General features: G+C 34.2%; 1 long non-coding RNA gene across 1 annotated transcript; it reads left to right on the top strand.

The window, feature by feature from the left end:
* The first annotated feature begins 24,826 nt into the window (after positions 1–24,826).
* Positions 24,827–50,110, top strand: LOC103217555 (uncharacterized). The gene is made up of 3 exons (XR_491100.3): positions 24,827–24,929; positions 46,163–46,271; positions 49,692–50,110. It is a non-coding gene; the product is annotated as an uncharacterized lncRNA (long non-coding RNA).
* Positions 50,111–72,089: the final 21,979 nt, after the last annotated feature.

The following is a 72,089-nucleotide window of genomic DNA, read 5'->3' as shown; positions in this document are numbered from 1 at the left end:
TTATTTTCCTTGGAAACTACTACTACTTATAACGCTCATCCATCATGTGCAATGAGAGCTGTCAGGAATATTTAGTGAGAAATAGCTGCTTGATATGCTAATAGCAGCCCCTTAGTGAATTCATTTTGTTCTGCTTCTTGACATTAATGGTTTTCATAATCTAATGAATGATGTGTGCAATAGGCCACAGGGAAAGATCATATAAAGTTAAAGTAGGGAAAATCTTTGTCAGTATTTGCATTCATTTACTAGAATGCATTTTATATATATCCATGTTTACCTTGACTTTTATTGATCTCCGTTTGAAGGTATCGTTTGGCATTAGGGATTCTTCTAGTTTACTTACAGTTTGCCTTTCCTAATGTTGCAGTTGCTGTGGTGTCTCACTTGTTCTAGTTAGTAAAAGTGCTAGTGAGAAGTCGTTTCTTACATCCTCAGAAGTAGGTGAGAATTTTGAGTCCTTAAGATGCTACCGATTTATAAGGAAAAAAATAGTTGGGGCCATGTAAGATCTGGCGGAATCACTTATAATTTGATTGGTGAAATCAGTAGTCGTATTCTGAGCCCTTTATTTTCTAGAGCTGTGTGTATGATTAATTTATATAAACTTCCTTTACAGCATGGCTTTAAGAGTAGGATAGACGTACATTTGTCAGGAACAGTTAAGTGGAGTGCCATCTGAGACTGGAGACGTAAACGACCTCTCAAGTTCTCTTCCAGTCTTGTGATTTTATGAATCTATGGTAATCAAAATGGAGTCACTCCAGAGCAAGACTCTGTCTCAAAAAAAAAAAAAAAAAAAAAATGGAGTCACCCAAATAGTAGTTATGAAAGGGCACTGAGAGTGCTTACAAGGTTATGGATACAAACAAATCTGAAATCAAGGGAGTCCCTAACATTTCTCAGCAGGTTTCAATTTCATTTTTAGAACATGGTATTTAAAAGAAATATTATAATTCATTTGACTGTAAGTATTAAAACAAATACATTTTAAACCCTAATGACAGCAAATTCTTTTCCCATTTAATTATCTTGGCACTCTTTTTGAAAATAAATATAAAGACTTAATTCTGGACTCTCAGTTCTCTCCCACTGCTCTATGTTCATCCTTATTCCAGTACCACAGAATCTTGGGTACTGTAGCTTGGTAGTTCGTTTTGAAATTAGGAAACGTGTCGGTCAAATTTGTTCTTCTCTTTCAAGATTGAATCGGCTATTATGGGTCTCTTGAATTTCCACATAAATGTTCATATAAGCTTGTCAATTTCTGCAAAAATGCCAGCTTCTATTTTCATATGGAGTGCATTGAATCTGTGCTATTGATATCTTAATAATATTCTTGGCCAGGCACGGTGGCTCATACCTGTAATCCCAGCACTTTGGGAGGCCAAGGCGGGCAGATCACAAGGTCAGAAGATTGAGACCATCCTGGCCAACATGGTAAAACCCCATCTCTTCTAAAAATACAAAAAAAAAAAAAAAGAAAAAAAATAGCTGGGCATGGTGGTGCTTGCCTGTAATCCCAGCTACTTCGGAGGCTGAGGCAGGAGAATTGCTTGAACTAAGGAGTCAAAGGTTGTAGTGAGCTGAGATTGCGCCACTGCACTCCAGCCTGGCAACAGAGTGAGACTCCCTCTCAAAAAAAAAAATTCTTTCAATTGATAAACATGGGATGACTTTTCATTTTTTAAGGTTTGCTTTAATTTTTTCAATGTTTGTCTTTTATGGTATACATGTTTCATACCCTTTTTGTTGTTTGTTCGTAACTGCTTTATTACTTACATACTATTGTAAATAAAATATTTTTCTTAATTGAATTTTTGGATTTTTTATTGTTGGCGTGTAAAAATACAGCTGATTTTTGTTTATTGCTCCTATATCCTATAACCTTGTGGTACTCATTTAATAATTCTGATGTGTGTGTGTGTGTTTGTGCATGTTTGAGTTCATTAGAATTTTCTATAAAAGATGATTTGTAGAGATATTTTTTTCTTTTCTAATTTATATGCTCTTATTTATTAATTTTAGAAAATATAAGTATCACCAAAACTTCTGTGAGGCATAATGCATTTAACTACCAGCATTTAATGACATTGTTTTTTTAATCACTTCTTTCTTTATAAGTTACAGTAAGGGTAGAGCTATGCAAATTTCCAAATTACATGATGAAAAGAGTCAGTGAAAGAAGAAATAAGAACACAGGTGACCTTGCTAGCTTAGCTTTCTTCTTTCCCTGGAACGAATCCAGTTCCTCGATTACTTGGTCTCAGTTTCTGTGTTTAGAGAACTTGAGAGGTATGGCAGAGCTCAGTGCGCCATCATCATTTACTAAAGGTTCATAAGAGAGGGAATTTATGATTAGGTTTGATTACTAATTTGTAGACCTTATCCATTTTGTCAACAGATTTAATTGGTGTTTCCATTTTCAATAAGAAATGCCAACTCATGTATGACAATTCAATCCATTTTTCAAATCATAATTCTTAGTCATTGCATCAACTCTATAAAATATAAATCTATCACATCTACTACAGTCACTTCATCCATTAATTATGTAATTCAATTGAGAAAGTAATTAAGTTTGCCTGACATGACTTACTTTTTCACAAATGCATCAGGCTCATTACTCATGTTTCCATTATATTTCACTCATTTGTAGTTATTTTGGTTAGTGCTTTATGAATGATGCCACGTGAGAATGAAACTTGGCTTTTAGATTAGGAATTCCCAGATAAAGTTAGCAATGAGATTCTTTTGCTTATTGTTATTTTCTTAATTAACTTTTTTCAGAGAAATACTATATCAATTATAAAAATTACATTAACTGATTTTTCTTAAAAACAGACTGGAAATTATTTAAAACTTATTGTTACATAAATATAACTTTCTGTCTATATGCATATCCATATTTATCAGTATACCTACATTAACAAATTGTTAAATGAAAAACACATCTCAGATGTGTCAGATTATGTTTCTTGCATATATTGTTTAATCCTCCTTATTCTGATATGGCAAAACAAAATCAAGTAATGAAAGTGAGTTATTGAGTAACTGTTATATGCCAAGAATTGTGTGGCCTACAAAGGTATGTAGTATTTAAATTTTGCCTTTGGGAAGGTTAAATTATCAATTTAATCTTTAAAAACACTTAACATATTATATTTCTTTATTTTAGTGAATGAGATATATTATAATGTCTTGATAGTCAATGTTTATTTTGTAATATAGTAAAGTCCTAATTGAAATCAATTTTACCATTCCAAATGTATAATTTTATTTCATTCTTAAATTTTTTATTATGAACTATTTCAAGCATATACAAAAATAGAGCTTCCATGTGCCTATCACCCAGCTTCAAAAATTAGCATCTCATGGCCAGTGTTTTCTCATCTATATTTTCACTCATTTCCCTTCCTTTCATGTTACTAAAAAACTTTCTAAATCTCATGTTAATTCCTTAATAAGTATTTTAATATTTACTTCTTAAAAATAATCAAAACACTATTTTAAGACTTAAATTATAATTTCTATTATTATTAAATATCTAGTCAATTATCACATTTCCAATTGTCTCATAAATGTCATATTTTTTGGTTGTTTGCCTAATTATTCAAGTAAAGTTCATATGTTTGATTGGTTTGTATGTTGTTTGTATCTCTTTATCTATAGATTTCCACCCTATCTTTTTTTCTTGCAATGTATTCATTGAAATAACTAAGACATGTGATTAACAATGTTTCCTACAGTTTAAATTGTAGTGATTGTTCTCTGAATTGATTGATGATATGATTAATATGTTCTAACATATGATCAATATGTTCCATTGTCTATATTCACTATATATTAGTAGTTGAAACTAGTTAACTGGAAAGATCAGGAAGAATTTCTTTTTCATGGGAAAGTATACTTCATAGGTGGTGGTGTGGTCTTCCCTTAGGAAGTACAAATATTACTATTTACATATTCACACAGGTTTCTTTTCATAATGGGAGTAACTGTTGATTTTCATTATCTGGATATCTTGATCATTAATTTGTTAAATATTGTTCTAGGTATATATTGTAATATATATATCACTCTATATGAACTTACACATGCATATACATGTGTATGTATATAAATATTGCAACACATAATAGGTAGCGTGCCATATATATGTGTGTGTGTGTGTGTGTGTGTATTACAATGCATATTAGGTTGTGTGCCATGACTTTTGGCACATAAAGTAGCATTAATAATTTCAAAATTTCTAAAATAATAGACTATGGAAGAATCCTTAACATTGAAATTAAACATTTATTATAGCAGGTTGCTAATATTTAAAGTTCAATAGCTCTCTAGTGATACTCATGAGAGATGTAGCTAGCCCTAAATTATTGCTTTGTAATACATATGGAAAAACATTTTTTAAGTATCTTTCACTTCTTACTTGATAATAAGGAACATTATAAATGCTTTTATATCATCAATAGCTAAGATAAAATCAGCTAGATGTTCTGTTTTATAGATCATTTTGTGATAATCAGATGCATAATTAGTAGTCCTTTTAATGACTTGTCTGCTAAATAAGCAAAGAAGCTGAATTATTTTTCCTTCACAGTTATGAAAAATACATAGCATGTTGCCGTGTTAAAATAGATATCCATGTCAGGTTATGCCCCTACCTTTATATTGACAGCAAAATACATAGAAAAGACAAACAGGTAGAATTAAACAGGGTCTTGGTTTTAGAGAGCCAAACTGTGACTTCCTGGGAAAGGAGTTATATATTTCACATATATCCTCTCTATATGACCATTGCAGGTCTCTCTAGCTCTGAACACTAAGAAAAACAACATTTTCCAAAGGAGAAACCATAAATAAAGCAGCAGCAGATAGCAGTCACACATAGAACTAGTCTGGACTTGAACAACTTGTGATACATCTGAGTGAAGAAAATATCTACTTAGCACAAAAGAAGTGTCATGTATGGTTTCAGAAAACAAACAAAAAACAAAGCTAACAGCATGGGCTATGCGCTGGTTATTGCAGTCACAGCATTCTAGTATGGTTTCCTAAACTAATTTGTTGTTACCTGATGAAAAAGAACAAGACAAAAAAAGAATCTCCAGCATGTCACCTTTCATTAAAGTTGTGTTTGTCTGCGATTTTGTTATTTGCAATTGCTCATCTGTTAAATTAGAAGTTTTAATTCTTCACAGTTTGTCACCTTTTAAATTCTGCTCTGTTGACATGTACTTTTTAATAAATCCAAAGAAAGTTGAAAATGCAATTTGAAGGTAAATTAACAGTTATGCCAGTTGCTAAAAAAGAAGCCTTATGTGTCATATGTATTAAGTATGCTTTAAAACATGAACTAGCCTTAAAAAAACATAGAATTAGCCAATGTAATGGATTGCTAATATTTTAAAGGTATTACTCCTATTTCCTCTCTTCCATTCTATGCCAGAGGACACTGATTATTTGAAGTAAATAAAAATAAGCAATAAAGAAATCTTAATACATCAAAGGACTGCAAAATACAATAGAAAATAACAGATATATAAGAAATAAAAAATATAAAGTGAGATAATATATAATGAGTAAAGTAACAAAAGAAGAAAGAGAGTTTACTTGAGGGAGTTTACAAAATTGCAACATTACAAATTCCCAAGACACACGAAAAATATTCAACATCTCTAAATATAAAAGAAATGCAAATTAAAGCCAAATGGCTAAACTTATTTTGTATGAAAATAATTTTAAAAGTTAATGGTCAGTGTTGCCAAGAGCACAGAAAAATGAGCTCTCCTCCAGTACTGTTAATGAAAATCTGGATTGTTGCAACATTTTTTTTTTCTTTTGCAGTTTGTCAATACTTAAGATTATATCCCTGGAGAAATGCAATGATACATATGCATATCACATTATTTGAAATCTCAAAATTGTGTCTCTGAAGAGGAATGGTCAAATAAATTGTGATACACCTCTACCATAAATATTATGTAAAGTTTTTTCTTTGTAAAATAAGTTCAGTGTGTGCATATTGCCTAGAGAAATTGCCACGATCAAGTAAGTATAAAAGCAAGTTGCAGACACACATGCAGAGCCATTTCCATTGGTGTGAAGGAAAAGAGTTACCTGCACTTATATATAATTATCTACATGTTTAATGTATATGTATATGTTAAGTACATATATGCTTTGTTTTTTTCCTACTTAATATATAGGCTAAAACTATGTCTTGTATTTTGATTTAACTCTTTAAGGAAATAGTTTAGGTAGGCATAATTTATGGAAAAGAAGAAAGTTTAGTGGGTGATAGAGAAGTAAAGACATAGAAAGTTAGTGGCATATATATTGAATAATTAGGCTGGGCACAGTGGCTCACACTTGTAGTCCCAGCAATTTGGGAGGCGGAGGCGAGAGGGTTGCTTGAGCCCAAAAGTTCAAGACTAGCCTGGGCAACATAGTGAGATCCCATCTCTATAAAAAATTTAAAAATTAGCCAGGCATGGTGGTGTGCATCTGTTAATAGCAGGTAATTGGGAGACTGAGGGGGTAGGATTATTTGAGACCAGAAGATTGAGGCTGTAGTGAGCCATGACTGCACCAATGCACTCCAGCCTGTGTGACAGAGTGAGAGCATATCTCAAAAAAAAAAAAAAAAAAAAAAAAAAAAAAAAAAAAAAAAAAAAAAAAAAAAAGAAGAAGAAAAATGTGAGGATCTTTCTCTCTTTCAAGTATGTAAGTCAAATATAAAACAACAAAAAGGGCAGCTTATTTGCCTTGTTTTTAAAAAATAATGTTTATTTTTGCAAAATCTTTGTGACAACTGCTATGAATATAAAGTCCCAAGCACATTTTATAGAAGAAAAAAGAGTATCAATAAATACTCATTACTACCATGCATATTGCTTGGACTATCTCCCTGATGCAGCTGCTCCTGACACCCAGCACCAGCTGAGATTGACCTGGAATTTTCAGAAACACATATCAGAGCAGGAACTGATTTGAGATTTACTTAGTAGAAAAAAAAGTATAATTTGTGTTTAGGTTTTGCACAGAGCAAGATGACCATAAGTATGGTATGTGAGAAAGTTAGGGACAGAGAGAGTTCAGTGCATTAAATTATCTCAGAGAGATGTTATTTTAACTCCTTTGTGCATGCTGTTTTCCAATCTCATTGGCATTTTGGTGCAACCAACAGGCCATGTATGGCTCCTCACCTGACATTGCCAAGTAATATACTAAACCTGTGGGATAGACAATAAAGATTTTGGCTTGTTTTAACACAGAAGATTATTCGGAAAGCTCCTGAAATACTCTAACAGATACTTTTGTGGAGGCTGAGAGAAATGGGGGCTTCCCTGTTGCAAATTAGTCAGCCATTAAGGTTCTATTATGAGGATATATGTTTCCTTTAAGGAAAGAGTTACTAATTCTGGGGTTCTGCTAGACCATATATCTTGACATTTGGTATGAGCCTTACCTTTCTGCTGCTCCTCTTCTCTTTCCATGTAGGTGACAAGCAGAGGTGTAGAAGGTTCTTTTGGGCCTTCCTCCATGGGTTTTAGTTTTTCACCCAAGATCACGATCAATACCATAAAGGATACTCTTTTAAGGACCCAAGCCTGGGAGACTCTTTCCTTCTCAGCCACAAATCTAACCCAGTGCCTGTGGGGCTCTTCCTTGGCCAGTGCTTTTAACCCTGAGAGGGGCATTTGTCTTCTTCCTTCAACATAGGTCAAATACCCCATTTTCATTATCTTTTCATTGTGACACTGTAACATGCATATTTGAAATACATTGAATGTGTTATTTAATAATGTTTCTGGTTTTCTGATGACTCCTAATTTCACACAATAAAGTAATAAAGTACAACGAGGAAGGGCAAAACTGGGACACAAGTAAGGCACAAATTGCAGGATTGGATTTTGCAACTTGTGTTAGCAAATTTCCAGGTAATAGGGCTAGTTGTAAAGCCAAGCATTGAACTCCTTATTAAAAACATTTAAATGCATGCATTTTGCATTTAACATTTGATTTTTCATTCATATTGGGTGCATGTTGAACCTAGGATAAATGGAAAATAAAACTAGGCTACTTCAGTTTGCTTTATTCTGCTTCAAACTATCTTTATGTGTTAGTAATTCTTTCCAGCAGGTCAAGGACCCAACCAACACATGACATTGAGTGATATTCCAGTACTATAATCATTTGGACGGAAAAGAATGTAGAAGATGTGGAGAAAATAAAGGTGTTTGTCTTTGAGTCTGTCTTTTTTTTGCACTTGATTTTGGCTTCTTGTTGTTACTTTTTTTTTTGTATTTCTTACCAATAAGCTTACTATAACCCATTTATTGCCTTTTTAAAAAAAGATGAGGTGAGAGCAAAGTGAATTATAACCAATATTTCCTTTTATAGAAAGGGCCTCCAACCCTGCACCACTCAAATTGGAAAAAGGTGACTTGAAGAACAATTGCTCGGAACCTGAAGGTTTTCAAAGCATTGACACAGAATGAAGGACTTGGGAGAAAGAAAAAGTTGGACCCTGAAAACCTGTCCTGCTTTTGTTCAAACAATCAGGGAGAAAGATACTAGCCTTTCATGTTCTCAGCAGTATCTTTTCGATAAATAGAGACTGCTAGACTTCTGATTTTTTTAAAGTTGTTGATTTTTTTTTTACCTCTATGAAAGATTGTAAGGAGAGTAAAGTATAAGTAAGAGAAAAATCTTGAAGATAATAAGGATATCGCAGTCAGTAATGTCATCAAGGCTCTGATACCAAGGCTCTTTAAGAGCAGATTCACTGTTTCAGTAAAACAATAAGCAAAAGTACGGTGATTTGAACTTCCTGAGTAAACATACAATACAATTTGAAGATGTATTTGAACAATTTTTAGCAAAATGAATTTTACATTGATATTAATATGTACATGAAATTTTTAATAGAAATACTACATTTTTGCTGTCAATTATTTTGCTTACAAAAAGCTGTAATGGACAGTTTAAGTGTCTATAAATTGATACACCTGAAATTAGTTGCTTTTTCTTTTCCTTTCTCTTTTTTATTTGTTGGTTCAAGTACTAAACAAGAAAAAACAAATCTGCTCTGTTTGCTTTACTGTCTAAGGATATGAGAAGATTGGTAAACTCAGTCCAAGCTCAAATAATTTCCAATACCATTGTATTTTTGAGGTCTATAGTCATTCTAGTGGAAAAGTGGTTGCAGTAGGCTGAATATTTATACAAGACTTTTAAGAACTACTAATTCTTATGTTTGTTTTTCTGACTAGATATATTCTGTCCATGCTGTTTTACAATTATTTATTATTTGATTTCCCTATATATGTAGAGAATACTGGGTTAAAGATTTCAATGGGCAAATGTCTATAAGCAAATAGCTTCTCTAAAGAAGCTGTTCTGTCATCGATAAAATGGAGGGGCATAACATTTTTCTATAAAAATAAAGTAAGACTAGGAGCAGTGGCTCATGCCTATAATCACAGCACTTTGGGAGGCTGAGGCGGGTGGATCACCTGAGGTCAGGAGTTCATGACCAGCCTGGCCAACATGGCGAAACCCCATCTCTACTAAAAATACAAAAATCAGTTGGACCTGGTGGTGGGCATCTGTAATCCCATCTACACAGGAGGCTGAGGCAAGAGAATCACTTGAACCCAGGAGGCAGAGATTGCAGTGAGCCAAAATCATGCCATTGCACTCCAGCCTGGGCGACAAGAGCAAGACCCCGTCTTAAAATAAATAAATAATAAATAAAAATAAAATAATACATGAAAATATTTTAATATGAAGCATAAACATGAAACATTTTAAAGGCAGATAAAAGACCCCAAAATATATGTATTTCATTCAAAAGGATCATCTATGTCAAGATCAAGATATATATATATGTGTGTGTGTGTGCGCGCGCATGTCTGTGTAAATGTGTGCATATGTACACACATCTATGTGTCACTTTACTCATCTGTATATCTCCATGTGTTTTAAGGAAAAGTTGTATGTGTTGGGTATGTATATGTAATTGTAATTCACTTTGAGCTTAGTTTTTTTTTTTTAAATTTTCATTAAACTTTAAGTTCTGGGGTACATGTGCAGAACGTGCGGTTTTGTTACATAGGTATGCACATGCCATGGTGGTTTGCTGCACCCATCAACCTGTCACCTACATTAGGTATTTCTCCTAATGTTATCCCTCCCCTAATCCTCCACCCCCTGACAGGCCCCAGTGTGCGATGTTCCCCTCCCTATGTCCATGTTCTCTTACTGTTCAACTCCCACTTATGAGTGAGAACATGCAGTGTTTGGTTTTCTGTTCTTGTGATAGTTTGCTGAGAATGATGGTTTCCAGCTCCATCCATGTACTGCAAAGGATGTGAATCTGTCCTTTTTTATAGCTGCATAGTATTCCATGGTGTATATGTGCTGCATTTTCTTTATCCAATCTATTATTGATGGACATTTAGGTTGGTTTCAAGTCTTAAGTGCCTCAGTAAACATATGTGTGCATGTGTCTTTATAGGAGAATAATTTATAATCCTTTGGGTGTATACCCAGTAATGGGATTGCTGGGTCAAATGGTATTTCTAGTTCTAGATCCTTGAGGAATCGCCACACTGTCTTCTACAATGGTTGAAGTAATTTACACACCCGCTAACAGTGTAAAACTGTTCCCATTTCTCCACATTCTCTCCAGCATCTATTGTTTCCTGACTTTTTAATGATTGCCATTCTAACTGGCATGAGATGGTATCTCATTGTGGTTTTGATTTGCATTTATCTAATGAACAGTGATGATGAGCACTTTTTCATATGTCCGTTGGCTGCATAAATGTCTTCTTTTGAGAAGTGTCTGTTCATATCCTTTGCTTACTTTTTGATGGGGTTGTTTTTTTCTTGTAAATTTGTTTAAATTCTGTGTAGATTCTGGATATTAGCTCTTTGTCAGATGGGTAGATTGCAAAAATTTTCTCCCATTCTGTAGGCTGCCTGTTCACTCTGATGACAGTTTCTTTTGCTGTGCAGAGCTCCTTAGTTTGATTTGATCTCATTTGTCAATTTTGGCTTTTGTTGCCATTGCTTTTGGTGTTTTAGACATGAAGTCTTTGCCCATGGCTACGTCCTTAATGGTATTGCCCAGGTTTTCTTCTAGGATTTTTAGGTTATGGGTCTAATGTTTAAGTCTTTGATTTATCTTGATTTGATTTTTGTGTAAGGTGCGAGTTTCAGTTTTCTGCATATGGCTAGCCTGTTTTCCCAATGATATTTATTAAATAGGGAATAATTTCCCCATTGCTTGTTTGTGTCAGGTTTGTCAAAGATCAGATGGTTGTAGATGTGTGGTGTTATTTCTGAGGCCTCTGTTCCGTTCCATTGGTGCATATATCTGTTTTGGTACCACTACCATGCTGTTTTGGTTACTGTAACCTTGTAGTATAGTTTGAAGTCAGGTAGCGTGATGCTTCCAACTTTGTTCTTCTTCCCCAGGATTGTCTTGGCTGTGCATGCTCTGTTTTGGTTCCATATGAACTTTAAAGTAGTTTTTTTCCAATTCTGTGAAGAAAGTCAGTGGTAGCTTTATGGGGATATAATTGAATCTATAATTTACTTTGGGCAGTATGGCCATTTTCACAATCTTGATTCTTCCTATCCATGAGCATGGAATGTTTTTCCATTTGCTTGTGTCCTCTCTTATTTCCTTGAACAGTGGTTTGTAGTTTTCCTTGAAGAGGTCCTTCTAATGCCTTGTAAGTTTAATTCCTAGGTATTTTATTCTCTTAGTAGCAGTTGTGAATGGGAATTCACTCATAATTTGGCTCTCTGTTTGTGTATGATTGGTGAATAGGAATGTTTGTGATTTTTGTGCATTGATTTTGTATCCTGAGACTTTGCTGAAGTTGCTTATCAGCTTAAGGAGATTTGGGGCTAAGATGATGGGGTTTCTAAATATACAATCATGTCATCTGCAAACAGAGACAATTTGACTTCCTCTCTTCCTATTCGAATACCCTTTATTTCTTTCTCTTGCCTGATTGCCCTGGCCAGAACTTCCAATACTATGTTGAATGTGAGTGGTGAGAGAGGGCATCCTTGTCTTGTGCCAGTTTTCAAAGGGAATGCTTCCAGATTTTGCCCATTCAGTATGATATTGGCTGTGGGTTTGTCATAAATAGCTCTTATTATTTTGAGGTACATTCCATTAATACCTAGTTAATTGTGGGTTTTTTTAAATGGAGGGGTGTTGAATATTGTCAAAGACCTTTTCTGCATCTATTGAGATAATCATTTGGTTTTGGTCATTGGTTCTGCTTATGTGTTGGATTACATTTATTGATTTGCATATGTTGAACCAGCCTTGCATCCCATAGATGAAGCTGACTTGATTGTGGTGGATAAGCTCTTTGATGTGCCGTTGTTTTCGGTTTGCCAGTATTTTATTGAGGATTTTCATGTCAATGTTCATCAGGGATATTGGCCTGAAATTTTCTTTTTTTGTTGTTGTTTCTTTGACAGGTTTTGGTATCAAGATGATGCTGGCCTCAAAAAATTTTCTTTTTTTGTTGTTGTTTCTTTGACAGGTTTTGGTATCAAGATGATGCTGGCCCTCATAAAGAGCGTTAGAAAAATGAGTTCTCTCTTTTTCTATTGTTTGGAATCATTTCAGAAGGAATGGTACCAGATCCTCTTTGTACCTCTGGTAGAATTTGGCTGTGAATCAGTGTGGTTCTGGACTTTTTTTGGTTGGTAGGCTATTAATTACTGCCTCAATTTCAGAACTTGTTATTGGTTTATTCAGGGATTCAACTTCTTCCTGGTTTAGACTTGGGAGGGTGTATGTGTCCATGAATTTATCCATTTATTCTAGATTTTCTAGTTTATTTGCATAGAGGTGTTTATAGTATTCTCTGATGGTAGTTTGTATTTCTGTGGGATCAGTGGTGATATCCCCTATATCATTTTTTATTGTGTCTATTTGAGTCTTCTTTCTTTTCTTCTTTATTAGTCTGACTAGGGGTCTGTTTATTTTGTTGATCTCTTCAAAAAACCAGCTCCTGGATTCCTTAATTTTTTGAAGGGATTTTTGTGTCTCTATCTCCTTCAGGTCTGCCCTGATCTTAGTTATTTCTTGTCTTCTGCTAGATTTTGAACTTTTTTGCTGTTGCTTCTCCAGTTCTTTTAATTTTGCTTTTAGAATGTCAATTTTAGATCTTTCCTGCTTTCTCTTGTGGGCATAGAGCTATAAATTTCCCTCTACACACTGCTTTAAATGTTTCCCAGAGATTGTGGTACATTGTGACACAGATTGGCAAATTGTGCCAAGACCCATCAATGTGCTGTATTCAGGAGACTCATCTCAGATGCAAAGACACACATAGGCTCAAAATAAAGGCAAGAAGGAATATGTACCAAGCAAATGGAAAACAAAACAAAAAGCAGGAGTTGCAATCTTAATCTCTGATAAAACAGACTTTAAACCAACCAGATCAAAAGAGACAAAGAAGGGCATTACATAATGGTAAAGGGATCAATTCAGCAAGAAGAGCTAACTATCCTAAATATATATGCATCCAATACAGAGCACCCAGATTCATAAAGCAAGTTCTTAGAAACCTACAAAGAGACTTAGACTCCCTCACAACAATAGTGGGAGATGTTAATACCCCACCCAATATCAGACAGATCAACGAAACAGAAAATGTACAAGGATATTCGGGACTTGAGCTCAACTTTGGACCAAGCGGACCTAATAGACACCTACAGAACTCTCCACCCTAAATCAACAGAATATACATTCTTCTCAGCACCCTATCACACTTATTCTAAAATTGACCACATAATTGGAAGTAAAACACTCCTCAGCAAATGCAAAAGATCATAACAAATAGTCTCTCAGACCACAGTGCAATCTAACTAGAACTCAGGATTAGGAAACTCACTCAAAACAGCACAACTACATGGAAACTGAACAACCTGCTCCTAAATCACTACTGGATAAATAACAAAATGAAGGCAGAAATAAAGGTCTTCTTTGAAACCAATGAGAATAAGCTTAGTTGTATAGAGGAATGTGTATTTAAATGTTCATTTGCTCTTAGGAATGTGTGTCTCTGAAACTTTAAGTATATGTTGAGGTTTACAGATGCTGTGGCCTAAACATATTGATGATGGATTTTATCAAGGTGTGGATTTGAGAGACATGGTAGAAAAGGTACTAAATATGGAGTCAGAATATCTAGTTCTAGTCAGAATGGCTAAGTCAAATACATGGAGGACTTTTAAAACTTTAATCACTTTTTTGCAAAGTAGTAAATATGTTTCCTACTATACAGAATTATTGCAAAGTTTGAGTGTGATATTAATGAAAGTGTTTTATAAGACCAAAGAGGGCCATAAAACCACTAACTTTATACTATTATAGCTATGTCAGGTTTTGGGAATGGTAAGTCAGGATTATAGGTGTCATAGATTAGTACTTAAAGCAAACTAATATATTCGGGGCGTAAGGTCAGGCATGAATGGTGATACTTTAAGGAGTAAGGATTATGGGCTCCCTCTTCTGGAATATGGAGTTTCCTCACAAATTATTTGTAATTCTTCTGCATGGATATTTGTTTCATCTCTCTGATTTATGTATTCAACAATCTATTTATACCAGCATGAACTCCAGGATATTTTATTTGGGGTTATAATCTAATTTAACTTTTTTATTTTCTTGCTCCAGTTATTCCAGTTTTGGCCAGTGGGTGCTCTTTCAGTTAATTCCTCCTTCCCTTTGGCATACAGATATTATATTGTGTGTTTTTCTTTTTCTTTTTGAAGCACTTTCTTATTTTTTGGTAATGCAAGATGGCCCAGGCTCATCTTGCATATTTCCTGCTGTAGTCCTAGAATCATCTATTTCTCCAAGGAGTCCTTGTGCCTTTTGTTGGATAATGTATTAGAAACCAAAATCTGGGTGCTAGGTTTACTTTTTGCTACTTGGATATGTTTGTTCCCAGGCCCTCTTGGCTGACAGTAAGAAAATATATGTGTACCTATCTATCTATCTATACACGTGCATGCATATCTAAGTATAAATATGCCTATTTATACATATTTCAATATATAATCATTCTATATATAACCATAAATCTGTATTGAGCTAAACATGATACTCTTCAGCTCTAATCCCTTACTGCATAAATTGTTCTAGCCTTCTCCCTAGCTTATTTGCAAACTCCAACTCCAACATGAGAAACCTCACACCCATCATCCACATTTAGTTTACTTAGTAGCTCAATTCCATTGTACATGTATAAAAGTATCAAAACTGTTGATTTCTGTTATTTTCTCTGCCACTAAAAAAAGATGTTTGGATTTCTCATAATTTTTAGTATTTAATGCTCTTACAATTTTCTCACATCTTTTTGCTTTACCACATTATTTTGCTTCTCTGAAAAGCCCTCAAAATGTTCTTTCTTCTCATTGATGTATAATTTCTCCAATTAATGTTTTAGTCTTATAGTATGTATATTAAACTGCTTCAATTCCTTTCTGAATATGTCCAGGTTACAAGGAGTAATTTATTTAATTAACATTAGTCAAGCGGAAGTTATTAAGAAAACTTTAAAAAATCAGATCTGATAGGGTTTGGCTCTATGTCTCCACCCAAATCTCATGTAGAATTGTAATCCCATGGGGAAGGAGGTTGGAAGGTAATTGAATCATAAGGGTGAACTTCACCCTTGCTATTCTCATGGTAGTGAGTTATCAGGAGGTCTGCTTGTTTGAAACTGTGTGGCACTTCTCTCTTAGCTCTCTCTCTCTCTCTTTCTCTCTCTCTCTCTCCTGCTCTGCCATGGTAAGATGTACTTACTTCCCCTTTGCCTTCCGCCATGATTGTAAGTTTCCTGAGGCCTCCCAGTCATGCTTCCTAAGTTTGTGGAATTGTGAGTCAATTAAACTTCTTTTCTTCATAAATTACCCAATCTCCGGTGTTTCTTTATAGCAGTATGAGACTAATACAAGATCAATGATTAATTTTGAAATATTGGATGCTCTTAGGATTTAAATAGGTATATTGTTATATTAAAGAAACAACATAATTCATATTCATCTTAAAATATACTTGAATTATTTTATGTCCCTTCATTATATAAGATTTTATTTTATTATATTTTTTATTTTATATACTCTGGGTACAAACTTCCGTTTGCCAACAATAGAAAAATTAGCATCTTTGTCATCGAGAAGAGTAATAACCTCCATTATTGAATAATAGACTGTATAAAGTTATGAACTACAATCTAATTTAATATTTTTTCCTATGGAAATGGGGAACACAAGATAGCTTTTGGAATACCTGAAAAAAATATCATTACATAACTTTAGGGAAAACAGTAGAAATACAAAACATTTATTGCATAATCTATGCAAAATACTACAGAATCTATATTCTAGGTGTGATGAAGATGCTGTGCTGTTGAAAAGAAAGCTGATAATGACAGTGAAATAACTAGACATTTCTCTAGAAATACATATTTATATGAGATGAGTATAGGTATTGCGCATATTCATTTGTTGATTTCCACCAATGTTACATACCAAATTATTTCCGTGTATGAATTTCTATGTTTCTGTTTTTAAGGCATTTGTATGAAAATCATTGGTTCTCAAGACACTCAATATTTAGCAGCATCCTTATAATGTGATAGCCCTTAACACAAACAAAAAGGAATTGTCTAGCTCCAAATATCAATAATGCTGACGTTGCAACTCTGATCTAAATAATGGTATGCAATACTTATTTATACTGTTGGAGATAGTAATTATATGCAGATATACATTTAATTAGAGCGGTAGTTTCTGACACTAACAGAGTTAGACTGAACTTTGTTAAGTTAAGGGCATTGCCCTCCACAAGACTGCCCTCACTTCAGACACCAGTCACAAGCTCCAGAATCCCAATGCCACCTGCACCTCTGGCCAATTGGCCACAAAACCTGATGTTTCCCTTACCCCCACCTCATAATTCACTAGAACAACTCACAGAAGATTATTAAAATTTTCTTACAGCCAAAGCATATATATCAGAACCACTCAAAGAAGAAACACGTAGGGTGAGGTCTGGGAGGTTTTTCGTACATGAAGTTTCCATGTCCTCCCCTGTGAAGTCAGTACACATTAATTTCCTGAGATCTTGGTGTGATAACTGGTGTGATATTAGTGTGATAATATGCAGAATATTGCCAACCAGGGATGCTCACCTCACCTTCTATGTCCAGGGTTTTTATTGGGGTTTCATTACATAAGCATAATTTATTGAATCATTGGTTACATGATTGAACTCAACCTTCAGCACCCTGTGTTCTCAGAGGTAAGACTGGTATAAAGTGTCTTAAAACCCCAACACTCTAATTATAGTTTGATATTTCAGTCATGTCCAGCCCCTATACTGAATCATCTCTTTAGCATAAACTATCAGAGCTCACCATGAATAATAATAATAACACTCATAACATGTGGGAAATTCCAAGGATTTAGAGGCCACTTCCCAAGAATCAAGGACAAAGGCCAAATTTTTTATTGCACAGTAATTGGCTTTCTAGGTAGATGTAGCTACCATGGTAAAATAACATTGTCATAACCTGGGTATTTATCAAATATACTTTCTAACACTGAATTTTACAAATACAGACAGAAAACAGTCAATTAAATGCATTAAAAATCACATATAAAAATCTAATAGGAAAAATAATCTTATAACTTCAATTTAGAGGAAAGAATGAGTGGAGAATGGAACCAAAAATACATTAATTTTAATATTAACTTGGAACTTTTTATATCAGGTTAAAATGAGGTTAAAAAATGAAGAAGCTTACATGTAATTTGGATAACTTAGATTTGTTAGAAGAATATTTTTCTGATGGTAGGTACAGATTATTGAAATTAAAATTTGAGATAAATGATTTTGAAAGCCACATAAACATATTTTAGAGTGCATATAAATGCAATAAAAGGACATTTTTAAAATGTACAAAATGAAAGATTAGAATGAACCAAGGAGTTAGTAAATTCTCTTTACCAAACATCAAGGTGTATAAAACTCAGGTATTAACAGTGAATATACACAGATTATAGAAAAGTACATTTGCTAAAGTACACAAAGATAAAGGAAAAACAGCATACTTAACTCCAGAGAGCTTATTTGGATTAACGTAAAATGGATGAGACAATTATCAAAATAATGTAAATAGAAGGTAGAATGAAAGGCAGCTTCAGAGAGATGGATGCATGCAAAAATTGTGTGAGAGCAGAAAGCAGCAAGAGAATAAATTATAAATACACAGAACCTTAAATAACATACTTCTAATGCAGGCTTACTGAAAACTGCTAGGATAACAAATCAAACAACTTCCTAAGAAAAAGGCCATTAAGGCCAGAAGATGGTTCTATCATATCTGGAAAACATCATATCTTAAAGTACCATACTCAGTTGCCCAAGATTTTGAGAAACAATAGTTTTCTCTCATAGCTATGGTTACAAAATATGTGGGGGCTTTTGTTAAAGTTGAAAGAGGAAGATAAGCAAATAAATCCTTGGGCATAGTGCCGAAAGATATGAAAAAGAAAAGTCGATCTTTTAAAGGAAGAAGAAAATCGGTAACATGATCAATGAAAAAAATAAAAAATGTTTATTATTTTTGATTTTTAAAATTCTTATTAGTTTGTTTAACAGAGGGAAATAGTAATATATTTTAAAAATAAAATGTCTATACTTATTTTAAGAGTACATTAAATGACGCTTCCTGTATGATCCAGTTTGAATACTTCAAAAGTAAATGTCTCAAGCGTCTTTTCAACTGATACTAGGAGTTTAACCACCATGAGTTTTCTTCATAGCCATCAAATATTTCATGGCCTGTACACAGAGAAGTGTGAGGATTCTTTGAGAAAATATGATACACTACTCTTCACAAAAGAGTCATGTATTTTTCCAAAGAACTCTCAGTCGTTGGTGTCATGATTCATGAAATTTTTTGATATATTGCACATCACTGACTTTTAGTTTGGTTCACAGGTATGATGCAAAAGAAAAACAGTCATAATTTGTTACTTTATGGCTTATAGTGTAATTGCAGTTGAACTTACTTTTATATGGATTTCCTAAAGTATTATTACAACATGGTAGTTAATAGATTAAAAGATGTTATGCAAATAGATCTATAAATCCTAGTTTGCATTTGCTATTTTATTAACATTTGATAAATATTATCTTAGCTCTGGTTCCCATAAGCCAAGCACAGCCTGTAATGAACTGAGCACTACACTGAACCCTGCACTACCTATACCCAGACACTCACTCTCTGTACCGTATCCTGGGACTGAAAGCACACTTCTCTCCAAATGTATGAAAAAAAATTATCATTATTAAGTCTTTGCAGAATTACTCTCTGCTGCCATTTAAAAAATGCCATAGTTTGTACATTTGAATAAGTTCGCCTACCATAAGGATGTCTAAAGCAATTTGAAGCAATGGCTAAATATAAAAATATTACTGTGAAAAAATAATGTAGCAATCCATTAACACATATTGAGATAATTTCAGAGATGGTCTTTTGATAAACAACAAATTTTATCACGAGTGTGGAGAAGGTAACAAATGAAATAGGTAGCCCAGAGCTTCCTATGAGTAGTATTAAGTAGGGTATCAGAGAGTTGGGAAAGACTAAGGAAAATCTAATATTACTATTCCCTTATTTGATTATTGACTAGTCATATTAAACTCTATATAGCCCTATAGGAATACCAGAGTTAAAGAGGACCTTAGAAGTCATCCTAGTACAAACCTCACTTTCCAGATGAGTGCCTGTCAAAGGTAATTATTTAAAAGACGTTTGTTCAATGAACAAATAAATGAGGTAACAGAGACTTCAAGAATCTAAGTAAATGTAGCAGAATTTTATGACTGGTTACTAAGCAAATCAGAATCGATATGTTCTGAACTTAATTTAGAATTTTTTCAATCACATTATTCTTTCTTGAATTCATAGTAAATCTCATAGTAATTGGTGGTGGACATACATCTGTTGAATTATTAACTGAAAATGTAGAACTACTATCTTTGAGATGAAGAAATTCAGCTTTGTTGTTTCCAGTATTTTATTATTATAACCAATAAATATAATTGCATATACTCATTTTGGCATAGTATTAAAAAATTATAGATAATCATAATTTTTCTTGCTATTCATCTCCCATTTTGTAATATTCCCCAACAAACACATACCAAATTCAAAATTTAAGTAACATTATGTAAGAATAAAAAACTTTGATATTTATTGTTACATAACATGACCATTGTAAGGATTTAGTAAAAAAGAGAGTGTTAAAAACATTACATGTAGGAATATCAATAATATATAATAATAAATACTTTACATTTATTTTGATCTTCATAATTTCTGAAGTCTTTCCTATACATCTTCACATTTAAATTAAAAGCTAATCAAAGTATAATTTTTCTCATAGAAGCTTTTTTTAAATTTTATATATTTATTTATTTTTTGAAACAGTGTCTCACTCTGTTGCCCATACTGGAGCACAGTGGCACAATCTCAATTCATTGCAACCTCTACCACCCAGGTTCCAGAGATTCTCTGACCTCAGCCTTCTGAGTAGCTGGGACTACAGGCATATGCCACCATGCCCAACTAATTTTCTTGTATTTTTAGTAGAGATGAGGTTTCACCATGTTGACCAGGCTGGTCTCAAACTCCTGACCTCAAATGATCCCCCCACCGCAGCTTCCCAAAGTACTGTGATTACGGGTGTAGCCACCGTGATGGTAGGCTTAGTGGTTGTAAAAAGACTAAGTCACAAAATGCTGTTGTCCTGGGCCATTGATAGCATACAATTTTGCAAATTAATAATACTAATATTAATTTGTTCGCCTTGGTGCCAGTATATATTTTATGAATTTATGCTTGAATGTCTTTACCAATTAATATTTAACTCTTAATTCAGGGTTAAATAGACAACTTTACCTATATGAATACATTATGACTCAGCCATTGTAAAACAAAAAGATATCATATTGTATTACTTTTATTCAATTCACAAAGTACAGCTTTTTCTTCTTACTTTTTAGATTTACGATTTGTTTTTTTAGAATGAGTTGTTGAAGCCTTCTAAGGAATTAAATTATATTGCAACTACAGCAGAAGATGTCTGAAATTGCTCAAAACTATGAATAATGGGGACCTCTTCTTAGTTACTTTTTAATTTCATTATTGTTCTATTCTATTCGTTTTATTAAAGTCTTATGGGAAATCCAGTTTGGAGTCCAGACTTGCTTTTCCTATTCCTACCCCTTTCATCACTCCATATTCCTCCAGGCTATTGTGCCTCTGGACTCAAAAATGGTATCATTAGAATTTGGCTGCTGACATTAAGAACCAAGGTTGGTGTAGACCATGAGTGCAATTGATGTTTAATTCCTGTTACTCACTATTATGTCTGTGCTCAGTAAAGAATTTTCCTTCCGGCTGGGCGCAGTGCCTCACGCCTGTAATCCCAACACTTTAGGAGGCTGATCACAGGTCAGGAGTTTGAGACCAGCCTGGCCAACATGGTGAAACCTGTCTCCACTAAAAATACAAAAAGTTAGCTGGGCGTGGTGGCGGGCACCTGTAATCCCAGCTACTCGGGAGGCTGAAGCAAGCAAATCGCTTGAACCTGGGAAGTGGAGGTTGCAGTGAGCCGAGATTGCGCCACTGCACTTCAGCCCAGGCGACAGGGCGAGACACTGTCTCAAAAGAAAAAAGAAATTTCCTTTCAAATCTTATTGTTCACTATACTTAAAAATAACAATAAACATATAAATTATCAATTAGAAAAACCTAAACCACATAGCTAATTAATACCACCCTCAAGTTGTTGGGAGAGATTTTGGTTTGATCGTCTACTTCTAGAGCAATTCACAGATATTAATATGGTCATGCATTTTATTTTTTTTTCCTGAGAGAAATAACCGTACTGAATTCACCGTACCAATTTTGAAGGTAAACATAAGCCATTTCTCCACTGAAGAAATAAGAACAACCACTTCTGATATTTTTCTCTCAGCAGTTCTTTACTACAGAACTTAATTCATAAGGAAAGCTGTATAAGTATTAGTGAGTCTCCAATCTGCTTTAAGTATCCCTAATTTTACTTTTCTTTTCAATGTATGTTTGTGAATTAAAAAGATATTACCTAGAACTATTTTATTCATATTTGTGAATTTTGTTCACAAAGAGAATTCTTATTAGTGAATTATTATTATTGTTATTATTATTATTATTATTATTATTATTTTCGGAATCTTCCTCTATCACCTAGGCTGGAATGCAGTGGTGCGATCTCAGCTCACTGCAATCTCTATCTCCCAGATTCAAGTGATTCTCCTGTCTCAGCCTACTGAGTAGCTGGGATTACAGGCACACGCCACGCCACCCAACTAATGTTTTTTTTTTTGTATTTTTATTACAGATGGGGTTTCACTATGTTGGCCAGGCTGGTCTCAAACTCCTGACCTCAAGTGATCCACCCATCTCGGGCTCCCAAAGTGCTGGAATTATAGGCGTTAGCCACTGTGCCTGGCCTCTATTTGTAGATTTTGTTCACAAAGAGCATTCAACTTAATTTGGCCAAAAGTATACAAAAACCATGCGACTTTCTCTACTTCTACTGAAAGAAAAAAGGTCCTGGAGATGAAGGTGAATTTAGCATGTACTGTGATGCAAAAGTAAAATGATCCAAAACAAAACACTGCATTGTCATTCAAAATTTGGTACTAGCTAGATTTATAAGCACTGCCATTTTGTTTGACAGATAATTTTTGAAACTAGAATGCATGTACAAAAATTTTGATTGGTATTCCTCTTTAGCAGAAATGATTTTGTTACCACCTTTAACAGAATCTCATTACTGAATGCCTTTAGGGAAAGGGTAGCACAGATATGAATAAAATGAAGAGAATAGGAACACTTTCAAAAAGTAATACAAGGAGTGGATGTTAAAATTGTGTATCACTTTTATTCTATTAAAACGTTATTTTGGGGGTATCTAAAACATTTATAACATGCATGTTTACTTTCCTTTTTGATAAAATATTGAACAGGTTATTTCATTCAAGTGATTAAATTACATGCATCAAATTGTCATACTAATTTTAGAGAAAAAAAGCAGCGCTAGAGATACAAAAAACTTTACTAAGATTATTAGGCTGAGGTAAGAGAATTGCTTAAGCCCAGGAGTTTGAGACCAGCCTAGGCAAAATGGTGAATCTCCATATGGACAAAAAATAAAAATAAAAGACTTAGCCAGATGTGGCCTATAGTCTCAGCTACTCAGGAGGCTGAGTTGGGAGGATTGCTTGAGCCTAGGGGGTTGAGGCTATAATGAGCCATGATCATGCCATTGTGCTCCAGCCTGGGAGCTTGTCTCAAAATAAATAAATAAAAAGTAAAAGTAAATAAATTTAAAAAGACTGATTTGGTGATGAATGACTTACAATGCTTTACTGAATATTTGAAAGTTAGATTTAAATGTTGTGTACTATATTAAACAATAAAAATTACTGTAATAAAGTAACCTTACTGAGAACCTAGTAGTAGTGTTTATTTATAACAAATTACATGTTGTGTAATTGCAGAGCTGTGTGGAGTTACTGGTTTACGCACAGTTAATTAAGTGCTGGTTGTTTCACAAAATAAATATCCAATTCAAAAATGACCAAAACAGATAATAATGATAAACATATGATACGTAAATCTCTACAAATCAACAGAAAATTTTATGCAGCTTGTGCAAGACTTAACCTTTTCCTGGAGTATTTAGAGAAAAATATAATATAGATTAGTAATGCATTTCAAACTCTGTGTCACATAAATTGAATATTTATAATTAGGACAGAGAGAAATCCATGGTTAAAATGTCCTTCAAAAAAGTTAAAAAACCAATTTTTAAGGTTTTGTTCGTAGGCAATATATAAAGCATAGATATAGAAATACGAGACTGTTCTTTTGGTTTATGTTGTAAAATCTCTTAAATGCATTAAATGTAGCACACATGCACAAGCAAATAATAGTCATAAAATATTATGTTAAATTAAATAAAACAAATTATATCAAGAGAAGCATATGTGACATGTGTCCAACAAATTATAAAAATAGATTACTGAATTGAAATTTACATATTATTACATGAAAAAGCATTGTGCTGCAATTCTGCAAATATATAAAGTGAAATGTAGTCATCAGAGAAAAACTGAGTAGTATAGTCTCATTTTTATTGTTGTCTTTTTGAAATAGGAATAGTATTGTCTAAGGAACACTAGCTCCCATAAGTAGTAAAGCCCAACATTTCAGTGACTTAGCACAATAGATTTAGCACGTTTCTTGAACATGTAACAGCACCATGTGAGTGTTCCTAGTCAGTGTCAGTTTCCATCTTATGATCTGTCCACCTGCTAGGGCCTCTGGGTACTCTAAAGGTGAAAAGTAAAGGGAAGAACATATAGTGGGAAGCTATGCCTGCTTCTTAATTCACTCAGCCTACAAACAATATGTAACTCACTTTCTCTCGCATGACTTTGGTGAGGATTTGAAAATGTACCCCTAGGATTGACAGCTGCTTCCCAGTGAGTACTCAGTAGTGCCAGATATTTGTTTCCACGAAAAATTCATGTATTGAAATCTAATAACCAGTTGACACTATTAGTAGGTGTGGCCTTTGGGAGGTGATTAAGTCATGAGGGTAGAGCCCTCATGAATAGGATTAGTGCCTTCATAAAAGAGGGGCCAGAGAGCTGCCTTGCCCCTTCCATCCTGTGAGAACACAGTGAGAAGGCACCATCTGTGAAAGAGGAAACTGGCCCTCACCAGATAGTGAATCCGCAGGTACGTTGATCTTGATCTTCCAGCCTTCAGAACTTGAGAAATAATTTTCTGTTGTTTATAAACTACTCATTTTATGGTGCTTTGTACTAGCAGCCCAAACAGATCAAGGCACTGATCTATGGCAGGGGAAGTACAAGGTTTGGTGGATAGTCATCTCTGCCATTAGAATGAAATATACCTATGTTTATTTTCTATTTGGAGGTAATTAGGATTAAAATTTCAAACCAGGTTTTTAAGGCAAAGCTAGAAGTAGTTATTCATTCATTAAACACACACACACACGCACCCATTTTACACACAAACACACACAGATATCCGATTATGTGCTTCTGCTGATAGGGTTAATTACAACAGGCCTGGAATTAGCCAGAACGGATCCATCGAAATGAGAAATGCACCTGCATGACTCTAATCCCTAGGCTTGGAGTGAAATGTGCTGGAAGTAATGTTGTTTGTAACCACAGATCTCAGGAGTTTCAAGGCAGTTTGTACCAGCTTATCAGCATTGTTTATTGCTAACAGTGAGACTGATGATTTGCACATGGTTTCTGTGTGACACCCAGAGGGCTCTGCTGTTGGGAATAGTTACATAGTAAAAATATGCCTAAGTGCCAAGCATGATATAAGAAACCCCTACATAGACTCCCTTTTGAGCTTCCTGGTTCTGAGAAATTCTATACATACATCAATGGTTCCTGATCTGCAAGAAAAAACTGTATCCTTGAAACCCTTACAGAAGGAGGATAAGTAAAACTCTAGTCTAGGCCTTCTCAGACCTACTGTGAGACAGCCTTTTGCTAAGATTCATATCCTACTTTGATAGTTTTACTATCTTGAATCCTTTTCTGGTAATGATCTGCAAATCTGTAAGCATTCTCATTTTGGCTCTTGAAAGTGTTATTCAGTAATTAATCCTTATTTAACTGTTACCTATGAGCACAGGGCCACATAATTCTAGTCACCACAGAAATAATAATGACAAATTTAAAAAAATTTTTAAAAGACAAAGACAAATTAAAAAAAACAAAAAACAATCATTTATAATAAACCCTGCTGTTTATTAGACACAATGACTAATAATATAATTTCAGAAAGTGGTAAAACTACATGAAGGAAATAAATTAGGGTAGCAGAATTGGAAATTACTAGGAAGGGAAGGGGGAGAATCTATGTGCTCAGTTAAAGCTTCAAGTAAGAAAAGTCATTGGGCCAATTATAAAGGTATTTAAGAAGATAAAACAACAATGTGAAGATCTGGGAGAGAAGTGTCCCTGATGCAGGAAATTGCAGCAGAAGAGAGTGATTTTGTACCTATATCTAGCACTCAGAAAATTCAAACTGGAAACGTTTTACTTATACTGATCAAAGAACCTAATTGAAGTTAGAAAGAAAGTCACTGTGGCTGAAGGAGAGTGAGCAAGAGGAAAACTGGTGATTGGCCAGGACAGTCTTGAAGTGACCAGAACATTTGGGGCCTCCCAATCCTTGGTAAGGATATTACATGTTATTTTAATTGCTAAGGGAATGTTTGGGTGATTTTCATCCTTGAATAATACGGTATTATTTAGATTTTGAGTAGAAATTAGACTAAGAAACTTAAGTTTCTGCCATATAAATACTTGTTAATCTATAGCAATTTAAATTAATTTGGTCTTTACTTTGAAAAGAGAAGTCTTTTGACATCATGGTAGCTAACTATCAGTTTCTTTGATCAACTTGAATGAATTTTCAGTTGTCTGAGAGCTAAGTATAGATATAAAGTCAATGATTTGACTTTGTTATTATAACTGTTAGATTTTGTAAAATTGCATTTGTAGTTTTACCTAGCACAACAGGAGCCACTCATCATCGGAATCTTCAGACATTAGATATTGTATTTTGAAGAGAATTATACCACTTTTTCATTTTCTAAATGACAGGATTAGGTGTTTTAGCTGAATATAAATGTTTTAAGGTTGATACCAACGAGTAGTTGACCTTATTTAAAATACTGTTTTTAAGTCTTTTCAAACAGTAAGAATATTATAATGGCTCCTTGAGAAAGTGGCTTTGCAAAAAAACTTGTTGTTAAGAGGTGTTACAGAGTTCAAAGAAAACTGTTTCAGTTTTTTTTTTCCTCCAATTATATGTATGCATATTTGTCCATTGTTCTAAGTAGCACATTTTCCCCACATTTTAACATCTTTGAAATAGGGATGCATCTTTCAGTTAATTGTATTATTTTGTTTAACTGGAGATGTTTTTTCTTTACTCATGGTGCATAAAATAATGATGTTTTTACATTCAAAGATGTCTTTAAAGAAATTTGGTGTCTTTTTTCTTTTTTTTTAAGTGGAAAATGACGCACTTCAAAAAAGTCTTAAAGGATGCAAGAAGCATAATTTACAGCTTGATTCCATACTAGACTAATGGACATCTCTCTATTCCCTAAGCATTAAAGATTTTTATAATCAACAAGTTTTTGTTGTGTTTTGTTTCTTTTAGTATCATGGCTATAAAAAGACTCTAGAAACCACTTAGTAGAATGCCTTCATTTTATAAAGTAGAAAGTTTGTTTTATATAAAAATAAGATGACTAATTACAATTTTGCATTCCTGTCAGTTTTGTTTTGTTGTTTTAATATAAAAATGGTAGAGGAGAAATTGTTATGAGCTAGATATCATTTTTATTTGAACATCCCCAAACTCCCATTTAACAGTTAGATGAATTAAGTCTGTAAAAATTTGATTTGTCTAAAATTACACAAGGGAACAATAGATACTGTGGCCTACTTGAGGGTAGACAGTGAGAGGATGATGAGGATTGAAAAATTACTATCAGGTATTATGCTGATTACCCGGTTTACAAAATTATCTGTACACCAAACCCCAACAACACACCGTTTACCCAGATAACAAACGTATACATGTACCCCTTGAACTTAAGATACAAGTCGGGAAGAAAAAAAGATTATATAAGAATTCAGTGGTAGAGCCATGTTTCTTGATGAGGCCAGTGCTCTTTTCCTTTAAAAGATTCGACAGCTCTTTGCCACAGCATCTTTAACAAGCTCGTAGGCAGAGTTAATAGTAAAAACACACCTACCTTTTAAAAGTTCAGAATACTTAAACTACATGTAATGAAACATTGATCCATTGGGATTTTAATAGAAAATTTGAAAAAAATAATTCCTCTGAACAGATAAATTTGTCAAATGCCGAAGTTTTAAAATTTAATTTGTTGCTATAACTTTATGTTTGAAGATTTTCTTTTAATACATAGGTGGGCAGACATTACTTCTTATTTAATGTTAAAACACTTAAACTATAAAACACCTGTACCTTAGAATATGTATTTATAATTTGAGATATTGATATTCTACTAAATATTATTTATGGAGTACTGGTCATTGTTTTTCCCCAAAAGTTTATTCAATTTCCTACATAATGAGGGATTATGTTTATTACCTTATTTGTAGTTAACCTGTTCATATTCATGTTCTTATGGCACATTATTTGAAAACCCTAAGTATATTTTGAATAGCAGCAGAGTTGTTAGAAGTTCTTCAAGTCCTCCTCTTCCAGGAGGTATTTAAGGGTGTCTTTTTTTTCCAATTGTTGAACCATCTATCTTGCTTAATAATTCCTATGATAGATGCTCAACCAAGGATGTTAAAATCCAGAATGCTTTCAAATGCATTGTTCAACATGAATAAATCTTCACCTCTTTCTTATACAGAATGATTATAATTTTAGTTAATAACATCAAAATGACTCTTTAAAAGGTGGACTGTGAATATATCCAAACTTACTAACCTGCTTCTGTGTCTCTATGTTTAATCTATCCATGTATTTTCAATTCTTCTACATAAAGAAATGGGAGAAAAGGATTGCTTGCTGAATTTATCAAATGTGGCCATGAGTTGAAGTTTTGTTCTGCTATAGCTTATTTCATGGGCTTTATATCTTATTCTAGGAAGATTTTAGTAAAATTCTGCAATATATTAGATTATCTGTATGCCCACTCTTCCTTGAGTACTCTCTGCTCATTTTTCAATAGGACCAGATTCCCTGAAGCTATGTTTCTGTAGGATGACCTCATCTCTTCTGCCTATGACTAGTAATCTAACACAAAAACTAGACAGTTATTGATTATCCTATTATGTTTTGTTATATAGAGAAGGTGAAAGGCCAAAGGTCAGACTGGTTGAGGAAGAGAGAGAAAATATAAGAGGAGAAAATGCAGGAACCGTGCAGTGGCCTCTGGAACAAATAATTATTTTATACTGTGACCAGCCATATGACAATCACTGAGAGCTATAAATTTTAATCGGTAGTCACAAACTAGTTTGGGGTCTTTCTAGAACGGGGATTAAAATTCCGATGCATACTCACTGATTGAGTAACTTTGCATTATTAAAATGTAACTTTCTAAAACATAAATATTAGCTACAGATAGAACTTGTTTGGAAACAAAACAAAATCAAATTTACAAGGTAGTGTTGGCACTACTCTCTAATTCTATTGTAGAATATATTGTTAGCTTAGTTATGTTCTTTAAAACTCACATTATGAAATAAAATTAACCATAGCTGAAAATTTCATAAGAAATATGAAACTGCTTTTTTATGCTTATTAAATAGTAGGCGATGGTCATTTATAAAACAGGAATACCTTATATTAAGCCAACGATTATGAATGACAGTGGAAATGTAATTAACATTAATTTCTGACTTTGTTAATAATTCTCTTCCCATAATAATATAGGAGTTAAAAAGACATTATTTTAGGCAGTTAGTGACAGTAAAAGAGTTCTCAGTGGAATTTTCCTTCAATAAAAAGCAGCCCCCAAACCATTTCTTTTCTAACAAAGAACAGCCTGAAAAATCGAGCTGCAAGCAAGCATAGATAAGCAAGCTGGAAGCTTGCATATGTAAATGCCAGCAGCTGTACCTGGAAGCCAGGTACATTTCAACATGGATTCCTCCCTCCCTTTTCTTTGTAGCCAGTGCAGGGGTGTTACGGTGCTGTCCAGGCAGAGGCCACCTTTGCATAATAGAAGATTAGGGTCAAACCAATCCCCCGGGCCCCATATAAATCAATCACTGCCTCCTCAAGCCTCTCTGCAAAATCAATCGCATCCCCCCCCAAATCCAGAAACCCTCTTGGGCAGTCCGCTTTCTCTGTAGGAGAAAGCCCCCTCTCTCTCTCTTTTTTTTTTTTTTTTTTTTTTTTTTTTTTTTTTTTTTTTGGTCTATTAAACCTTCTGCTCCTTAATCTGCTCTATGTGTATGTGTCTGTGTCACTAATCTTTTTGGCGTGAGATGACGAACCCTGGATATTGCCCCAGACAATGAAGTCACATCAATAATATTTCCATCTTATATACCTAGTTAGTTTTTAAGCTTTGTTGGAATAGCAGCTTGAGAGTGAAGTTCTAAATTTTCTGAGATGTATAAATGCTTAGGAAATTCAGTGTTTAGGGAAGACAATTTTTTTTTCATACATTTGACAAGAATCAAATGTTCCTTTGGTGTTTGTAAGAAACATCTTCCCATATCATGGAACTTGATGTTCAGTAAGTAAAATATGATTATGCTTCATTTCAGAAACAAGAAAGATTCTACATGATGTTGACTAATTAGATTGGAAAAATGCAATATGTGTATATTGGAGGCAAATATATGTTCAGTTTTTATTCTTTTTCTCTCCCTTCCTATCTTGCTTTCAGTAAGATGTTTTAATTAGCCATTGCTGACGTGCAGTACCCATCTGATATAATTTCTCGATACAAAAAGGTCAGGCCTAGATGGAGAAGAGGGTGAACCTAACATGAATCTCATTCTAAAAATGTCAAGAGATGTTTCTGAAGTGCTTATAATTGTCCTTCCACATATTTTCCCTGTGAAAGATTTATTACTATTATATAGAACCACCACAGCAAAATGTGGCAGCATTATGGCAAAAAGCTCAAAAACTAATTCACAAAGAAAGCCCCTATTCTTTGGCAACTTTAAAATCAGATATGCTAGGAAAAAACACTTTCATACCTTAGATAATTATTACTTGTTTTTGTATTGCTCCATTTAAACTACTGCTTATTTTGAATTAGAGGATGAATGAAAAGCCAGTTTATTCCCTTTATCTTTCTTAATGCTATTACCTATGAAATCATGCAGTTAGGAGGAATCTCCATTATCTGTCTCTTCAATTCATTGTAATTCACATTCTTTCAGTTCAGTATGGTTTGGCTTAAAGAAGCTCAATTTCCCAGTAACATATTATATTAGAAGCCATGTGGAAATGAAAAATGAGTAAATGGAATACAATGACGAAAAATATTCCTGATACTGTATTTCAGCTACATGGAGTGGACATTGATTTTTACGGTCCAGCTTCCATGACCCTTGTCCTAGTAATTATACCCATTTTTCCCTTCAGAAGATCATACATTCCTCCCACTTTTCTCAAGTGTTTCTAGTGGCAGTTACTCCACATAGACCGAATCCACAAAGTATATCAAGTTGTTTAGGCGACTATGTTGGGATTAGGGATGGCCACCTACATCATATGGAGCAATGAAATAAAATGAGTTTCGTTCCAAATGGGGGGAAATAATCTCACTATTTCTGGTTGACTCTGAACCTAGGCACTTTTGGCAGCCCTCTTAAAATCTGTTGGAGAATGACATCACATAGAGAAAATGAAGTAGATAGAGAGAGAAACCAGCTTCCCATGACAGTTTGAACTCAAGTTGAGATCAAGGTTTTAGATCAAGGTTTTAGAGCTGAAGTTTTAGATAAATGGATTCAAAGGTCTGGAATGTTCACTTCACTGCTTAAACCAGTTTGAATTGGGTTTCTATTATTCACAATGCAAAGTATTTTAAAGAATGTGCCAGATATAAAAATATTGAAATAATTAATGAGATAAAAGTAAATATTAAGAAAGACGAATAAGTACTTTTTCCTTGAATAACAAAAATTTTCAGCTTAACCATTTATCTTTCTTAAAATCAATGTATAGTTGAGTCTCATTTGTTTTTTTAAATCTACATTGGCAGTCTCTATCTTTTAATTGGTATATTCATATTATTCACATTTAAAGTGATTATATAGTTGGATTTATTTCTACCATATTTATAACTGTAAATCAGGTAAAAGGAACTAAGGTATACGAGCCTTTAGTGTAATATTTATATTTATCTGGTTAGGATTTAGGCTTTATTTGTTGTTAGTTGTGGCTGTGATGTAATAACCTAAAATTTCCTATTTCTCTTTCTTTCTGGCTCTTCTGTTTTCTTAGTCCTGTGTCATTATACTGGATCCCTCTTGATGTGTTGACATGATATGGGAATGAGAAGTGTTCTACAGCTCTATTATTAATATTAGGTGTTAGTTTCCCTTTCCCCCATTGAATTTGTTACATATATAATAGTTCAGTCCACATTGTCACAAATGACAGGATTTCCGTCTTTTTCAAGGCTTAATCATATTCCATTGTGCACAGTTTCTTTGTTAGGTTGATTCCATATTTGACTATTGTGAATTTAATTCTGCAATAAACACGGGAGTGCAGATGTCTCTTCACTGTACGGTAAGCCCTCACTTAATGTTGATAGGTTTTTGGAAATTGCAACTTTAAAGAAAACAACATATAACAAAACCAATTTTACCATCGGCTAATTGGTATAAATGAGTTAAGTTTCTATGGCATATTTCTGGTCATAAAAAATTCACCAAACTTCTAAATAAAAACCCCAAACACTTTTAATATTAAACATCAAAATAAATGTAAGATTTATTTAAAAATCTTAAAAATATTAATTAAAACATGTTAGCTGATTATTTACCCAATTATTCCAGTTCAGGGTAATTGGTGGCCAGAGCCTTTCCTAGCAGCTCAGGGCAGAAGGTGGGAGCCAACTCCAGACAGGACGTTGTCCAATGACAGGGCACACTCACACACAGTCGCACTCACTCACACTGGTACCATTTAGACACACCAATGAACATAATATGCACATCTTGGGATGTGGGAATGAATCAGAATACCTGGAAAAAACTCAGGCAGACATGGGAAGAACGTGCAAACTCCACATGGACAGTGTCCCCTTTTCAATAAAATGAAGTTGAACAAAATGGTGTTATATGAGGATTAGCTGTACTAATTTTTTTTTTTCTTTTGGATATATACCTAGAAGTGGGATTGCTGGATCATACGGTAGTTCTATTTTTAATTTTTGAGGAACTTCCATACTGTTTTTCATACTGACTGTACTGATTTACATTCCCACCAATAGGGTGTAAGATTCCCTTTTCTCCACATTCCTGCCAACGCTTATTTTTTTATCTTTTTGATAATGACCATTCTAACATGAGTGAGATGATAGCTCATTGTGGTTTTGATTTGCATTTCTCTGATGACTAGTTGGTGTCAGTTATTAAGTGAACTTGAATTGGATGTTTTTCTTCCCCCAGGTTAGTCTTTGGTAAAACCCCATTGGGTTAGCCTCTAGTTAAAAACAAAACAAAACAATCCCTTAGGGCAAGCCCTTTTAAGAACAAAGAACCCTGGGTACATTTTGTTAACTTAAAAAAATCACATATTTTATACATTTGGAAAGGATGCTTTATTTCTGACAAAGGGTTATAGCCTGAAGGCTGGCAGTCCTAAAAGGCTGAAAACATAGCCTCTGGCAGACTGTTAGGCAGCACTTTGAGGGAGAAGGGGGTAAAATAGGAATTTAAGCTGAACAGGTTGGTCAAGTATACTATATCCAACATGTTACGGAAAGAGCTATGAGTATTCATGAAGGCAGTCCTGATGCATGAGTACTGAACTAACACATGTAACATATGACTATGTTCAATTTGGGGGGATGATTTAATATGTAAATGTCACAATTAGGCCCTATACATCAAAAGGTGAAGCAGGGACAGGAAGGCATTCTGGCCTCTGTAAACTGGCCAGATCCATGCTTTTCTGTGTCTGCCTGTCTATGTCACTAGTTTTGGAGTCAGAAGTTTGCTCTGTAACCTCAGTTCTCGGATGGGTCTATGAAGAGTTGTTGATTCCGTTTGTTCAGTGGTTTTCTTTTGAGTAGAAAGTTACTGCAATTAGTCTCTTGTCCAATCAAAGCTGTATTAGTATTTGCAAAAATCGCAATTACTTTTGCAACAACCTAATAGTTATTGTCAGGCCTCTGAACCCAAGCTAAGCCATCATATCCCCTTTGACCTGCACGTATATACATCCAGATGGCCTGAAGTAGCTGAAGAATCACAAAAGAAGTGAAAATGGCCTATTCCTGCCTTAACTGATGATATTACCTTGGGAAATTCCTTCTCTTGGCTCATCCTGGCTCAAAATCTCCCCCACTGAGCACCTTGTGACCCCCACCCCTGCAAGCCAGAGAACAAACCCTTGACTGTAATTTTCCTTTACCTATCCAAATCCTATAAAACGGCCCTAACCCTAACTCCCTTCGCTAACTCTCTTTGTGGACTCAGCCTGCCGGCACCCAGGTGAAATAAACAGCCTTGTTGCTCACACAAAGCCTGCTTGGTGGTCTCTTCACAAGGACGCGAGTGAAAGTTATGGCTTGCGGAAGAATGGGGTCAATTAGCCAGCATCTGCTGGTGAGCTACAATTGTTTTAAGATTGCTTATCTCAAGGCCAGCGCTTGTTTGGCTGCAAGAGAAAAAGAAAAACCTTGCGACAGTTAGAACATAGTTTATTCCTTAAGTGTAGGGATGGGTGACATAACCCTTGCCTGTCATGGCCTTGGATCTTGTTTATAATTCAGTATCTTATTGCGACAAAGAGTTTGTGCTGTCAGTATTGTGATTTCTATTTTAATATTAATGGCGGTCAGTTGTGTCTAAACTACAAAAGGGAGGGGTTATAATGAGGTGTGTGAGACTTTCCATTTTATTATGTCTAGAAACTCATTTTCCAACATTTCTCTGGGGTTCTCTTGGCCAAGAGGGGTTTTGATCAGTGGTTGGGTGACTGAGGATTTTATTTTTTAGTTTACAATTTCAAAATAATTACTTTCCCTCTAGTCCTGCCAGCGTATGAGGGGATTTTTCTTCAGTCTTCACAGAGAGAGCCTGGTAGGATTCCTGGAGGTAAAACTCACATGAGTGTGCCCCCTCCACTCCAATACTGGGGCTTTTTCAGACTATTTTAACTTTCAAGTTATTGTAAACTGAATCTAGAGCAGTTCCTCAATTATAACTTAAAGTGATCAGACTGATATTAGCTCCAGCCTCAGGCTACCGCTCCTGGGCTTTTCATCCTAGGAATCTGTGCTTTTCTGTATCTACCTGTGTATATCACCAGTTTTGGAGTCAGAAGTTTGCTCTATAACCTCCGTTTTCTGATAGGTCTAAGAAGAGTTGTTGATTCAGTTTGTTCAGCTTTTACCTTGTGAGACAGGAGGGAAAACTTCGAAGTTCTTTACCTCTTAGACCAGAAACCAGAAGTCCTCAACCACTTATCCTTACATTAAATAAAATTCTCCTAATTATTTTCAGAAACTAAGAAGGAGAAATGATCAAACTGGTCATAAAAATCTCCATGAAAGATTATGTTATTCAAAGAAGCTTTGATTTGTATGAGTCTTGAAGGTAATTTAAATCCAGATTCATCAAACATTATCATGTGCCAGGAAATGTGAGAGATATTTTCACATATGTTTTGTTGTCTAAATTTTGTGCTACTAATATGAGGCTGCATAGAGCATAAAAGAATAGATTCCAGGGCCAGATTTACTGAGTTGGAATCCCAGCTCCAGTAGTTAGTACAAGGTTGGCCTTTGGCAGGTTGCTTAGCTTCTATCTCAATGTTTTTATCTGTGGAAATAGGAACAGTAGTAACTGTTATCAGAATTAAATTAAATGATAGTGTTGTCATTATTATTATAATTTAGTGTCTCTTAATTTTTGCTTTGTTTCTGCCATCTTACAACTAATTTTTTATTAGTTCAAATATTTTCTTTATGAAGGTTTTGCCACTCTGGAAGCAGCTCAAAATATTTCTTCTGCTGATTCCAAACAATACTATAACATAATTTAAATAACAACCAGCAATTAACTAGATTCAAAATATATACTACTAGTGAAATTTTAGTTTAGTATACAAAAACTTTACCAATTTTTATAAAAGGGTATCCAAGAAAAAAAATTCCTATATTGGTAGAGAAAGTTGTTTTGATATCATAGTAATGATATGGTCATTGCATATCATAGTTAGTAGAGTTTTTGTGACTTTACAGCAGATCAGACATTTTTAAAAGCCATAAATTAACATGCCAGTGACTATTCATTGTTGTCAAACAGGATCAATGCTACATTGATAAGCAGACAATCCACTGGCCATCACACCAAAGGAGTTGAATTAATCAGCAACTTTTGGTGCAAAATTCTGATGAACAGTAAAAGTAATGGATATTTCTAAGGAAAACTAGTTTATTAAGTGTACAGATATACTTTTAAAATGTCTTTATTGATCCTTACATTTTATATAACATAAAATTTATCAGTTCATGTAATAAAAATTGCAATGAGTCTAAAGTGGTATTTTCATGATAAAGAAAACTTTATTCGTTTCAAAATCAAGCTATTGCCAAAAAAGGAAAGAGGTAGAGATACCCTGTTAAAATAATCTTTCAAGGCAAGTATGTCATGTTGTGGAGCTATAGAGAGAGAGAGGTACTGAGAAACTGTGTGAATGTGTGTTTTCCATTAGCTGATTCGTAAGTGAAGTGATGTGCTTCAGTATCTTAAAATTATATTTCAATATCTTAAAATACCACAATTATCTAAAATTTTCTCCAGTCAGCCTCTGTTTTATAGAAGAGAGAAAATATAATTCTTTCACTGCAACCTCTGCCTCCTGGGTTCAAGTGATTCTTGTGCTCTGCCTCCTGAGTAGCTGGCACCACAGGCACACACCGCCATGCCAAGCTAATTTTTGTATTTTTAGTAGAGATGGGGTTTCAACATGTTGGCCAGGCTGGTCTTGAACTCCTGACCTCAAGTGATTTGCCTGCCTCAGCCTCCCAAAATGCTAAAATTCATTTTTAGTATGTGATTTATATTCATTGTTTCTATGTATTTTCACAACAGACAATAAGTATTGTTAGTCACGTTTTAAAAACTAGGAAATTGAAGTTCATGGATTTCAGGTTTATACAGCTAGTAAATGACAAACCAGATACAAAATTCATATCATATTACTTAAAATTTCTTGTTGTTTCTTCCACGTTACAGTGCCTGATGCAAAGCATCATATAATGTCATGGTTTTCAGAACTTTTTAAGATCATCTGGTCCAAGATCTCAGCCAGATAGTCTCTTATTCCAACTATTGTCAAAGTAACCCTGATGTCCAGAGATGACTATCTCTGGAGAAATATCACTCATAAAGCAAGACAAAGAAAACAGTTTTGTTTTTTTTTTCCATATACAGTGAAGGGCATTAGCTGTGTTTTCCACTAGGTTATATAATTTTCCTCCTGATAGAAAAGTCTCAAAGGTTTTATTTATTTATTTATTTGGAGACAAGGGAAAAAGATTAAAATAAAGCAATTCTAAAACTCTAGTATAAAAGACAGTTTTTTTTTCCTTTTGTCAAACATCTTATAAACTTTGTAACTTCAGAAATGCTTATCTAAGCAAAAAAGAGAACATCGTAAGGCAAACTGCTACAAAACTAACCAAGAAGTAAATACTAATATGTAGAGTAATATGTTAAAATGAATTTTTTGCTTTGTTAGCATACTCAGCTCTCTTTTTCCCCTCTTTTGTGCAGTTCATAAAATCCCACATTCTCCACTAATTCTTTTCTCAACTCTAAGATGATAAAACACATCCTACTTAGCTGTCAAATTATGATTTCTTCTTGCCTACTATATTCCACCAACCTCTCTCTTAACAGCTATAAAGTGTAAATATAATGATATTTTTAATGTTTACTCATTCGTTATTTATTTGTGTTTTATTCATTTGGGGTCTGTCAGTGGTGCTTATTTTATATTCTAACATTTTAAAGATGGTGAATGTTTCTATGTTAAGAGTTTTGAAACTTATCCTATAATGGCTAGATGCAATAAATTATTCATGCAGACCGTGGACAAGAAACAGAGTCCAGGGAAAGGCTCAAGCTTGGGCTTTTATGGCAACTTTTTAAGCAGGCAAAGGCAGATTGATGTTTGATTCCCAGAGGATAACAAGTACTTATACTGCTTATCAGAAAGTGGGGCACTAGAACTAAGATCACTGCTAAAAAGCAAGAATGGTAGTGGTAGGACTGGGGGCAACAAACAAACAAGCAAATAAAACTCTTATGGCATTGACTGAACAATGTCTCGTACAAAATTGTATACCTTAGAGGAGGCGAGTGACAAGGTCCTGTTATCTATCCTCAATGTCATCATAGGTTTGGACTAAGTGACAGGGAGCCAGGTGAAAGCAATTCCAAAATGGGTACAATGAAAGCAGATGAGAGAATAGGAAAAACAAAGAATTTCAAATCAAAGGTAAGACATTTTCAAAATGCATGAAGAAATGTAATTCTAAGAAATGTAATTGGTAAAGGTCAAAAAACAGAAAAATGACTTCATTCCTCATAAACTTGGTTTACGAACTTTGGTTATATTAAGGATTACCAGAAAAATTAGATACAAATATATTAACTGCTAAAAATATTGTGAAAGTCAGTTTACTAGTCAATGTTCTCCAGAGAAAGAAAACCAGTAAATTGCAGAGTGAGGTGTGTGTGTATACATATATACATATATATACAGAGAGAGAGAGTGAGAGATTATTTAAGGAATTGACTTGTGATGTGGAGGCTGGCAAGCCCAAAACCTGTAGAGTAGGCTGGCAGACTAAAGACCTAAGAAAGAGATGCAGTTTGAGTCCAAAGACACAGTTTTATTCTTCTGGAATTATTATCTGCTCTTTAGGGGAGGTTCAGTGTTTTCTTAAGGTCTTCAAATGATTGGATGAAGTCCATTCACATTACAAAGGACAATTTGCTCTACTAAAATTCTACCAGTTTAAATGTTAATCCTACCCAAAAAATACCTTCCCAGAAATATGTAGAATAATGTTTGACCAAATATATCATATTTTGGCCTAGCCAAGTTGACACATAAAATTAAACATCACAGTCAGGCAGAAGTGAAAAAAAATAGAAAATATATTAAAAAAACAACTAAAACACACACACACACACACATACACTATATATATTTAAGAATAGTGCCAAATGGTAGTAGGAATTTTGGAAAACTCGAACAATCAGCCAGTGTTTGTGGGAGTTTACACTGATGAGGCCATTTTGATGTGCAGCATCTCAGTACATTATAAGTTATTTATATGTATATTCTATATACATTTATTTCACATCTGGCTCTATAGTATCACAAATAGGGTAAAAGAAGCCAAATATGATGAAGTGAGAGTTGAAAGTGATCTTTTTGTCTCTAAGTGGAGATTGTGCAAATAAATTATGGTGGATAAATGCTATAGACTTCTAAAAAATTGAAACACAAGCTAGGTGTAAACTTAGTAGGACCAAAACTTTAAAAAACACAATGCTTAATGAATAAAGTAAGAAACAGAATATTTTGTTAACAAGGGATAATTTATGTGTCTTTAAAATATTCTCACAAGACATCCTGGCATATTTTTAATAGACATAAAAATATAAGAATATTAATTCAATACAATAAAGTGTTTGCATTTAGGAGAATAAAATAAGAACAAAGAACAGGATTTCAAACATAATAAACAAATAAAACAAGAGAGGTGCCATATAGAGAACAATAATTATAGCTTGTCAAATAGGATAATACATTTCACTCTATATTTGAGAGAATCAATAATAAGATGATAGATAATTTCAATTATTAAATTTTATTAAGTAAATAAAAGTTAATATCAACTAGATAATGTAATAAGTTGGGAAATTGTTAATGAGTAATTAAAATGTGTATGGACAAAGCAAGAATGCCCATTATCTCCTTCACTCCTTAACATTGTATTGGATTTACTAGTGAATGTAATCAGACAAGAGAAATCAATTTGAAGAATAAGGACTGCAAAAATAGTAAAAGTCTATTTTCAGATGAGATGATTGTAAAACTAGAAAATGAAAGGAGATCAGTGATAAACCTAACATAAATATTCAAACTATTCAGTCACCTAGTGGAATATAAAATTAACATAAAAATAAATACTTGGACTTCATGTTGTACAGAGTTTGAATTTTATTAAAATTTAAAACCCCTACTCTGTGGAAAACACTGTTATCAGAATGAAAGGTCAAGCTATAGACTGAGAGAAAATATCTGAAAACATAAATGTGATTAAGAACTTCTATCCAAAATATACAAAGAAGTTTTAAACTTAGCAATAAATAAACCAAATGATCTAGTTTAAAAATGGGTAAAACAACTGAATAAACACCTCAGCGAAGAAAATATATGGATGGTGAATAAGTATATGGAAATATGCTTCACATCATTTATCGTAAGAGAACTTCATCTTAAAACAACAAGATGTCATTACACACCTATTAGAACATCTAAAATCCCCAAAACTGACAATGATAGTTGCTGGAGAGAAAGCAGAGTGACAGGGACTGTCATCATTGGTGGTGGACATTCAAGACTACAGATATGTTGGAAAGCAGTTTGATAATTTCTTAAAAACCTACCATAAGATCCAGCAATCTCTCTCTTAGGTATCTACCCAGCTGATTTGAAATGTTAGGTCCACATAAAAGCTTTTATGTGAATGTTTATAGTAACCTTATTTATATAGACCCCAAACTAGAAGCAGCCACCATTTTCTTTAATTTGTAAATGAATATACAAACTGTGGTGCCTTCATACAATGTAATATTATTTAATGATAAAAAATGAGCTATTAAACTATGAAAAGACATGAATGAATTTTAAATGCATATTGTTATGTGAAAAGAGTCAGTTCTAAAAAATTATAAGCTGTATGAATCTTCTTATACAGCATTCTAGAAAAGGCAAAACTATAGACATAGCAAAAATCAGTACTGCCACTTGTTTTGGGGAAGCTGGGAAGGTTGAATAGGTGAAGCACATAGGATTTTTTAAGGAGGTGAAACTGTACTATATAACATTTTAATTGTGGAGAAATAGCTATGCATTTATCAAGACCAATAGAACTTTTTATCACAAAGAGTAAACTTTAATGTAAACAAATAATAAAATAATTTAGGAGGTCAAGGATGCCAATATGGAACGCAGAATGGGGAAACATAATTTAACTGTATGACAAATATATGAAATCACCTCACTGAAGGGAGTGGGGAGTAAAGGTGCTCACCTAAGTAACTCTAAAAATGAATAGAGTCTACATGTCTAAGGCAAATCCAACTATACATAAGCACCGTACTCTAACTGATCAAGTTGTCTCTCACTGGAGGATAGTGTAACATTTTGATACTGCTACACATGTATACTGAGATGGAATAATTACATAAATGTATGATGGCGGTGGGAGCCACATTTCTTATTGTTGGGCTGGGAATTTAGAAGTAAGTAAGGGGTGAAAGCCAGCATAATCTATGCGGTGATGGATTAGGATTGGAAACAGCATGAACTCATGTTTAGCATAATATAGAGATGGCTTCAAAGAAAAATATTTACAGATATTTGCATACACATGGGTTAGTGTACACAAATCCATTTTCTTGTTCTTAGCTGAGAGGGCTTAGAAACAACCATACCCTAGTAGCAGCTAGCACATAGAGTGCCCAAATCTTGGTTTCAAATACCATTCTTCAATAAAGGAATTCTAGGTAACTTAGGGAAATGGCTGATTCTAGGACTGTAGCAGGAAATATATAAGACAAGCATGAAGCATTTTGTAAAGCCTAAGAGTAAGAAGGGAATGGTCAAACACACACACACACACATACACACCACAATGCGAGTGATGGCGATAAGCACATGGGACACAAGAACACAAGAACTCACTGAAAGAGCTGGTCAGAGCTGGAACAATCAGAGCAACAATGTTAATAAGGCAGAATTAAACTATAACTCAAACCATGAAAACAAATATCCATGAGTCTATGCGGAAATAAATCAATTATTGAATAAATGGAAGAGAAGAAGTAAATCTGTGCAGAAGAATTTCAAATAAATTTCAATTTTAGATACTCCACCCTCAAGAAAGAGAGCATAACTCTCTACTTTTTGGGTCTGGTTTGCACACAAGGACTTCCTTCCAAAGTGTGCAGTGTGGATAAGGGGAAGAAGAGAGTAACTTAGTGAAGAAACTTGAAAAACACTACTTCAGCCTGGTGATCAAGAGAAGTCAACATCAACTGTGAGAAGTCATGTTGATAGGATGTCGACTTGATATGAAGCGATGAAATTGGTACTTTACCTCTGTGGTCTTCCTTATCAAAACCCATAACCCAAAATGTAATTATGAGAAAAAAATCAGACAAATTACAGTTGAGAAACATTTCACAAAATACCTGACTAGTACCCTTCAAAAATGTCTAATGCCACCAAAACAAGGAAATTCCATATATATTTTGCATTTGTTGATGAGCATTTGCTGATCTCCATCTTAAGGATAAATGTCTCCAAGTGAGACAAATGCAGATGTAGTTTATTTAGACATTGCTAATTTCCCCTACGTGAAAATGTGTGAGACTGTCTTACCAATAGAATGTGTTGTCAAAAAAGATACAATTATTCCACTTTTACAGATAAGTCAATTAAGGTTTGGAGGATTTAGGCCCTTTCCATGACTGCTACAAAGAAGAATAAAGTTGAAAACTCAGGCCTCATTCTTACTCCAACACCTAGAAACTTTTAAACAATAGGCGGGGTCAAAATATGGCATACAGAAACTGATAATCTGAGTAGATGTATACATGTTGATCCCAGAAGAATCACTCCATTTTGGTGATGAATTATGTTATTCTAAATTTGAAGAGGCCTGAAATATTTTTACTCTTATCTGTTTAGCCAAAATTTGATTGCTAATAACAATCAGCCTACATTTTTAGCTTCTATGGGGACAATAAAAACTTAATTAAAATATAAGGGGACATTACTGAGGTTTTCCTATCCACCCACATTTAGGAAGAGGTAACTGGAAGAGTATAGCCTCCTGGAATAGTACCTACATTTATTTCAAGTTGTTAAGTCTTAGATGCTTATGCATTTTGCTTAATTTCACCAAACTAAAAGGTATCCTCAGTTACATCTTACATTAAATTGGAATTTTTTTCTTATAATAAAGATGAGTGAAACATATTGTTAGATATGAAAGGAAAAACTCTTTTTTTTCAGTGCCTTTCATGTTCAACACATACTTTTAGTAGAAGTATGTTATTTTGCATGTAAATTAAATTCCCAAAATTTGAACAATAAAGATATCATAAACAACATTTTAACAAAAATGATCTACTCATCATTAATTATTTATCCAACCCAAAGGTGATACAAGTATGTTCAAACTGACAAGGTGAAAAGTATGTCACTTTTGAAACTAATAAGGTAGCAGAGGAAAATAATACTAATTAACACCTATCTTCTAATTTTGCAGTGGAAGCCCACAGATTTTTGTACCATAAAGTATAACATTTGTTTACATTTATCTACCGCATACATAGGTATATAACATTAGATATTATCTCTTTATATTATATAAATACTGTTATATTTTCTTATTTTACCTGTTCTCAGATCTGGTATATATTTTCATATATAAAATGTATTACTTATAATTCAAAACTTTATTAAATCATCTTTCTGAAAAGTAGAGTCCAGCTTATTAGAGGCAAATTACTAGCAATAATTTAAATTGTGTAAATATGAAACCTTAAGGACAAAAATACTCCTTCAGATATTTTGCTAATGTTTTTGTATTTCTAACTAAATGAATAATTATGTTTTTAATATTTGATGAAGTAAATAAAGTTGTTCGGTCTCCCAGAGCAAGAGAGAACAATCAGATAAAAATTCACTAAATGTAACAAATGGGGATAAAAATTTATAATAAGTATTAAAACCAAAGTTAAGAATTTACAGTTTTCAGAAATATTGTATTTAGTATTCATATTTAAAAGTGTTTTCCCAATTCCTGATGCTGCTTGTGTCATAGATATGGTTGTTTATAAACTACATTTTAAATGAATCGGGTAATAGTGATTTAAAAAGAGAAAGAAGTGCTTAGTTTATTCACATAAACAATGCTATTTTAATTAGCATTAAACTTTTATATTTTGTTTAGTAACATGTGAATTCAATATTTTAAACTCCTGACATCTGTGTTTTGGAGAAAAAAACAACTATTATTTGTTATTAATGTAACATATAATCTTTGCGTGTATGTTTGTCCCTGGCTGTGTGTATACTTTTAAGAAATCCATTTTTCCTAATCCATTTTACTGAAGTATAAAATAAAATTATGGCTTTGAAATTGTCAAGGAATTTGTGTTTAATTTATACTATTACATATTGTTAATTATCATTAGCAATACACTTTACAATGCCACAACACATGTATATGTATTAGTAAAAATGCATAATTAAATAGATTGAATTTGCAGTTTTGCATCATTTAGGGATGTTCCTTTTATGGGAAATTTTTTTCAGCCTGTCTCAGAATACTATTTTCACAGAAAAATCACTGAGATGAAAAGTACCTCTTTTATGACGGATTTATCTTCCAACCATGAGTTTTCCCAAGGCATCCAAGGTGCTTGCTACTTCCCACTCTCGAAATTCCAGTGGTGATTGCATCAGAATATTCAATGTGTTGGTGAGGAGCCTAATCCTCACAAACTAAATAGGATACAAGGCAAAATCTGATGCCTCCTTGAGGCAGAATAATATACTGTGTTTGCCAAATATAAGCAAACTATTTGCGGTCTTCTATGACATTGGAATGAAGAAAAAAATTATTTACTGGGAGAAGATTTACATTCCGGTTACCACAAACTGCATTGATTTGCTCTACTACACAACATAAGAGATTATTTTTAACACATTCTAAGAAAATTCATGAATTTGACCATTAGCCATAAAAAGAATTTAGGACATGAGGGTACTTACCCATTCCCACCCACTCTGGTTGATTAATACCTGCTGAGGCAGTATTCTCGAGCCCATCCTACCTGACTGTGCATGCTCCTGCAGTGAGCAAAAGCCCTCAGGAAGAAGATAGAGTTGCAATAGGAAACTGCCAGTGCGTACAACAAAAATGAGTTTGCAGCTATGTGGCTAGGACACTGGCAACATCTGCTACAATTTTAAAAATAAAATCTTCACTTGATACCTCTACTTCTCCAACTACTACTTGATTTCTCTCTTTTAATAGCAAAATTTTCTTTTCCATAATTATTCCACATTTATGTTTCTAATTTATCTCATCATATTTTCTCTTCAATCTACCCTCAAAATTTTCTCAGATCCACAACATCACTGAAATCATTTTTATCTACATGGATGTAGCTCATTCTGCATATTCTCACTAAAGTGTATGTAGCAAATGGAAGATGAAATCTAGCTTGTGCTTTACCATGCACCCTGATGTGGGTCTTTATCTACCCAGTGGAAATGGCATTTTCCCCCCTAATTTTCACAAAGCCACAGTATAGACTAGCTAGCCATGCCTTATCAATGTTACCAGTGATTGTTAACCTTGCTGGCTTCAGTGACTGACTCTGAGAAATCATCTTCACAGATGAGCAGCATTTGTTAGAAGTTGATCACTTCCTTCAACTTGGCTTTTACTGTAAAACATTCTCCTTTATTTTATTTTATTTTTTATCACCACTGTGGGTATTCACTTTTGCTGATTCCTTCTCACCTCTCAGACCTCTAAAACTTTAAATGTCCTAGTGCTCAGATGTTGGGAACTTTTCTTATTTTCTGTCAACACACCTTTTTTGGTGATCTTATTAATTCTCATATTTGATGACTTCCAAATTTATATCTAGCACTGACTGCTGTTTTCAACTCCAGATTCAACTTGACTTTATAATACTCGATTGTCTAATAACCATGTCACACAATATATTTCAACCTGAAATCTTGCTTTCACCTCAAAACGTTACCAACAGCAGGTTTTTTTTTTTTTTTTTCATTTCAGTAAATAGGTATTCAGTTCTTTCTTTTGGTTAGATAAAAATCTTTAGAGTCATATTTAACTTCTCCTTTTTCACCCTCTATAGCCCGTCCAGACAATTCCTGTTAATTTTACCTCAAGATATATCCTGAGTCACAGGGTAACATGGGATGTTTAAAGTTATAAGAAGTTATAAAATCATCAAGGGAGTACAGGTAAGTAGAAGAAAAGATATGTGCTGTTATTTATTGAGCTTTTACTAAATGTCAGACACTTATTTTTAATTGATCAATGCACGTAATAGTAGTTATCTGTATCAAGAATATGGTCTCCTACCATAAAGAGAAACTCATGTAACTTAAGTTTTTCAATGGAAGTTACTGCATCTCTCTGATACATACCAAACTTGCATTCTCCACTCTGGGGCTCTTGAAACAGAAGAACTATATAGTCTTAGCACTAACGTGAGAATAATTTCTCTTACTTCACTTGCTTTACGTTAGACCCAAGGAAGTGTTTCCTATGTCCCAGATGTCACAGAATTTTTAGTGAAATAGCCCTTTGTGTTTCCATAAACAGCTCCTCCTGCTCAGGAATCAGATACACATCCATGAATTTGGCCTCCAATAATTCAATAAATATCATTATATGACCCTCAGACTTTTCTGCTTTTATCACTTAGCATGGCTTCTTTCCAAAGAGGTCACCAAATCCTTTTGCTAAATAGATCCATGATAGAAATCCAGATTTATCTGAATTATTACAGCAGTATTTATTGAGAACCAACTATGCAACACACTATATTTGCACAAATTGGGTTCATAGTGAGAACTCTTATTCCATTCTAAGCACCTGAATTGTCAGGTGTACTTGAAAAGTCCTCTCTGGCCTAAAATTTAAACCAAATTTGTCTTTTTGTACATCTTTATGTGTTCCCTTTTGTTTCTTAATTTTCCTGCTGATCACTTGCTATTCCCCTCACGATGCTTGATTTTTTTTTCTCTCTCAGTTGTTAGGCAAGACGTACCTCAGCTTGAAGTTTAGTATTAGTGGTTTTCTTTGCTAGTGTGCCCTTTGATATTGACATGCCACTGCAGGGATGGCATTAATGATAAACCCCAATTTATTACTATTTTAAGTCATTTTGTTCATTTACTATAGTCTGAAGAGCTAAAAGGCATCTTTAGAAAAATGACAACTGGTAATTTATCTTCACTGCAGCCCCTGGGAGAGAAGCATCAATATCAAAGTTATAGGGCTGGCTGAGAGAGTGACTATCTTCCCACACCACAGAGAAGCCTCCAGGAACATTTGGCAGTTTATTGGATTTTTTAGCAAACAATGAAGACAATAGTTTCTGAAGAGGGGTAGAGATTGGTAGGGAAAAAGTTAAGATTGAGAATTTATTAGATCCATAATATGAATAACAAGTATTAGTCAGCATTACTATAATGTACGTGTGTGTATATATATGTCTGAATATATATAAAGATAACTTTCAATAGTATTAAACAATTTTAACTGATATTTTTATTGGCAAAATAACTCAAAAATTATTTTATCTGTCACAGTGCTTTTATATCTTATTTCCTTGCTAATTTGCTTATCTTTTCCTAATTTAATCTAAAATACAAATGAAATAAAGAAGACTTGTTAGTACCTTGATTTTTGAATTTTAATGGTAAGCCTACTTTTCTATGAACAATTGCTTAGTTATATATTGATTAGATGCTAAATTAATTATAATCTGCATTGTCTAACATTACCCTTCATATTTTAGTCTTGTACATGGATTAGATAATTGAGGCTAGATAAGGTTCATGAGCATGGAAGATGACATTTACATTAAAGATTTACTGTCTTTAAAGATTTAGGTTTCAGATTCAAGAGTCTTTAGTGAAGGAACTTATGCTAATTTTTATTTTATTTTAATATTTCTTGAATAATGAATAATACTATATGTTTACTTATTATCTAAGACTGTGAGAAACATAATGCTAGGCTGAGAAATTCAAGCCCTCAAAGAAATTATGGTCTTACAGAGAAAATAGACAAAGAAAAAAAATTCATTAGGTTCTATACTATCATGGGCAAAGCACGATACTACATAAGGACACAGGAAGGGCACCTAATACAATTTCAAGTCGTAGGGAACATTTTCTTAAGGAGTGATTTCTAATCAGTGACAAGTGGCTTCACTAGAAACTATCCACAGAAAGGAGGAAAATATTTTTAGAAAGAAGAGATTATAAATGTAGAGACCCAGAAGCTAAATAAAAGATGTATTTGAGACCTAAACTAAAATTCCATATAGGTGATATCGATAAAGGGTAAAGAGAAAGTGCTAAAATAGGAAAACAGAGAGCTAAGCAAAGATGTCATTCAGAATTCACTTTCATGCCATATTAATGATGTTAGAGTTAATTCTAGAGAAAACTTGGAAAATAGAAGTGGAAAGTCAGTATACACAATTTGCGCTGTAGAAAAATGTCTCCAATTTCTGTCTAGAGTTTGTCTTGGAAAGGAGCAGACTAGAAGCGATACAACTGGGTGGGAGGCTTTATCAATAATCCAGGGAAGATTTAATGTTATCTGGAATTATTTGGCCACATGTTTTGATATTTAGTTACATATTATTATATGGAGTGCTCAGTTTTACAGAGAAAAAAATTTGTCTTTCCAGGAGCTTGAAATAATTTCCATTTCTCCTCTTTTGAATTTTTTAGTTTCTTATTTATATTATGACATTAATAACATTCCATCTCCCGCTATGTTTCTTGCATTCACTTAATGTCTTCTCCCCAACATTTGCTGAAACCTGGAGCACTATGCTATAAAATTGATAGTAACATTGTAACAACTATTTTCTAAATTCATGTTGAATCAACAATTGCATAAATGAATATTTATGAATGAATCAATAGATCGCATTTATATATATCTAGTCCAATCAAAGTTTGAGCATTTCTAGTGTCTTAGACTTTCCTTCTTTATAAGTAATCCTGGAATGGACTGGGACATTTAGTGTGAATATCTTCCCAAATATATAGGATACTGACACATTATCTTTGTATATACAAAATTTCAAGATTTTATTATGTTTTAATGTATTTTAAATTCCTCAATACAATCAGAATCTTCAAGTGATGTTGACTCCACTTTTTTTTTTTTAATACTTCCAATACCTGCTACCTAATGGAAGAGCAATTCATTTTAATCAACCCAAATTCTTATATTCAAAATTTTGTAAGATGAATCCTGGCTGTTTTATGGAAAATATTGGCACATATGCAATGTTTATCACAAGATACTTTTAAGATTTAAACAATTTTGGATGAAGAAATATTCTTAGGGAAATTTTCAGCACCATAAAAAGATACTGTAAAAAAAAACCCCAAAAACATATATGATAAATTGTTGCACAGACTGTTGTTATGGACCATCGTAATATTTACTGTATGGGGATAGATTATAGTGAGAAAGCTTTATTTTTTATGTTTAGAAATACACAGAATCATAAAAATGTAATGGTTGGTTTAACCTATAAAGAGTTTTCTAATCAGTTAGTTCCTGACAGAAGGTGGAAATTGTATCCTATGAAAGATTTATTTTATTCTTCTTCCTTTAATTTTCAGCATTCAGGAATGCTTTGAAGATGTTAGAGAGAACCTGATAAACTTTCACGGCATCCTATAGAAGCTATGTGAATAGAAAACATAGCAAGAAAATGCTAAGTTGTTTGCACATGCTTCCCAGTTTTATTAATTCATTCCACATTCATATTGATACAGATGGAAATTATAAAAGAACTGAATTTATGGATTGAGTTAGCAATTGAATCTCCATGGCAACGTGCAAAAATTGAGAAAGTAATTAAATGTAACATTTATAGTTTGTGGAATAATTTAGTTATCTGGTAATTATTAGCATGATTATAAAATGACATAAACAACTGTATGGCTCAAATGTGTGATTATGTACAATATACGGCAAGCTGGCACTTACTGAACATATTATGCTGCTTTTACAGGCAATTAATAAATACATCGTGCAACTGTGCTGAAAATGCTAAATAATTTGTCAAACATTGAATGTGCAGGCACAAGTCTGCATTTGTGTGTGTGGGTGTGAGATCTAGATGCACTTGCACTGGTATTGAACTAAATGGTACAAACCATTAATATATGTAGGGGCAATTTAAGTACTGCAGTAGTAATAACATTTTAAGTGGAAGCAAGCCTTATTTTCTTGATCCTGTTTTTTAAGCCTCATTTTGATTTCTAGGTTGAGAATAACAATTATAGTAAAATTATCATACTGATCATAGTTTACAATTATCATAGTAAAAACCTTCTATATTTTCATATGTTACCAAAATGCAGTTCAAATTATTTAATGTTGTAGGCTTTTGTCAAAATGGCAACAATTTGGATACATTTAAAAATATAAAATTTAAGTCTATATAATTTTTTTTTTCTCAATTCTACCTCCTGAACAAGTAGGACTCCGGGGTGCTGAGGTCAATGTGGGAAAGAGTATCTCAATGTCTGGGTTTGGTATGGGAGATGCTATAATACTTGCTTTACAGATGCAATTGATGAACGTAGGCAGAAATATTGGAAACAACATATTTTTGAAAATTAAAACCTGGAGTTGGGCCAGGCATGGTGGCTCACGCCTGTAATCCCAGCACTTTGGGAGGCCGAGGCAGGCAGATGAGGTCAGGAGATCGAGACCATCCTGGCTAATACGGTGAAACTCTGTCTCTACTAAAAATACAAAAAATTAGACAGGTGCGGTGGCGGGCGCCTATAGTCCCAGCTACTTGGGAGGCTGAGGCAGGAGAATCGCTTGAATCCAGGAGATGGAACTTGCAGTGAGCCAAGACTGCGCCACTGCACTCCAGCCTGGGCAACACAGCAAGACTAACAACAAACAACAAACAACAACAACAACAACAACAACAACAAAAATGGGAATTAAGATCAAACCAATTTACTAGTCTGAAAGTGATTAGAGGATGATAATGTAAGTATATCCCCAGTACAAAAACTAGGACAATTAACTCAAAAATCCATGTATGTGTTTATGTCCACAGATACACATAAAGTTTTATAACAAGCCGGGCGTGGTGGCTCAAGCCTGTAATCCCAGCACTTTGGGAGGCCGAGACGGGTGGATCACGAGGTCAGGAGATCAAGACCATCCTGGCTAACCTGGTGAAACCCCGTCTCTACTAAAAAATACAAAAATCTAGCCGGGCGAGGTGGCAGGCGCCTGTAGTCCCAGCTACTCGGGAGTCTTGAGGCAGGAGAATGGCGTGAACCCGGGAGGCGGAGCTTGCAGTGAGCTGAGATCCGGCCACTGCACTCCTGCCTGGGCGACAGAGCGAGACTCCGCCTCAAAAAAAAAAAAAAAAAAAAAAAAAAAAAAAAAAAAGTTTTATAACAGAAGGTGAGAATGGGATCTAAGGCAACTTCTACATGGTAAATAGGTGCAGTAATTTTTACTGGTGGGTGACCATGGCAATACAAAGATGGGAGGGAAGGGTGGATGAACAATACTATAGGTACTGTTGGCTGGAGGAAAGAAATGGTAGCCCTGGACATAGCTGAGTGATTTCAGGATCCTTAAATAGATTCATGCCCAAGTATCTTAGTCTGTTTGGGCTGCTATAGCACAAATATCACAGGTTGGGTGGCTTAACAACAAACGTTTATTTCTCATAGTTCTGGAGGGTAGAAAGTCCATGATCAAGGCATTGGCAGATTCAATGTCTGGTGAGGGCCCACTTCCTGGTTCACAGATGACCGTCTTCTCACTGTGTCCTCACTTAGTAGAAGAGGTGAGAGAGCTCTATGGGGTTTCTTTTATAGGGCACTAATACCATTCATGAGGGCTCCACCTTGGTGACCCAATCACCTCCTAGAGGCCACCTCCAAGCACCATCACTTGGTTTTAGGCTTTAATGTATAAATATTAGGAAGACATAAAAGTTCAGTTTTTGCACCAAGCATGGGAAGTACAGCACTGAAGGCTGTATACTCTCATCGAGTTTTGAAAATGGTGATAACAATAATAATAATGATTAAAAAATCGTAAAAGTAATGACAGTTATTTATAACCTTGCACCCCCACCCATAAAACTACCCTCATCTTTTCCACTATTCACTCTATGGAGGTCCAAACACGGCAATCAAATTATTCAAGTTATATTCCAGGAATATTGCTTGGCACCTTCTGAACAAACCGTCTCCCAGAGTCAGCATAGCCAATCCCTAATCCTATCTATATCACTCTCTAAATATCAGCAGTTTTACAGTTTTCTCCATGTTCGTCACTATCATCTATTCCAAGCTACCATCCTGGCTCAAATGGAATATATAATAGCCCTTTCGCTTGATTATATTATTGTTCAAAAATAGTTCATTTATACTCCCCCAACTTTTCATGGGGCAGTATGATTTTCCACAACTTAGCCTCAAGAAAGTGAATGGGAAAGTGAAAAATGCCTTTGGTCAATGCTTAATGTGCTTTTGTATTTGAGTGTGCCCTCTTGTGCCTCTACCATTGCTGTGAGAATGTATTCCCAGCTAGCTCACTGGTCCAAAGAAAATAGACAAGTAGCTTGCTGTGAAAAATCATAGTAGGCGTTTGAAAATTAATATAATTTGTCCTAATCTTTAAATTACAAATAAGTTATTTTAAAACTGACTTGTATTTTATGAGCTTCTGAAAAAAAATCACAATTTGACCTTAATTCTAGCATATATGTTAACATTCATAAGTATTGTCAACCAAGACCCAATCCTGAAGCCTCAATCACAGATGCCATTTAGTGTGATTCAGTACAAGGCTGTATTAAAACAGAACAAAACAAAATGAAACAAACAAAAATCTACCTCTAATTGGTAATGCATAATGTGAAACCTAAACTAAAGAAATACCTCTGCTGTTGAAGGCATCATCGTTAGGTGATGCCCAGTGGAGAAGAACTTGATATTGAAACCCACCTTTTTGAGGCATTATAGATGATGAAGCATAAACGAACACAGGAGGAGCAAAATCATCATAATGGAAATATGTATTTGCAAAGTATCTCCAAGGATAACATGATATATTGGAAGTCATGGATAACTAATGCCCCGGGAGATATATGTTGGAAAATGATAAAAAATGGTTTTTAAAAATCCTTCAAAGGGAAACAAAACTTTTAGATCAATAATGAAAACCCCAAAAAGGCCAACAGTATTTCAGTGTTTTCAAATGAACACCATAACGGGAGATACCCATTATCTTATGGTTTTCTTTACCAAAGTATTATAGTAAGTCAATGATTTATTTTACTCTGCTCAAGGAAGACCTCATCCACAAAGTAATGCGGGTACAATGAAACCAGTAATAACCATGCGAATGTTCAATATCTTCCCACATTGGATGTCTATTGGTTGAGCAGTGTGCAAGAGAGAAAATCTGTCCCACTTATAATGGCTCCAGCTGACAGACAGGTTTTGCGCTTTGATGTAATGTCTCTTTAAAGGTTCCAGAAATAAAGAGGAATACTTGAACTGGGCTAAAGTCTTCCTTAAACTTGGATTCATTCATGTATGATTATAATTGTAAACCTGATTACATTTTTAGTCAGAATCAGAGGACAGTAGATAATTTTCACATTACATTTATAGACTGGCTATTTCTAAGCCTTTGAGTAGACTTAAATAGCCACGGCTGTTTTCAATACTGTATGGTCGACAATAGAAATAACTAAGAATTTATTTACAATAAACTAGGATGTCAATCTATATAAAAACTAGCTTTTATATTTTTACCACACTTCTCTCTCAAATTTATCCATCCTTCTATGCGATCTTTCTATTTATTGGTTTTGTCTGAATAATGCTAGAAAATTAACTCGACATTATTTAGAACTATGATCTGTGGAAAATTGTTACCTTGAGTACCTAAGAAGTATATCAGTAAAAGCTCTATGCTGAAGTGCAGACATGTTTGTGCTATTGTTAAAAGCACTTTCCTATCCTCTGCTGCTGTGTGGTTAGCCACAGCTTAGCTGAGAGCAGTCAGGATTGTAAATTGCTGACTCCTTGGAGACATACTACACGATGGCACTGAAACCAGCAACATAAAATCATTTCTTTATCTTGTATGCAATATATAAATAAAATAATAACACTTTTAAAAATATTTGAAGTTAAAGAAGGCCAATGTAGCTTGTTTTGCTTTTGAAAGCTCATCTATATTATTTGATAACAGAAATGTTGGAAACTGTAGTGTTTCTGTATTATGTCACAGAATAGCAGCCTTAGCCTTTATATATCTAAAATCTGCCCTTACCTTGTTTTAAAGTTTATATTTAGTCTGTTTATAAGTCTGATGAATAAAATTGAAAAACTTGGAATTGGTCAATTAATTGTTATTATGGGAAATATCTTATAAAACTTATGTAATTAATAACAGTAACATCGCTCAGGGTATATGTACTAATTTTTATAATTTTGTTGGTACCTTTTCTGTTCTATAGTGAAGATGTAAAAGAGTGTTTTTTTTTCTATGTAAAAGTTCTGAAATTAAAAATTTAATGGACAACTTTTTCATTTATTTTAAGTGAATCCTGAGGTTCCCGAGTAGCAACTCTCAGGAGCACTGAGAGATACGTTAAATTTCTAGGGAAACTTAGCAATATCTGTTGGGCATCAACAGAACTACTAGTTTGAAAAGTGTTACAGACTGCATATTTGAATCATCCACAAATTCGCATGTTGAAATTCCAGCCACCAAGGTGATGCTATTAAGAGGTAGAGCCTTTTGGCATTTTGTTGTTTAATAAACTGTTAGTTATTTCTTTTTGTTGAAGGAGTCCATGAAAAATTATTGGGATCCTAAACTACTGAGAACTGAGAAAGTTTGCGAGCCCCTGAGATAATCAATCCATTGATTATAAATAGGGGTTGAATTCTATGTGACAGGTGCTGTTCCAAGTTCTGGTACATAGTGATGAATAAAACAATCATGGTTGCTGGCTCCATGGATTTTACTGTCCACTGCAGGCTTTTGCCAAGTTGTTAATCTATGACAAGACAGTAAAAGTATATGAGTTACGCTGCATACAGAGGAAATGCTATCTACTATTTATATGCCTTTATATTACCTGCAATCTATTTTCACTGCTAGATTTTTTTTTACTACATTTATTCTATGTCAAGGTTGCCCCTGGGCAACACTGTAAGACAGATGGAGTCTCCTGCATCCTTTGGCATTCTTTTCTATGGCCTTCATTCATTCATGGCACAATTGTTTCTCAAGTCCCTGGACTGTTACTAGCTTCCATGGCTGCACAGAATCCTTCATTTTATCCTTTCTCCTGAGTTTACATTTCCAGAAAAATTCTCATGTTGTAGACTTACACCTCCCAATTTTATTCATCCACCAAAATATCCATTTTCTGACTAAACTGTATTCTAACAAAATAATTCAAAGGAATGAATGATGTTATTTTGGCAGAAATATATGTATATACACACAACACAACATACACAGACACACACACACACACACACACACACACCCCATAGTGAGAGTAAAGTCAGGAGAACATTATGGAAAGTCTTTGATAAAGATTCATATTGTACCATAAAATCGACTTATCTTTTCCTTTTGTATGTGGGAATCTAGCTATTTTTTAATCATACCTTTAGCACTTATCCTCAGTAAGTCCCTTTGTATTCCACCTATATACCTTACCTATTCTAAGTTGCTTTTTTATTATTACTCAAAAGAAATACTATCTCTCATTGTCCTCACTCTCCCTTTCATGCAGGTGCACTCCCGTAACATATCTCTGGTCCAAGATTTTCTCCAGGCTACAAGTTCCTGAAATTTATGATCTTCCAATCCATATCTTTAAATATTTTAAGATCAGTATTCCCTGTTGACTTCAACCTGTAACAATTATACTGCTTTTTTCAATTCTTGTTCTTTTTATCTGTTTTTTTAAAATATAGATTTTGTCTCTAGTTGTTGATTGTATGTTATTTAACATTTTATATCCTATGCTACTAACTAGATTGTAGAATCCTTTCCAATCTACCAACTAGATTGTATACTCCTTTCTAATAATACCAACTTCTTTTACTTGGAGAAATTCTGTCCTGGGATAGAAGAGTATTGTAGTCTGTTTTCCCTACAGAAATTAAGTCTGAGTAGTTACTTATATGCCAGCTCTTTCCTGAAAGATGTAATTTGATATGATGGTGAAAGAAAGAAGGATGTAATGCAGAGCAGGAGGGAATACAAAACTAGTATGGGATCTTGCAGAGATGCTGACAGCTTCACCAAAAATTGGAGTTTGGCCACATGGAAGATCTTTGGAGAACCCTTAAGAAACATTGAGTTGAAGTGCAAAAAATGATGTGATGGATCTTTCCTGTTGTCTTTCACTAGCCAAAGTTTACCCCAAAGGGTAATTTCCAGCCTGTATTTCCCAACCACTCTGTGTCACTTTCTCAGAAGCCTAATCTTGTGTGTGAAATTGGTAGAAAACAAACAAAACCAAATTTAATGCACATTTTTATATTTTTTGAGAAAAATAATGTTCAATGTTTGAAAAAGTTTTTAAAATTTGTTATCTCATATAAATTAAATAATAAAACGATCGATTTATTCATTTATTTTATTCAACAAATACTTACCATGTGCCCAAATCTACCAAAAATTTGTTTTAGGTGATGAGTTATGAGAATGAACTGATGGGCAAACTAACTGTCCTCATGTATTTTATATCTCAGTGGAGAAAATGAACACATCATAAGTAAATTATTATATAATATTTTAGATGGTGATAACTGTATGGGAATGAAATAAAGTATTGAAGTAGCTAATGTGCTGTATGAGAATGTACAGAATTTCAAATAGGAAAGTTTGGAGAGGACTCTATAAAGACGACATATCAATGAAGATCCAAAAGAGGTGAATGAATGAACAAAGATTTGAAGTGGGTAGTAAAGCATTTAAGGCAGAAGGAAGAGCAAGAGCACAGTACCTGACATGGGGACATTTTAAATGTGTTCATCAGGTAGAATGGGGGTCATTGTGGCTAAAACGAAGTGGGTAAATGAAAGAGAGTATTAGAAAACAAAGTCAGAGAAATGACAGTAGCCAGAAATGTTAGGCTTTTAAAGCTATTTAAGAATTTTGGCTCTTATTCTGATGGAGATCAGAAAGCATTTTAGGGTTTTGAGCAGAGAAGTGACACAATCTGACTAAAATTTTGACAGGAACGTTGTGACCACTTTATTAAGATTAGTTAATAAGACTATTGCAGTAATGGTGGCTTGGATTAGACAAGTTGGTATGGAGTTGTGTATTGTAAGGTCCGTGATTCCATGTGCTGCCTGCTTGGATATCTATGAGTCTTACAGGCCCCCAAAGGCCTGAAGCTGTGAGTTTTGCTGTTTTTCCAGATATTCCCTCAGCCTAGTGAGAACGACTCCTCACCCAGCTAGTTCCCCTGATAGACAGACCAGCTTCACTCTGCCTGATCCTTAATGGGTTTCACTTTCTTGGCAGCCCACAGAATTATTCAATAAGCTAATCACCTATGGGAACTAGAGGCCACCCTACCTTCCTGGTACAAAAATTCTGCCTTCCATAGCCCCAGATCAATCACTCTGCAAAATAAGATGGTAAAATAGTAAAAGCCCATTTTCTGGAAAATAAATCCAATAAAATTTGCATTCATATTGAATATGAAGTGCAAGAGAAAAAGAAATACTTAAAAATAGCTCCATGAGAGAGAGGCAGAGTGAAATGGTTAAATAGAAGACTCCCCCAGTCATCCTCCTTGCAGGAACACCAAATCTGACAACTATCTACACAAAAAAGTACCTTCCTAAGAACGAAAAATCAAGAGAATGATCACGATAACTGGTTTTAAATTCATATCACCGAAAGAGGCACTGAGAAGGGGAGGAAGGAGAGCCTTGAATGAGCAGCACCACCCCTCCTCAATCTCCAGCAGTAGCCCCCATGGCATGGAGCAGGAATCTGTGTGCTAAGCAAGAGAGAGAGTGCAGCTGTTGTGGGACTTTGCTCTGGGAGCCAGTGCTGCCAAAACTGGGCAGAACTTAGCTGATGCCCATGGAGGGAACATTTAGACCAGCCCTAGCTGTAGGGGAATTGTACATTCAAGGGCAGAAAATAGAGTTTCAGCAAGCCTCACCACCATGCTCTAAAGTGCTTTGGGGCACTAACTAAACTTGAAAACTTGTCTAGAATACAGGGACTGCAACTCCTAGGCAAGACCTAGAGCTGTGCTGGGATTGAAGCTAGTGGATTTTGGGAGCATGTGACCTAGTGCTGTGCTGGCTTCAGGTCTGATCCAGGGCAGTCCCTGTGGTGGTGGCCTCAGGGGTGTTTTGTCACCCCTCCTCAAGCTCCAGGCAGGTCAGCACAGAGAGAGAGAGAGAGTTCCTTTTATATGGGGGAAAGTAAGGAAAAAAACAACACTCTCTATCTGGTAATCCAGATTATTCTTCCAGATCTCATCCAAGACCACTAAGGCAGTATCTCTACAAGTCTTCAAGAACTACAATGTTACCGGACTTGAAGTTCCCCCTAAAGAAGATATGACTGCAGTGACCAAAATCTTATATCGCAGCACCAAGTCCATTTGAATACCTGGAAAGCCTTCCCAAAAAGGATAGTACAGCCAAGCCTGATTGTGAAGACTACAATAATACCTAACTCTTCAATGCCCAGACACTGAGGAACATCCATAAGCATGATGACCATCCAGGAAAACATCACTTCACCAAATGAATAACTAAGGCACCAGGGGCCAGTCCCAAAGAAACAGAGGTATGAGACTTTTTAGACAGATAATTCAAAATAGTTGCTTTGGATGGGCCCAGTGGCTAACGCCTGTAACCCCAGCACTTTGGGAGGCCAAGGTGGGCATATCACAAGGTCAGGAGATCGAGACCATCCTGGTTAATGTGGTGAAACCTAGTGTCTACTAAAATTACAAAAAAATAAAAAATAAAAAATTAGCCGGGTGTGGTGGCACACACCTGTAGTCTCAGCTACTTGGGAGGCTGAGGCAGGAGAATGGCTTGAACCCGAGAGGCAGAGGTTGCAGTGAGCTGAGACTGCACCACTGCACTCCAGGCTGGGTGACAGAGCAAGACTCCGTTGTTAAAAAAAAAAAAAAAAAAAAAAAAAAAAAAAAAAAAAAAAAAAAAAAAAAAATTGCTTTGGGGAAACCAAAAGAAATTCAAGATAACCCAGAGAAGGAATTTAGAATCCTATCAGATAAATTTAACAAATAAATTGAAAAACATAAAAAGTGTTAAGCAGCAATATGGAAGTGAAAAATGCAATTCCTATACTAAGGAATGCATCAGTCTCTTAATAGCAAATTGATCAAGCAGAATAAAGAATTAGTGAGCTTGAAGACAGGCTGTTTGAAAATACACAGTCAGAGGAGACAAAAGAAAAAAGAATAAAAACTAATGAAACATTCCTATGAGATATAGAAAGTGGCTTCTTTAAAACTCCAATCAATGAGTAACTGGCCTTAAAGAGGAAGTAGAAAGAGACAGAGGTACAAAGTTTATTCAGAGGGATAATAACAGAGAAATTCACAAACCTAGAGAAAGATATCACTATTTAAGTATAAGAAGGTTATAAAACACCAAGCAGATTTAACCCAAAGAAGAGTACCTCAAGGCATTTAATAATCAAACTTCAAAGTTTAAAAATAAACAAAGGATCCTAAAAGCAGCAAGGGAAAATAAACAAATAATATGTAATGGAGTTCCAATATGTCTGGCAGCAGACTTCTCAGTGGAAACATTACAGGCTAGGAGAGAGTGCCTTGACACATTCGATGGGCTAAAAGTAAAAAAGTTTTACCCTAGAATAGTATATCCATTGAAAATATCCTTCAAACATGAAGGAGAAATAAAGACTTTACCAGCCAAACAAAAACTGAGGAATTTCATCAACACCAGACCTGTCCTGCAGGAAATGCTAAAGGGAGTTTTTCAATCTGAAGGAAAAGAAGTTAATGAACACTAAATCATCTGAAGGTACAAACTCGCTGATAACAATAAACAGAAAGACACAGAATATAATAACATTGTCATTGCGGTATTTAAACTACTCATATGTTAAGCAGAAAAATGAAACAATGAACCAATCAAAATAATAACTCCAACAACATTTCAAGACATAGTGCAATAAGATAGAAATAACAAGAAGTTAAAAACTGAGGAGACAAAGTTAAAGAATAGAGTTTTAACAGTTTTCTTTCTGCCTGTTTGTTTATATAATCAGTTTTAAGTTTCATCTGTTTAAAATAATGAACTATTAGATATTATTTGCAAGCTTCATGGTAACCTCGAACCTGAAACTGTTCAATTGATACCCAGAAAATAAAAAGGAAAAAAATTAAAACATACCACCAGAGAAAATCACCAGAGAAAAGGAAGAAAGGAAAGAAGAAAAGAAGGAAGAGAATGTTACCAAACAGTCAGAAAATGAATAACAGTATGACAGGAGTAAGTCCTTATTTATCATTAATAACATTGAATGTAAGTGACCTAAACTTTCTAATCAGAAGACATTGAATGGCTTAACAGATTAAGAAAAAACAAATAAACAAACACACACACACAAAAACAGGACCCTACAATCTATTGCCTACAAGAAACACATTTTACCTTAAATCTGCTCGGTGTTCTATAACCTTCTTGTACCTAAAGACGCACATAGACTTATAATAAAAGGATGGAAAACGATATTCCACGGAAATGGAAACCGAAGAGGAGGAGTAGCTGTACTTATGTCACACATAACTATAAAAAGAGACAAAGAAGTTCATTATATGACATAGGTGTCAATTCAGCAAGAGGATAAAACAATTGGAAATATATATGCACCCAACATTGGAGCACCCAGATATATAAAGCAAGTATTCCTACAGTTAAAGAGAGAGATAGACCCCAATAGAATAATAGCTGGAGACTTCAACACCCTACTTTCAGCATTGTACATATCATCGAGACAGAAAATCAACAAAGACACATTAGACTTACTCTTCACTGTGGACCAAAGGTATCTAATAGATATTTACATATTTCATCCCGGGGCTACAAAGTACACAGTCTTCTTCTCAGCACATGGATCATTCTCAAGGATAGACCATATGTGAGGCCACAAAACAAGTTTGAAAACATTAAAAAATTGAAATAGTATCAAGTAACTTCTCTGACCACAATGGAATAAAACTAGAAATAAATACAAGAGGAATCGTGGCAACTATCTAAACACAGGGAAATTAAACAATATGCTCTTGAATGACTAATGGGTCAATGAAGATATTAAAAAATAAATTGAAAAATTTTTTGAAACAAGTGATAATGGAAACACAATAGCCAAAATCTACGGGATACAACAAAAGTAGTAGTAAGAGGAAAATTAGCATAAGTGCCTATATTAATAAATGAAAAACTGTAAACAATCAAATGATAAATTTTAAAGAATTAGAAAGTGAAAGCTAACCAAACCCAAAGCTAGTAGAAGAAAAGAAATAATAAATATCAGAGCAGATGAATGAAATTGATAGAGGAAAACAATGCAAAAGATCAAAGATAGGAAAAACTGGTTCTTTGAAAAGAAAAAACAATTCACAAACCTTCAGCAGACTAAGAAAACAAGAGAGAAGACCCAAATAAATAAAATAAGAGATGAAAAGGGAGACATTACAACTGATATTGCAGAAAGTCAAAAGATTATTAGAGGCTACTGTGAATAATTATATGCCAAGAAATTTGAAAACCCAGAAAAAAATGGATAAGTTCCTAGACACATAAAACTTACCGAAACTGAACTGTGAAGATATACAAAACTCAAGCAGACCAATAACAAGTAACGAGATGGAAGCCATAATTAAAAGTCTCCTGGCAAAGAAAAGCCCCAGACATGATGGTTTCACTCCTGAATTTTATCAAACGTTTAAAGAACTAGTACCAATCCTACTAAAACTATTTCAAAAAAGTAGAGGCCAAGGGAATACTTCCAAACTCATTTTATGAGGCCAGTTTTGCCCTGATACCAAAACTAGGCAAAGACACAACAGAAAAAGAAAACTACAGGCCGGTATCTCTGATGAGCATTGATGAAAAAATCCTCAATGAAATACTAGCAAACCAAATTCAACAACACATTAAAAAGACGATCCATCACGACCAAGTGAGATGTATCCCAGGCATTCAAGGATATTTCAACATATGCAAAGTAATCAATGTGACACATCATATTAACAGAATAAAGGACAAAATCCTTTATCCTTTTGGGCAAAAGATGTGAATAGACATTTCTTGAAATAAAACTTACAAATGGAAATCATGTATTTGAAAAAGTACTCAGCATCATTGATCATCAGATAAATGCAAATCAAAGCCACAGTGAGATATCATCTCACCCCAGTTAAATTGGCATATATATATATGTGTGTATATATATATAGGCAATAACAAATGCTGGTTAGAATGTGGAGAAAAGGGAACCCTTGTACACCATTGGTGGGAACGTAAATTAGTACATCCACTACAAAGAACAGTTGGGAGGTTCCTCATAAAACTAAAAATTGAGCTGCCATATGATCCAGCAATCCCACTGCTGGGTATATACCCCAAAGAAAGGAATCAGTATATCAAATAGGTATCTGCATTCCCATGTTTGATGCAGCATTGTTCACAACGGCTAAGTTTTGAAAGCAACTTGTGTTCATCAACAGATAAATGGATTTTAAAAATGTAGTACATATATACAGTGGAGTAATATTTGGCTATAAAAGAATGTTGTCCTGTCATTTACAACAACATGAAGGGAACTGGAGGTTATTATGTTAAAAGTGAAATAAGTCAGGCACAGAAAGACAAAGTTCACATGTTCTCACTTTATTTGTGGGAGCTAAAAATTAAAACAATTGAATTCATGGGGTTAGAGAGTTGAATGAGGGTTACCAGAGCCTGTGAAGTTTAGTAGAGTGGTAGGGAGCAGGGATGGTTAATGGGTACAAAATACAGTTAGAAAGAATGAATAAGACCCACATTTGATAGCACAACAGTTGATATAGTCAATATTTTATTATATATTTTAAATAAATAAAAGTATAATTGGACTTTTCATAACAGAAAAGATAAATGCTTGAGGTGATGGCTACCCCATTTACTCTGATGTGACTATTACACATGGTATGCTTGTATAAAAATATTCCATATACCCCATAAATATATATACATACTATGTACCCACAAAAATTAAAATAAAAAAAATTAATAAAAGAATAGCTCCATGATAAAAAGAGAAAAGAGTAAAAAGCTCCATGTTTGCTAACATTACTACAGGATTAATACCGTTGCTGTTAATTTATATGGAGACAATTGTGGTAGGAACATATTAGATTGGTGGGTGAATTATGAGTTTAGTTTGAGATATATTTCATTTAATGTGTTGAATCAGTTTGGGATTGACCGTGAACATAAAATACTTTATGTAGTTTTGAAATAAAACCATATGGCTGCACAAAATAAAAAGAAATTTTATGTAGGTAGAGAAGATGTCTGTGGTGGACATGGGGATGAGCTGCCTAGGTCCCCCTTCTGGGAGTTCTGTCAATACACAGCCTCCATCTGATTATCCTTAAGGGTTTATCTCAGTTACCCTTGGTGGTCCACCCGTATGCAATGACTGATGGACATGAGAACAAGGGCTGAGCCATTTTAGCCCACTTTAAGGCAACTCTGATTCTCCTTCTAATGGAGTCTTCTGAAACTGCCATGAATCTGCACTGCAGTTCAGTTTCTCCTGGTGCAATATCAAAAAACAAGCAAACAAAAAAGGCAATAACAAATACTGGCATTGTTATTTGGTATTGATTTTTAATACCAAATTTGGCATTTGGTATTGATTTCTAATAAATATTCTGCATGCCAAATTGCATATCAGTGTGTTTTTCCAAATAACTGAGCCTGTGATAAGGTCTAAGAACTGATCATTGAAGGCTGTCCAGTCTTCAGAGCTCAGGGACTAGAGGACAAACCAGAAAAGAAGACATCAGAGGAAGTGGAAGAAAACCTGAGATGTATAGTTCCTTAGAAGATAACAGATGATGGTGATTCCACAAATGGAGACAGATCACACCTGTGGCCAATGTTGCTATTTAATCAAGTGTGATGGAGAACCAGGAAGGTTCACTGGATCACCTGTTATGGTTTGGCTGTGCCCCCACCCACAATCTCATCTTGAATTGTAATCTCCATGTGTCAAAGGAGAGACCAGCTGGAGGTAATTGAATCATGGGGATGGTTTCCACCTTACTGTTCTCTTGTTAGTGACTGAGTTCTCACAAGATCTGATGGTTTTATAAGGGGCTCTGCCCACTTTGCTCGGAGCTTCTTTCTGTATCACCTTGTGAAAAAAGTGGCTTGCTTCGCCTTAGCCTTCTGCCATCATGGTAAGTTCCCTGAGGCTTCCACAGCCATGCTGAACCATAAGACAATTAAACCTCTTTCTTATAAATTACCCAGTCTCTGGCAGTTCTTTATGACCAAATGAAAACGGACTAATACAGCACCATAGGCAATGACTTTTACAAGAGTAGTTTCAGTGGGAGAGGAGGGCCAAAGACGGACCATTTTCCAAGTAGAATGAGAAGAATTCAGGGAGGTGTTTTAAGAAGAAGAAGAAGAAGAAAAAAAAAAAGTCCGTTTTCATGACTGGTTTTAAAGAACAAATAGGAGAAAAACTGATGCAAGAGAGAGGAGGAAATGCAATCTGCTGAAGAAGTAGGAGGTTAGACTAATTTGAAAAAGAGATGGTTAATCTATAGTAAAGGAGGCAAGGCAGAATATGGGTAAATACATGCTGTTCCACAGGAAAAGTGTTGAAAGAATATAAATTTAATTAAAAGCAATTCCTATGGCATAGGCAAAGGGGAAATATTCAAGGACTTTTCAATCTTTTATATGCTCCAACTCCTTCCTTGATGAATTCATGAGAGATGATTTCAAAGCCTATTAAGGTATCCCTTCTTAGTTATCTTACCTGAACACTCACAACTGTGGTCATGGTGTATTTTGTTTCTGATTACTTATTGTCAAAATACATGTTTTATTCTGCCGTCTACCTTACCTACCTTTTCTTCCCTACCCTTGATGCCTTATTCTGTAACTATATCAACAATCTGCAAAGACACAGGCATAATTTAGGGTCCAATCTTGCCTCTCTTCATTCTCTATCTTCCCTGTTCCTAGTTAGCACTCAATAAATGTTCATTGATTTATTGCTTGAAATATTCTTCCTCCAGAAAACTACTTGGATACCTTCTTCACTTCCTTCAAGTCTTTGCTCAAGTTTTACCTTTGATAATACCCAACCTATGTAATCTTGCAAATTGCCCCAATATTTTTTACTTTATCTTCCAAATGCTCCTTTTTGTGTTTTTACTACGTTTTACTTTGTTTCTTTTTTGTCATATTTATTGTGCACTATCTCCTCTAACATGATGTAGGCCTCATAAGGGCAGGCTCTTGTCTTTTGTTTATCAATGATTCCCAAAAGCCTAAAACAGCACTAGACTCAGAGGTCGCACTCAATAAAATGAACTAGTAAATACATTTATAATTCCTACACATTTAGAGTAGTAATTCCCTGTTCAAATTTTTCAGATTTATTTGGAAGATGAAAGAACTCATCCTTTTCTCTAGTTGTTTTAAAGCATCTATTTCATGCTTGATATTATTTGAAAGTAAAAGACATTATTAACTATTTTCAAATTCAAAAAATACTATACAAATTAAAGAAATATTTATCAAATGGTGTAGTGTTCTGTGGTATATAATGTTAAACAACATTTGCTCCCTGCTTTCACATAGTTCATAACTATTAGCAAATGACTTGAAAAAGAAATCAGATCTGGTGACATTTTGATTCACTGGGAGTTACTACTTAGGAAACTGTACTGAGCTGAGACCTACATTAATTAGCTTTGCCCTCTAAGCCGCTGTGAATAGAGTACAGCCTCATGAGTAATATATCTGAATTAGACTGTAAGTTACATAAAGTTAGAAAACTTAATTTTGTTCCTAATTCAATTCGCAGATACCAATATTCAGTTGGTGCTTAATAATTTGATGTTGAACAAATAAATATGTGCCACTGACAATGCAATGAATTAGTGTAACAGGATATTGGTATGAAGCTAGTTTTACCTCCCTTTTTTGACTGAGGAGCTGCTATCATAGATATCTTAGATGAAAGTGTGTATAAGTCAAATCTCCATATGCAGAATTTGTGAGAAAAGTATTAAAACAACAACAAAAAAATTACCTTTTAATCCCCTAATTCGTTGCAGGAGGCAGAGTGGATGATGGTGGAAATGAATATTTCATGAGGAACCTATTTCTGAAAAGAAAAGGAAAAAAAGTGCTTTGAAGCCTCATGCTTCTTGTTTGTTGTGGAGGGGGAATCTATATTTTTTGGCAGAATTATCATGTGGAGCTCCCATGAGAACAGTGGTAGAGAGTGGAAAGTTCGGAGAAATGGCGAAAGAGAGCCCCCTAAACTTAAGATTTACTGACCGTGCACGTCACAAAGACTTACGCTGTCAGAATTCCTGGTTGTTTAGTAGGACTTAGTTGAGTTTTCAGAAGGCTCTAGCTCTCTTTATTTCTTGGAATATGTCTGATCCTTGAAACACTTATGTATCTTTGGTTTCTTTAAAATCAGATCATGCACATGGCCATATGCTTTTCTGACCTTTTAACAAAGAAATAAATCAGCTATTTCCTGGCCTCTATATTCCCTAAGTAGAAATCAAGTCTTCTATATAAATAGCTTTAACAAAGATGAAAGAATGACCTGTCTCTGCATGAAAAGATCGTGAAAACTTAAAATGTTATTTTAACATTTAAATGTGTAATTGATGAAAGTGTGTCTTGATAATTTTGCATTAATTTAGCATTCTCATAATTACAGGCATTATTGTGCCTGTTACCCTAAGAACACTTATGCCCAGATAGTGCTCTTCTCTTAGTTCAGTTAATCAGCATTAACAAAGGTGAAGTAGGTATCACTGTCTGAAAGTGAATTAAGCATTATTCATTGACTGGATTGTAGACCTTCTAACAAGTTGAATATAGTTTAAATCCTTGGTGAGGACTAAAGAACTTACAATGCTATATAGAACTATGATCTCCACATCACTTCTTTTTAAACAGTATATGATGTAGAGGACTGAACAGCAATATAGTTACTTCAAAATTGAGTCTAAAATTACTTTTTACTAAACTTTTAATAATATCATTTTCATATAATATGGTTTTCTTCTTAATGTTAAGAAACATCCTGATTAATTGAAACCTTGGCTATGGGTTTCTGCTAATCAAAGTTTTACTGCATCTTCTTTCCAAATTCACCTTTGATGTTAATTAGAAATTTAATTTTTAATTCACATACCTTTGTGACTGTAGCTATCCTCTTTAGATATTGATGTACTTTCAATTTTTAAGACATATCATTAAAAGATCATAAGCTGAAAAATATTATTCCTGACTGGGAAATCTTAATAAAGGGAGGGATATTTCAAGCAATATACCATAGTTATTAGTTAATAAATAGTTTGGTTATAAACCAATCCTATTATCAATAAAAATTATTCTAATTTTAATTTTTGTTAGACTTTTAATATCTCATTCTCTTCGATTTATCACAATTTTGATTTTTGAAAATTTCTTCAAAATTGTTTTCAAATAATGTATCTTTGAAAAGGCTTGTTTAAATTCCAAACATAGAACTCTGTCCATCTATTGATTAAAGACAATAGACCATGAAGTAATTAAAATTATTCTTTTTACTTTCTATTCATTCATACACTCTATAAGATTTAGTTCTTCCCAAATACTCTTAGAAAAGATAAATTACTGACTCATGGTTTTTTTGTAGCTGATGACATATTTTCTTCTACAATAAACAACCTATCTGACCCATTTATTTACTCCTCCAGAAAGAATTGCCTTATCCAGTGACATTGGCATAACTTAGTAAATTTCATAGGTTGCAGCTAAGAGTTTTTCTATGTGGAAGGCAAGTGTACTGAAATGCCAAACTGGTCTCGTTTAAGCCACAAAATGATCCAGTTTGGAAATCAAACCATGGCATTTTAGTTCTGAGTGGTCACTGACTTGTTCTTTCCTTTGAACATGTATTCAGCTTCTCTGAGACTGTTATATATAAGCAATTGGTATTAAAAAATCTGTCTACTTATTTGGTAGGGTTGCTATGAGTGTTTTAAAAATCTTCTCAGTTTTTGAAGTTACATGTATGTTTATTTTTGTTAGTTATTTAACTGATCTCTATTAAAGAAAGACTTTACCATAAACCATCCTAGTCAATTCATGGTAGAATTGTTAGTTATCAAAAGAACTAGGTTGATCACCATTCTAACTGGCGGGAGATGGTATCTCATTGTAGTTCTGATTTCTCTAATCACCAGTGATGAGCTTTTTTTCATATGTTTGTTGGCCACATAAATGTCTTCTTTTGAAAAGTATCTATTCATATCCTCCAGCCACTTTTTGATGGGTTTGGTTTTTTTTCTTGTAAATTTATTTAAGTTCCTTGTAGATTCTGGATATTAGCCCTTTGTCAGATGGATAGATTGCAAAAATTTTCTCCCATTCTGTTAAGTTGCCTATTCACACTGATGATAGTCTCTTTTGCTGTTTGGAAGCTCTTTAGTTTAATTAGATATCATTTGTCAATTTTGGCTTTTGTTGCAATTGCTTTTGGTGTTTTAGTCATGAAGTCTTTGCCCATGCCTATGTCTTGAATGATAATGTCTACGTTTTCTTCCATAATTTTTATGGTTTTACGTTTTACATTTAAGTCTTTAATCCATCTTGAGTTAATTTTTGTATATGGTATAAGGAAGAGGTCCAGTTTCAGTTTTCTGCATATAGATAGCTGGTTTTCCCAACACCATTTATTAAACAGGGAATCCTTTCTCTACTGCTGGTTTTTGTCAGGTTTGTCAAAGATCGGATGGTTGTAGATATGTGGTGTTATTTCTGAGCCCTCTCTTCTGTTCCATTGGTCTCTATATATGTTTTAGTACCAGTACCATGCTGTTTTTGTTACTTTAGCCTTGTAGTTTAGTTTGAAGTTTGGTAGCATGATGCCTCCAGCTTTGTTCTTTTTTCTTAGGATTGTCTTGGTTATACGGGCTCTTTTTTGGTTCCATCTGAAATTTAAAGTAGGTTTTTCCAATTCTGTGAAGAAAGTTTGAAGAGTTATAAATCATTCTACTTATAAAGATATATCACGCACGTTTATTGCAGCACTATTCACGATAGCAGAGACTTGGAACCACCCCAAATGCCCATTAATGATAGACTGCATAAAGAAAATGTGGGACATATACACCACGGAATACTATGCAACCATGAAGAAGGATGAGTTCATGTCATTTTTAGGGTCATGGCTGAAGCTGGAAACCATCATTCTCAGCAAACTAACACAGGAACAGAAAACCAATCACCGCATGTTCTCACTAATAAGTGGAGTTGAATAATGAGAACACAGGGGAACATCACACACCAGGGCATGTCAGGGGGAGGGATAGCATTAGGAGAAATACCTAATGAAGATGATGGGTTGATGGGTGCAGTAAACCACCATGGGATGTGTATACCTAACAAGCCTTCACGTTCTGCACATGTATTCCAGAACTTAAAGTATAATAATAATAATAATAATAATAATAATAATAAACTAGGTGGTTCTTTTCTTCCCTGTAGAAATAGAAAACCAAAAAAAATTATCAATGAATAAAGTAAAATAAAATTACAGTGCTCTCCCATGACAGTTTTAAATATGGTACCTCTATATTTATAGATGTCTTGATTTTACCCCATATTCACAACAGTGGGTTTATCAGCTATTTTGAGCCACAATGATATTGTGACTTCACTTACTAGTTAAGAGGTTGATCAGACCTGAAAGAATTAATAATTTGATAGTATAATGCCAACTGCATGAAAAATCAATACATAAAATAAAGGTGAATATAAGCTAGGCCAAAATATATAGAAATATGCGAAAATTAGATCTCCATTGTTATTTAAAATTCATTTTTAGAGATTGGAGAGGCATAGGATGAGGGTAGATGAGATCCCCTAAAATGTATCTCAACAAAAGCACTTAGGATTACTTAGACAATTTAATAATGAATAAACTTCATAAAATTTTTTGCAAACAGAACTTAGAAGCTCAGATATTTTGAATCTATCAAATGTATGATTTATTATTGAGGTACTAAATTGTCTCTCTATGAATGGACAATATTTTTTGTTTAGCAGCAAAAATAAAATGTTGTTTTGGACAAAGCAAAATAATTTACCATACCGTTCTTTCTTTTTGTGAAGCAAATACAGTGGTCAAAAGTTAAGGTTTTCAAAGAACGCTTTAAGTTACTAGAGTGTAATATATATATCAAAAAAGATAAAAACTTAAAAATAGAGAATTCCAGTATAAACTATCTTGTTAGTGTTATGAAGATTAGGTATGCTAATAATAATCAAGCTAATTATCAAGTTGACCAAGAGCAACAATATTAACAATGTTTTAAAGAATATTATGCTCTGAAGCCGTTGTGGAAATAGTTTTAGGAAGCAGTAGTTATTTCCAAATAAAAAATGCAATACTGAGATTTTAATTTCGCTTCTTAAAAAATGGAGACTCTATTAAAAATATACATTGGGAAAGAATGAATAGCAAGGATGAATTAAATTGTTTGTTTACTGAGAATAATTCTGAAACAGGTTTAAATATTAACTTTAACGTCAAATACTCCAAACCAACATATTTACCAAATAGTCACTCAACTGATGTTTCAACATTTTTTATGGTTCCATATCCAAAGCTGCCCATTATATACTGGAATAAGCCTGAATGATAGTAAACCAAATTTTTTTAAATATGAAAAATACGAATGCTCTCAAAGAGCCTAATATTTTGTTGGTAACTGGGTCATATTTTGTTGGTAACTGGGTAAATTCATATAAATAGTTCAACATGTGAGTAATGAGAAATAATCTGGGTCATAGGGAATCAAGAAAAAGAATATGAATTTTCAATTTTATTTGATTCATGGAATATTAATTGTCATTTTAAAATTACTCAAAGGTTTTGAGCAAAACAACATTTAGCAGCACCCCAGTGCCAGTACTGCAGCTGTATCTGCATTCTAGACAGATTGGGGGTGTGTCTGCGGTACTTAATGTTCAGCTGTTCACCATAGCTCCACTGCCAAAATAAAGGATCATCAGATACACACAGCATCTCAGCACCATTTGCTAAAATACATGGGTAATAAACAATACTTTGTTTTATCCAAGGTTAGAAAAAAAAAATGAAAATCCTTTTTCCACACTTAACTCAAGGTTATATGACCTGCGTTGGGTTTTAAAAACAACAGCAGCAAATTAATTGAAGGACTAAAAGAAATATGTACCTGTACATAAACACAGTGAGATTAGTCACTATATTTTCTTAATTTGTTTTGTATAGGAATTGATATTTACTCCTTATTGTCCTTCATGTTTTACATATTAGGTTGATTCACTAATGACCTACTCTTATTCAGAAAGATATAGAATATAGAAATCTTCAGATTTAAGGTTTTTTTTCTTTCCCCCTATTGCTTTGTTCTAAGGTGTGCAACTTTTATTTTTAGACATATCTTTAGAAAGAAACATTTGTAGTAACAATATATTCTAAGTGTCCCCTAGGGAATTTTTTGTAGCACTGGAACCTGAGCAATATTTAGCAGCATTTGCCCCCTTCCTGAAAATGACTCCGTGGACTAGCACCCAGACCTCCCAACCCCCAGCAAATCGCTGTTAATGCAATTTCAGTTTTGTGGAAAACACTGTCTCTACAAACTCTTTCCT

The sequence above is a fragment of the Chlorocebus sabaeus genome, chromosome 10, assembly GCF_047675955.1.
Source record: "Chlorocebus sabaeus isolate Y175 chromosome 10, mChlSab1.0.hap1, whole genome shotgun sequence".
In the NCBI taxonomy this organism is placed as follows: domain Eukaryota; kingdom Metazoa; phylum Chordata; class Mammalia; order Primates; family Cercopithecidae; genus Chlorocebus; species Chlorocebus sabaeus.
This window is presented reverse-complemented; position numbering and strand designations above follow the sequence as displayed.